The 60,074-nt window shown below is 43.0% G+C and overlaps 1 protein-coding gene across 1 annotated transcript; it reads left to right on the top strand.

Moving 5' to 3' along the window:
* The first annotated feature begins 2,184 nt into the window (after nucleotides 1-2,184).
* On the top strand, nucleotides 2,185-56,887 carry LOC141116634 (high affinity immunoglobulin gamma Fc receptor I-like). Its single transcript, XM_073609025.1, has 8 exons — nucleotides 2,185-2,302; nucleotides 9,093-9,350; nucleotides 29,729-30,010; nucleotides 37,099-37,254; nucleotides 43,934-43,999; nucleotides 46,985-47,050; nucleotides 49,014-49,039; nucleotides 51,770-56,887. The coding sequence occupies exons 1-8, from the start codon at nucleotides 2,185-2,187 to the stop codon at nucleotides 51,806-51,808; spliced, it is 1,011 nt and encodes a 336-aa protein (XP_073465126.1). The 3' UTR covers nucleotides 51,809-56,887.
* The last annotated feature ends 3,187 nt before the right edge of the window (nucleotides 56,888-60,074 follow it).

Below are 60,074 nucleotides of genomic sequence, written 5' to 3'. Positions count from 1 at the left end.
CACCATATCAAGGTCAATTGCCTTGTTTATTGGGTACCGTTACTTCTGTGCCTCTTTCATCAATGCCCTGAGACAAGGCTGAGACTGATGTGGGGGAATATTTGACCTTAAGGCAGGCCTCTACTTTTAGAGATGAACATTCACTGTGTACACTTGCACCATAACTGTTTTCCATTTAACTCATGGGTCCCCCTGTAAATGTACACCTTCTCTGTAACTTGCATTTAGGAGGGACACGCTGAGCCTTGTTCATATGCACCTGTTCCTGTTCAGCATAGCAAAGCTATTTCACTCCCTGTAACAGTATGGGGTCCCGCTATGCAGTTAGAGCAAAATCCATGCGTGCAATTTACATAACTCTTCCGTACTTGTGTACAGGTTGAGGGCTCCAATAGCCAATAAAGTACCCCCAAAAATAGTGAGACTTTAGGGGCAACTAAGGAGTCATCATGTTAGGATAAATTAATTCCAATACTTTATTACAACATATAAAAACCATAGACAAAAGGTACAACAATTGTGAAAAAATGTGATCAACAATGACTGAGTACTCTATACAAAGACAGAAGCTTGGTGTAGATGAATATCCTCTTCAACCCAACATGTTTCAGGAATGTTTAATTCCTTTCATCAGGATTGCAGAGTTTCTTCTATAATTGGTTGCAATAAAGTATGGGAATTAATTTATCCTAACATGATGACTCCTTAGTTGCCCTTAAAGTCTCACTATTTGGGGGGTACTTTCTTTTCTATTCATACCTTTTGGGATTGTCAGATAAGGGTACTCACCGAGGCCGAGATGCTGAGAGCGGTAACCTCTTGCGACTAAGCGCACTCCACTCCTGGAGATGGTACAGGGAGTGAAGGGCACAAAGAGGCACGAGTCACCAGCAGGCTGGGCAGGTCTTGCGTGAAGGTCACCGGCAGGGATAGAGCTGTGCAGGACTGGAAGATGCTGAGGCTCAGGAAGGAGGATGAACAGCTGATCCAACAACAGGCCGGGGTTCAAACACCGTTGACTAGTAAGAGTCTCTAGATAGGCAACACAGTCTAGTGCAAGGACTGTTAGCAGGTCTGTCAGCAGGCTGATGACTAGTACTGAAGATTGATAGTAAAAGTCCGTAGGCAGGCCGAGGGTCAAACACAGGTGACTGGAAGCACCTTTTTCCCGATTTCCCCTTATTTTTCTCATATATATATAGGGATGGAGACCTGTGCACCGGATGGTCATGGTCTCATATAAAGTCCCAACCTAACCTGTTGTTTCAAATGCTAATAGGGATGGAAACACACACTAATTATCATAATTACCATTGCTGTGGTCTTGTGTCAAGTGCCCAATTTTATATTATATCTACGTGTTATTTTGGAATATCCTTTGTTTTATCCCATTTCATATATTACTCCAGGTTACACCTGGGGGGTGGATCCTCTTCATCCCCGGGAGCTGCGACGCACACCGTTGCTATCCCCCGATCCCCCTGATCCAATGGTCACGGGATTGTAGGCGAGTTCCCGCTGTGCGTCGACGCCACGCCCTGCACGCCGGCACGCCTGACGTCACTTGACGTCACGTGCTGACGTCACTTGACGTCACGTGCTGACGTCACTTGACGTCACGTGCTGACGTGACGCTGTTTCCATCTGGTGTGCAAATTGACGGAGGCGGAGGCTGCCTATATAGGCGCTAGTCACCTATAGTGGGCCCTCCTTTCCTTCCTCACAGCACGTCCTAGCGTGACGTTGGGGGTACCTCGTCGGCTGGCCGGCGGCCTTTTCTATATGTCATCTCAGGTAACCACGGACCTTTACTTCTATGCACCCTGCCTACATATCCCTATTCACTGGCCTCTGTTCACATTCACTTCTATGCACCTTTTTCCCACTCTGTACACTTATGGTGTGCGGGGTGATTTTTCCCTTTTTTCTCCCATTTCACTGGTTCCCTTGCTTTCACTTGTCTGGTCTCCCCTCGCCCTTTCACCGCTGCCTCACTTTTATTCCACACTATATCTTCCATCTTTTGGTCATCCAACAATACCCATTTTTGCATACTATTACACACCCACTTCTATTATATTACAGATACCTTGGGTTTATGCCTTATCCTACACTTTCATGTTGGAAACCAAAGGGGAATCTTCCTACTACCTATTTCTACACGGTATCCTGTGTTGCCTCGTTATGCCGCTACTTGGTTACCTCCTCAGCTCCCGTGGGGTTGCTACATTCACCCCTTATTATTTCCTACCATCGAATACCATTATATATGCTCTACCACCAGTATACCATATACCCACAGGTAAGAGTGATAGGACCAGCGTTTATGCTCCCCCTCTTCCTGTTGTAATTAAATATCAATAATTACTATTTTATACTATATTCTAGACATTTCCAGATAGCTGCTCCTGATGAGTGGACAAACTTCCACGAAACGCGTCGAGCATTTACAACTGAGCATTTACTACCTTTTGACATGTCACAGCAAATATGCATCTACCATGGGCATTTTTAGTGTTTTAGTCATCAGTTTTATTTTATTATGATATTGATTACGTATACACATGTTGGGTGTAATGCCGATGATACTGTAACTTATCTTATGCTATAGTGTTTAACATGCTACTATGTTACTATATTATGTCTTATTGTCACGTTTTACCTACTCTGTACCATATTTATTGATTATATGTGAGTATCATCTATTGCACTCTGTTTCTCATGTGGTATCAATAAATGCAAAAATATTTTTTACACCTGTTGACTCAGCTTGCCCTAGTGTTGTGTTTCATATAAAGTCCCAATTTCCCCTTTTTCCCGATTTCCCCTTATTTTTCTCATATATATATATAGGGATGGAGACCTGTGCACTGGATGGTCATGGTCTCATATAAAGTCCCAACCTAACCTGTTGTTTCAAAGTCTGTAAGCAAGCCAGGGGCCGAGCACTGAAGACAATAGCAAAGTCCAGGAGCAGGCTGAGGGTCAATCACTGGAGACAGGAAGCAATATCCGTAGACAGGCCGAGGGTCAAACACAGTAAGCAAGTGGAGAAGTCCGTTAGGCAAGCCGAGGGTCAGATGCAGGTAGAGATCAGAGCAGGTCAAGGTCAATCCGGGTCACAACAGGTAATCAAGAATCAGGATACAAAGCAGGAAACACACGGGGAGCTGAAAGACAAACCAGCAATCTGGTCATGGCACAGAGTGGCTTTTATAGGCCAGTGGGAGGCTCATGTTGTGCGCGCTATTGCGTACGCGCGTTCGCCGTTACGCTGGATCGCGCACGCGCATTAACCGTTTCGCTGAATTGCACACAGACATTAGTCGTTTAGCCGAATTGCGCACGCACATTAGCCGTTTAGCTGTATTGTGCCCAGGGATGCGCCGGAGTGCCGATCTACTGCGCATGTGTGAAGGAAGGCAGCGATATTGGCGAGACTGGTATTTGCCTCTTTCCTGACAGGGATATTGTTCCCAGGCGGGAACAAGGTTTCAGGTACTTTACTTAAATAAGTGCAAAATTAACATCTCAAAGTCCAGCATACAAGAACAGGATTTTTCCTACATCCCTACTCTTAACTCAGGATATGTGCTGCCCTGGCATACCTGCAAGGGTATAGTTCATATATAAATAGGGGTCTCTCAGTAGCATTTCCAAGTGGCTAGCATCTTTGGGGATAAGCCCACCACACCCCCCCCCCACATTCCCCCTGGCTCTGGACCACTGTCCCTCTTTTATATCACAGGATTGGTGGGACACCCACCAAACGACAGAGAACCGGGAAAGGTATTAACCCTTAACCTACCACCCAGGTCAGCATCTAACTGGCATATTTTTAATCTGCTTACAAGTGAATAAACAGCTATTAAAAAAAAAACACCCAAAATGTAAAATTTTAAAAGAATATTGCATTTATACAGAAAGATCTCCCAGCATTTTAGGAGTAGGCCCGAAGTTGTAGAAAGACAGCATAGACTGGTGTCAAAGAAATATTCAAATGAGAGAGAAGATAAATGTCTTCAACAATCTTTATTTCTGTACCAGAAGGAGTTCTGATAAAAGTCATAAAACAAGTCTGAGTCTCACATACGAGACCAACCCTTGATATACATTTTTTAGCTGACAAAATCCAATTAACAAATATCTTAGATCACATAAATCAAAATCTGTTTGTCATTTTGGCGCATTTTCTTCATATATGAAAGAACAGATGTTTATCACGTAAGTCCACTTATATCGAAAGTCTTCTAATCAAGTTGACATACAGTACATATATTTAACAGACACAAGTGAAATTCCCTTGAACTACTTGACTTAATGGCGCTCCTAACATAATATATATCTCCTTAGGCTAGGTTCACCTATGTGCCAGTCGGGAACACATGCATAATCGAATGCGTTCCCAACCTGGAGGCAAAACACACTGTTCTTTAGCAGACACGTAGGTGTTCGATTAATGCCTAATGGCACACTCATGCTTCAGAAAACTTGGTGGATTTTCACATTTTCAGCACCATGCGGTTCCATGTGGTGTATTTTAAAGAAAGGGTCAGGGACTTTTTTCCCCCACAAAATGAAATGAAATAGGCTGCTGCACCTGTGACGTGCTTGTGCAAACACACAGCCCAAACAAGTGTGAACCTACTCTTAACTTTGACATCTGCGTTGGCACAGGACAGAATGATGCTCTTGCCTCAGTATTTATTACAAATTTACAATAAGTCATCTTATGAAACTGATAAGGGTTAGGTGCCTTCAAGTTAATTATTTCATAGTCTTTATAGCTCATGAGCAAGGACAAGAGTATATACAAACAGAGCAGGACAGTGACACCGAATACTCTACTTAAATAATTAGTTACATTATTTAGCATTATTCAGAATTTAAGTGTAGCACCCTTCTAGCAAGGCTGCTAGTTAAATTTAGTTTTTGGCCCGTGCTGTATACACAGAATCAGTGATTGTTTAGTTTGGTCTGTTCAGAGCTTCACATGCTGAGAGTTTGATTGCTTCCCCCATCCCTCTAGGAGAAGTTTCTATAGCTTAGGGCAGAAGAATTTAAATATCTAGCCTAAAAATTCAGCAGGACCTAGCCAATCCCTGGGCTGCTGTTAAATAGTCTGAAGTCCTGAGGAGATTGTCTTTTCCCAGAAGGAAAATGGATCTGTGACCTTCAGGGTGGTTCCCTGTCCCTGAAGCACTCTTGGACTGTAGGCTGGATTTCTTCTGGGGCTTCATCCATGGACTGTCTATGAGCCAGGACCTCATGAGTAGAACCTCTATGCTATATACACCTGCATGGTCTTCAATTGCGTACCCATAGACTGTCCAAGTCTATAACTACTGTAGCGTTACCCTCAACCAGGGACGATAATTTAAAGTCACGGTTCTATTCCCGCTAGTGTAGCAGCCAGGCAAACAGCAACTTCACACTCTAAAACTAGAAAACATGAGGGTTGCCTTCTTTGAATATATTGTAGCAATAACTTGGATAGGTTTCAGGGAGCAGTGTGATACTCCAAAACTGTAGAACTGGAGGAAAACTAGGCTTCTGGTTGCTCTATACAAGATGCTGACTGTATTGCACAACGTTAAGCTGCACTGTACTGTCTCTTTGCTGGCTGAACTTGTGCAACTCCTGGCAGTCTTGCACTGCTCCTGGCTGCACTAGGCACACTTGAACAATATGGCACGCTCCTGGCCTATCTTGCACAGCTTATGGCTGCCCTGCATAGATTGGTAAGGAGAGACACCCCACAGTCACTTCTCCACGGTGTACTCATTCGGTCCCAAAATAGTGGAGCTTCCTCACTCTTATTCTCCTGACTTTATCCAGACTCTGACCCAGAATCCCACTCCGTCTTTCTCTCTTTGGTAGGCCCCCAGCTAAGCTTAGTAGGGGGTGTCTTTAAGAAAGGGACTTCTCAGGCTTCTCTGCCCCAGGGGCTCCCTGACGCGTTTCGAAGGGATGCCTAGTAGGTCAGCAGCGGCCCTGATGTCCTCTCTTGCACTGGAGACTGTCGATACTTAGACCGATTGCCATCATTAGAAGGCTTTCACAATGCGATTTTTCTTCACATGTTTGTCAGTAGTTTTTAATCTGTTTTTATCAATAAATGTATTGAGGATAATGCACAAGGCCGGTGCGCCCTCTTTTCTTTATTTATTTTCTTTATTTCTCCTGTGAGACACTGAACAGCCCCTAGCAATCAACCCCTGCTAATCTGCTTACAAAGGAGCTAACTAAATTTCCATAGCAGCATACTCTGAACTAGGAGGGTGCTACACTACTTGTGATATATACTCCTGCATGATCTTCAGCTGTGCTATGTATTGCTGCATAGTCTCCAGCTGTGCACTCTCAGGCTGTATTAATCAGTTTGTCCTTGTACTACAGCTACTGATTGAGGAAGCATCCTTCTCAAGATTTGCAAAGTCCCAAGTTCTATTAGTATATAAACTTGGGTGTTCTTGTTGAGCAAAAGCTTAATAATAGCATGCAATGCCAAGCTGCAGTTTCCAAAGTGATCAAAATCCTTTCTTGTATTAGGAGAGGTATGGACTCCAGAGAGAGATATCATTTTGCCCCCCTGTATAAATCATTAGTAAGACCTCATCTGGAATATGCAGTTCAGTTTTGGGCACCAGTTCTCAAAAAGGTTATCGGGGAACTGTAGAAAGTGCAGATAAGGGCAACCAAACTGATAAGAGGCATGGAAATGCTCAGATATGAGGAAAGATTACAGGAACTGAATTTATTATCTCTTGAGAAGAGGAGATTAAGGGGGATATGATCAACATGTACAAATACATAAGTGGTCCATGTAGAGAACTTGCTGTTGAGTTATTCACTTTAAGGTCATCACAGAGGACATTGGGGCACTCTCTAAGTTTGGAAGAAAAGATATTTAATCTCCAAATACAAAAGTATTTATAAAAATGTACTGATCCGAATTCTAATAGTTCTGAAAAGTTGAAATTCGTTAGATAACGAATAAACAAAACTACCGTATTTATCGGCATATAACACACACTTTTTTCCCCTTAAAATCAGGGGAAAATCGCGGGTGCGTGTTATACGATACGATCACAGTCCCGCCCTAAGATGGACATAACACAGGGACTGGGTGTGACTGTGAACGGAGCTAGCCGAACCTAGCCGAGTACACTCGGCTATGTATGAATGTCTGCGGCGCTCGGCTCCTGCGCTCACAGTCAGCGGGGGGATCGGCGTATAACACGCACCCGCGATTTCCCCCTGATTTTAGGGGGAAAAAAGTGCGTGTTATATGCCGATAAATACGGTAGTTTTGTTTATTCGTTATCTAACGAATTCCACAGGACTACGAGAGGAGCCGAAAGCAGCCAAGAGCCGCCGAGAGACACAGGACCGGCTCTGTGTCTCCCGGCGGCGCCATTTTTAAAAACTGCAGTGACACTACAAGGCTGCAGTGACACTGGGTAAGGCTGCAGATGAAACAAGGCTGCAAATGACACTGAAAGGCTGCAAATGAAACTACAAGGCTGCAAATGACACTACAAGGCTGCAAATGACACTACAAGGCTGCAGATGGACACTGATAAGGCTGCATTGATGGGCATTTAAATGTTTTTTTTCTTAAAAAGATTTTTTCCCTTAAATTCCCTCCTAAACTTGGGGCGCGTGTTATACGCCGATAAATATGGTAATTTTAAAGGATTTCAACAAAATTTGTTACTATTTGTTACCATTTCTTTTGGAGATTCAGATACATTCGAATCTCCAAATAACCAAAAATTTGTCTGAATTTGTATTTGGACTGAAACAAATTGCACATGTTTAGTACCTAGTACGTGATCCAGCGCAGAAGAGCCACCTTTCTGCCATATATGTATGTTATACGGTCAGCAAACAGTTAAATACACTTATTTCTCTGTAAATATCAGTTTTGCTGTAGTAGGCTGTATACAGTACATTACATGAATGCACCACCTAATGGGCAGGGTTAGGGCGCCCCCCTGGCATGTTATTTATTGGAGTTTTTCATGTTTCACTTGAAGCATTGCTAAAATTGCTGCTACCAGACAAAATAATTTTTTTACTTTTTTTTTTGCTTTGGTGCACGTCCACTAGGGCAGCGGCCTGCACCCATGTGCCATTTGTCTTTCTATCCCTATAGAAAACAGCTAGAACTAATTTTTAACATTCAGCTCCCATTGCATTCAATGGGGTTCAGATTCAGTACCCAACCTTTACTCATGTTCACCAACCCACATTAAACCAACCCCAGGTATGTTTGATTTATCACTAATCAGTGATAAAAACCACGGGGCCCCATACTGACTACCTGACACAGGGCCCCATATTGACAACCTGAAACAGGGCCCCATAATGACAACCTGAAACAGGGCCCCATACAGCCAATGCTTCAGTTATAAATTAACACAGTAAGTGATCAGTATCATTCACTCATTGTGTTCATTCAGGAACAGAAGGCGCTGCTAAATATGACATTTACAGGACCCCTCTCCCTCTCTCCATCTTGAAGGATCCCATTGTGGTCAGGGGGGCACAGGGGGGCCTGCATAGCAAGAGGATGTGTATAGTGCACAGGGAGGGTGATCAGTGTCCTGGGGGGCAATTACTGTAACCAACCCCCTGTATGGCTCTCTCTGCAGCAGCTGAAAGCCAATGGGAAGGAGAGAAAAATAATCCAGCTTTCAGCTGCTGCAGAGAGAGCCATGCAGGTGATTGGCTCAAGTAATTCCCCTCCCCCAACAGCACTGATCACCCTCCCTGCCCACATCCAATTCACCCTGCTGGTCTGGGCCCTGTGCAGAAGGACCGGTGGTACCCCCTTATCCACGTCCTTGGATACAAATAAGGAAAGATAAAAGCTGAAAACAGTATTTTTTTAGAGAAAAAAGATGGGAACTACTTCATAGTGCTTTAGCAAAGTGAATGTCATCCACTTAGGATCTAATTTAAAAATTGACTTTGTAATCTGAAATCTAAATGACAGATCTAGTACAAGTTACTGAAATATGCATATTCAGTTATTTCTTTAGGATTGTTTATCGTAATCGTTTAATAACTATTTTGTATTGTAGGTCCTCTTATCCTGCAGACTCCAATCTTTGTGTATAGGAGAAGAGATATAAATATAAAGTGTCACAGCCGTCCTGAATATTCTGTACACAGGACAAGACTCTACAGGAATAATGATTTCATATATGGACTATTCCATGATCTCCCTTTCCCCTTTCTTGATGGAAACTACGACCAGTCTGGAAGATACAGATGTGAGAAAGTATTATCCCGGGGTGAATATGTAACGTACACAGATGAAGTGTCCCTACATGTCAGAGGTAACTCATTGTGTGTCTATGGTGTTGTCTGTAACCAAAAAAGAATAACCATGGCTCCGGTCATCTGTTCCCATACCAGTGTGAGCTGGACCTCCTTCTCCACAAAGATCACAGCTTCTACAGGTCAGTTGTGTTGTAGATGACCACCAGGACCATTGAGAGATAAGAAGTTGGCTATCCTGCGGCAAATCATTCCATAGTATGTAGCCATGAGCAGGCCCAGATTTACTCTCTTTGCCGCCCCAAGGCCGGGTCCTTCAATGCCGCTCCCCACCCCCGCACACACACACCACCATTCTGGTCCTTTATCAATGACTACTACAATAGATCGATTAAAAACATATCTCCACACACGAGAACACTGAAAACAACTGGCTTTAATTGTACAGACTGAAAATACTCTGTAATGCAGAAAATGCCTTTTAAAGATTATAGCAGTAAGAAGCTCTCTACAATTTTTTAGTTCTAACTTTTCTTTTGGCAAACTCATCGATAATATCTTCGTAGGACAAAGTATTTAAAAGTTCTGACTCAATGGCAAGTAAAGCTAAACTGTTCAGTCTTTCTTGACCCAAAGATGATTGTAAATAGTTATTCATGCAAATACATTTCATTAAATTTATGCACCACAGCTCAGTTGCAGTGCATAGAAACAGTATGCATTTTGCACCACACTGCTCAGCACGCAGTGACGCTGTTGCAGTGTGAACAGGACACATAGAAAACAATTGTTTTCTATTGCCCTTGCAGAGACCTGTGTTTTGCTAGTGCAGAAATCACAGACCCCCTTTTACATCAGTGTCCTCAGTCCCCCCTTTACATCACATACCCCCTTTTACATCACAACCTCCTTTTACATCAGTGTCCTCAGTCCCCCCTTTACATCACATACCCCCTTTTACATCACAACCTCCTTTTACATCAGTGTCCTTAGCCCTCCCCCTTACGTAACACCCCCCCCCACCTCATCACAAACCCCCATCACAGACCCCCCCATTACAGACTGACCCATAACAGACTGACCCCCCATCACAGACTGACCCATCACAGACCCTCCCATCACAGACTGACCCCCCAAATCACAGACCTCTCATTAAAGACTGATCCCCCATCACAGACTCCCATTACAGACTGACCTGGCCCATAGCAGACCCCCCATCATAGACTGACCCCCCCATCACAGACTGACCCCCCCCATCACAGACCAACATCACAGACTGACCCCCCAAATCACAGACTGACCCCCCCAATCACAGTCCTCTCTCAATATCAAACTCCTTTACAGCACAGCACTCCCCCTTCCCTAAAGAACCCTACCTTGTCTTGTCTCCAAATATCACCCAAATCGTCCTGTCCGCTCTTTTTAAGATCTCCAACTCAAGCTCTCTCGTCTCCTCCTCCCATGCTCATCTCCAGGATTTCTCCAGAGCCTCTCCCGTCCTCTGGAACTCGCTACCTCCACCTGTCTGGCTATCCCCTACTCTTGCTACCTTCAGGCGATCCCTGAAAACTCATCTCTTCAGGAAAGCCTATCACGTCTCTAAATAGTCTTTTACCACTTCCACCAGCTCATTCCCCACAGTTACAACCTTTTGTACCACCTGCCCCACCCTATTAGATTGTAAGCTCTTCTGAGCAGGGCCCTCTTAATCCTCTTGTATTTTATTGTATTATAACTGTATTGTCTCCCTTTTATATTGTAAAGCGCTGCGTAAAAAGTTGGCACTATATAAATCCTGTATAATAATAATAATAAATATACCTTATTTGCACAAGAGATGGAGCCTGGCCACTCTGGACAACGGGCGGGACTTTTTCACGTTAAAAGTGAGTGATTTATTGCTGGGACCGCCCCGCTGCCTAGCAACCTATCACCCACTTCTTAACTTAAAAAGTCCTGCCCTTTGTCTAGAGCGGCCGCGCTTCATGTTTTGTGTGAATAAGACAGGCAGTGTGGGAAGGGGGCAGTGCAGTGATATTAGAGAAGGCACGGACCTGCCATGCTTATATGTTAGTGCCGAGGGGGGTCCGCAAAAGCCGAAAAGTCGCCGCAGGAGTGGCGCTGCCCCTGCACCACTGCCGCCCCGAGGCCTGGCCTCGGTGGCCTTGTTTGAAATCCAGCCCTGGCCATGAGCAGCTACATGAACTGTTATGTAATGAAGTGAGGAGAGGGGCTGTGGAGCTAGGCCAGCACAGACAGTCATTAAACACTCCTAGAAGAGTAGAGGGCTATGATGTGCAAGGAGGGAAGGGACTGTGCTAGGGAACTGACCTTTCTGGAGAAAGTTCAAAGGCATATTGCAAATATATAACAAATTGTTTATGGAAAGGAAAGCCTGAAAGTAAGCATTTAAAAAAAAAAAAAACTTTTATTTTATTTTTTGCAATTTTTTACAGCTTTATATTCAGTGAGAAATGTTCCTTATGCTTCTGCTGGCTGTGTTAGTTGAAAACTTCAGTCCTCTGACCTCCCATATACCCCTGCAGTGAATATATTCCAATGCTGTGGGGGTTAATACAGCAGCTGAAGTGCCAAATATGCCCATTACCCACCTTTTCTGCCCCTCCATCATTCATTGAAGCTGTACAATAGCACTCTGTGAATGGAGGAACTTTTCATTCATTTGCCCATCCTCCCAAAGAGGTCAGAAGATTTCAACAAAGACAGTCAGCACCAGCATAAAGGGCACTTCTCTTCAAATGTAAGTAACATTCCTTGTTCTGATTTAAAAAGAAAGTTGATGACAGGGTCTCTTTAATATCAGGGAATAAAAAACACTTCAGACTTCCGGTTCCGGCGCCACATGAGGAGGAGGTAAGCAGCTCCAGCTCCCGCACAGCTCCTCACAAAACCGGCATTTAAGCCAGCCACAGCACCGGGGAAACCCCCCACAGCCTCCGCTCCATCCCTGGCAGGCATGGACCGCTTCGTGGAGCGATCATACGCTCGGGCGCTGTCATCGCCCTCCTCCACAGCTCCGCCGGCGGGAGACAACGCGGCCGAAACAGCCAAGATGGCGGCCGCTCCGGATTTAACAGAGCGGCCTCAGCAGCAGCCACAACCTCCCCCTGCCCCAGCTGTGACAGACACCGACCCCACATCCCCTGCCAACATTGCCCAGGCTGTAGTTCAACTACTGGGGCCATCTCTTACAGCCACTGTGGACGCCGCGGTACACAGAGGGCTGGAACAGCTACATATAGAAATCCAGGCTCAGGCCCAGCGCATCACCCAGGCGGAGGAAAGGATTTCAATATTAGAAGATGATTGCACTGCCTCATCTGCAGCACTTGCACGCATTAATGCTTCACAGAGAGACATATGGGACAAACTGGACGATTTGGAAAATCGCTCAAGAAGAAACAATCTGCGTATCATTGGCTTACCAGAGTCGATCCCAGCCTCCCACCTTACAAATATCTGTGCGAAAACCATCCCAGAGCAACTTGGCCTCCGCATACCGTGCACGGTTGAACGAGCACACCGCATGGGTCAATACTCTGACACACGCGCTAAACCTCGACATGTGATAGTGAAGTACTTAAACTACGCCGACAAAAACGCCATAATGCAAAAATTTCGTCGCACACGCTCACTGGTGGTAGATGGCGCGAAACTGCTACTTTTCGCGGACTATTCCATAGAGGTAATGAAACAACGCAAAACATTCTCCTCGGTATGCTCCACTCTGCACCACAATCAGATCCGATTCTCCCTAGCATATCCAGCTGTCCTCCGCGTTCAAACGCCTGAAGGGGAGCAACTCACCTTTCGTACACCTGAAGAGGCGGAGACCTACCTAACCAACAGAAGCTCCGAAATGGAACACAGTGCCGCGGCGGAGGGATCACCATCATCATCCTCACAGCGTGCATATGATCCCCCTAAGCACCCCCGAAGCCCGACTAAACCTCCATATAAACGCAGCCGCTTCACCAACCAAGAAGTTCGCTCTGGGAACCGTTGAAGGAACTGACGGAAGACTCCACAATATCACCCCTTTTCCACATCGCCATCTCAGGACGGGTAGTATCAATCCATCCTTTTTGTTTTGTTATTAAGATGAGGATACTTGTGATGTCTCTATAAACTGCCTTACATGCCCGTTATAGAACACTACCCCTTCTAACCTGTAGCTGGAAGCTACACAGTTAAGAATTCTACAGTTATAATGTTATAGTCATGTTATTTAATAACAGCTATAGTCCCTCACTACCTGGGAAACCTTCCTTTTCAAGGACACCTGCAATGTTATGTTTACTGGTATTTTCTATTTTCTGGTATACTTAAAGCCTAATTTTAAGAGGGGGCTCTCCCCTGTATTCAGCGTACCTCACCATTGATTAATTTAAACATGCACTACCTCCTCAGGGGATCCCCCCCAAACCACCCTCCCCTTCTTTCCTGCACCCCCCCCCTCCCTACTTCCCCTTCCTTTCCCCTACCTTCCCTATCCCCACCCCCTGTTGCTACCACCCTGCCCCTAAGTGAGGAGCTGGCAATCAATGGGAGCTACGCTAACGAGATAGGTGAGACCTCATGTGGAAAAAAGAGAAGTCCACGACTCAAGTTATGTATTTCCTTACACGATATACTGCCTTATTAATGTTTATAATTTATTGTTGCTTAGAAAAGTTTAAGTTCATGTTTGCCATCCTAGTTCTTGTGTCTTCAGGGGTTCTGAGGCGCTTTGGCGGATCCCAAGAGGTAGATAACACATTCATTCAGGGGTTTCTATGCAAACTCCTGAACCAAACCACTTTCAAACACCAAATATGTCACAGTCTGCACTTGGGAGTCACCTAAAGTTTGTCTCGTGGAATGTCAAGGGACTGCGCTCCCCTAACAAACGTATGTCCATCCTCAGACACCTGCGGCGTCTCCGGGCAGATGTGGCTCTACTTCAGGAGACGCATCTGGCTGCAGACGATATGCAACGTCTTCGCAGATTGTGGGTGGGCTCTGTCTATGGCTCCCCAGCAGTGGGTCGTAAGGCAGGTGTTGTTATCCTTCTACATAAAAATCTTCAACACACAGTCAGAGAAGTTAAGGTTGATTCGGAGGGAAGAAAAATGACGCTACATCTGACTATAGATGGCAAACACATAGCACTTACTAACATATATGCTCCCAATTCTCCTGACACCTCCTTCTTCCAGGATTTAGTGAAATGGGTGCTAACTACACCAGAGACGCTACACCTCTTGGGCGGGGACTTTAACTCAGTCATGTCTCCCCTAGCTGATCGCACAGCCCCCCCTTCACATAGAACACACACCCATACCCCCTCATCATCTGCATCCACCCTATTGTCACAAGCCGTCGCCTCCATGCAATTTGTGGATGTCTGGCGCTTAATGCACCCGACGGAACGGGAATACTCCTTCTTTTCACCCCCTCATAATACGTTTTCACGTATAGATTATTTTTTTGCCTCCCCAGCCCTAAGCTCTATAACTAGTACACCAGACATACAAGAGGCAGTGATTTCAGACCACAGCCCAATCGTGATTCATCTCACCCAAACAGCTTGCTCATCTCCCTCCCCTACTTGGCGCTTCCCCTCCTATTTAGCTGATAATGAGGACTTTCAACATACACTATACTGCGCCTGGGAGGAATACATCTCCACTAATAGAGCCCACATTACAGATCCTAACCTATTCTGGGAAGCAGGCAAGGCCTTCTTAAGAGGTAAAATAATCTCATACACGACCCAGTTTAAAAAAAAAGCCAAACAACAGTATAGTAAATCAAGCGAAACTCTACGCCTGGCTCATGAGCAGCTCACAATAAACCGCACCATAGAAAACATACAAAAATGGAGACAGGCCAAATCCACCTTTGACCTATGGGCAGAACAGCATGAAGCGGCCAAAACATCATACTCTCAGTTACATTTTCATAGATTTGGAAACAAGGCTGGTAGACTACTGGCCAAAATGTGCTCAGGCCCCAGACGTCCCACCCGTATCTCAGCTCTTAGAGCTAAGACAGGCTCTATGGTCACCTCCCCAGCTGAAATTAGCAACCTACTCGTAGAATACTATACCAATTTATACAAAGCTGACCCGACTGACTTAACTACCACCGACTTACTGCTCGACAAAATACGTTTACCCAAACTCCACCACACACAATTAGAGTCGATCAACGCCCCCATCACCATTGACGATATTCTATCCACGATCAAAAACATGGCCTCGGCCAAAGCCCCGGGACCCGACGGATACACTGCTGAATTCTATAAAATGACCAAAGAATTCATCCCTGCTACTTTAAAACATGTTTACGCAGCTATGTGGGACGGAGGGCCCTATCTTCCTACGGGAACACAGGCCCACATCAAATTAATCTCTAAGAAAGGAAAAGACCCCCTACTGCCAGGCTCATACCGGCCGATATCATTAATAAATGTTGATGTCAAAATCCTATCCAAAATAATTGCTTCACGGCTAGCTCCTCTACTGACATCCCTATTACACCCAGCTCAATCTGGCTTTGTTCCGGGCAGATCGGCCACCTTAAACATTCGAAAAGTATTAATGGCTCTAGAATACGCCAAAACTCACCCTAACCAAGACATTGCCATCATGTCATTAGACGCGGAAAAGGCCTTTGACAACATCAGTTTCTCTTGGCTCTTTAGAGTGATGACACAATTTGGATTCTCAGGACCGATTATGCGATTTCTGTCACAAATGTATGCAGCCCCTACCGCACGTCTTGTCACCCCCGATTTTATTTCGGACACGATTCCACTAACAAAAGGAACGAGACAGGGGTGCCCCCTGTCTCCACTCCTGTTCAATCTAGCAATCGAACCCCTGTCCAGAATATTAAACTCAGCTGATGGAATCAGTGGCATCACTCTGGAGAACCACACTCTTCGTTCAGCACTATTTGCAGACGACATACTGCTATTTTCCACCGACCCTATAACAGACTTTGACAGACTCAAACGACTTTTTTCAGACTTCAGACTTTGCTCGGGATTCAGAATTAATTTCGATAAGAGTGAGATCTTACCATTACAACCCCATCTCTCCAGTAAATGGAAACACCTATCCCCCCTGGCCATAGCCAACCAACATATTACATACCTGGGCATTAAAATAGGACGTGAACCATCCTCTCTATATTCTTTGAACTACCCCCCTTTGATAACGAAAATTGTGAAGGAGTTGGAGGCTTGGGGGTCCCTGCCTCTCTCGCTCTTTGGGAGATGCCATCTTTTCAAAATGGTGTCCTTTGCGCGCCTGCTCTACCCAATGCAGACCATACCTCTTCTAATTAAACATTCAGACATCCAAAAACTCCAAAAGGCCCTAACTGTTTTTGTATGGTCTCACAAAAAACCTCGCATAGCGCTACAGAAATTATGTCTCCCGAAGGGCGAGGGTGGGGCGGGACTGCCCAATATGCGTTTTTACAACCTGGCATGTTTACTCAGACAGGGCTTAGACTGGCTAACTGGTGGTTCTAAATATTCTAACATACATTTAGAAAAGGCTATGGTACACCCATTTACCCTCTCGGCCATCCTCCATTCTAATCCCAATACATTACCCCCCCACCTCAAAACAAGTGTAATAATTAAGGATACGGTCGTTGCATGGAGGGAAGTAAGAAAATTGCTCAAAGTACCATCCAACATTTCCAAATACCTCAAAATACAAGGCAACCCTATGTTCCTTCCATCTACCATCCACAAAGCTTTTGGCCATTGGAAACTTAAAGGCCTCACAGATGTCTCCTCTGTTTATCTTAATAAGCTGGGCAAATTCAAACCGTTTCATACCCTGATGCGGGAATATTCCCTACCACCAACACATGCTTTCTTTTACCATCAACTCATCAATTATCTCAAATCATGCTCTGGTCCTAACACTAACCCACTTGAAACATCCTGCATTGATACTCTCATCAAAACCAATAACTACTCCATCTCCAACATTTACTCCTATCTCATACAACATCAAACACGAAAATATGCCCTCAAACCCTTTCAAAAATGGTCACATGTATTAGACGACGAATCCCTGCCAGAAAAAATCCTTGAGGGGTACAAAACAGTCCGCAACCTTACTGCCTCTGAATCCTGGAGGGAAACACAATTTAAGATTATCCACAGAGCTTATTTCCCTTTCCGTTACAATGAGAAGGACCCCACCCAAACCCAATGTCCCTGGTGCAAACTACCTCGCCCCACGCTACTACACAGACTCTGGGACTGTAACAAGGTCGATGCATACTGGACTAAGGTGATCTCCTACATCAACGAGGTCCACAAAATTCAGTGCACAAAGGACCGCCTACTATGCCTGTTCAGCATACCCCCTGCACCCTCATCGCCAACGAGGGTCTCACAAATTATTCCACATTGGGCTCACCTCTGCCTTCTAGTGGCTCGCAGAACTATCATGTCTCACTGGATATCAGCTACTCCTCCTACCCTGACAACGTTTAAAAAAGCCTTGGCATCACTTTTCAATCTAGAAAGACTAGACACTATCACCCTTAATTTCCGGTCAACTTCCCGTTTTTTCAAAAGATGGAGGAAGTACATTGAAGCTACATTCACTCCGCAGGCACTAATCGAAATAATGAACCCATTTCGTTACACGAAATGGTACTTGACAAAAGATGTCACCAATTCTCTAGGCCGACTCAAAATACCCCCCACCCCAGAATCCTTTGTCTTTAACCCACCGTAGGTTATTCATAAACTCATTGTGCCCCTTGACGTCCACCCTCTCAGGTCTTAAGTTTAATCAGACGCTGCCTCCACTCCTGAAGGTATTTAGATGTGAAGATTTTGTATATGTCGAGCAAATTTTCGCCCCATAGGGTCGATGACATGGCAAACATGAACTCCCCCCATCCTCCCTTCCCCAAATTTTTCTTTTTATTTTCTTTTTGTTTATCTCTCTGTTACTTCTCTTTTGATCCAACTGATATGACAAGATTGTATTTCAACTACTTTGAGAAGTCATTCAACTGTATAGATTGTAACGATCAATACTTTGTAACTTTTGTAACACTAAATCTTATACTTTTGTATGCCATAAAACCCAATAAATATTTTTCAAAAAAAAAAAAAAAAAAAACACTTCAAATTCTAGAACAAAGTGAGATGTATCATCAGGGCTTTATTTTTCTCAGAGAATAGGTTTCAAGAACTCCCCCTTTCAGAGTCACCCCTTGTCTCGGTCTCCTACCCACCTTAAAGCACTAGCACTGTACCTTGGTTCCAACTCCTACCTACCTCCCAGTACCGCCCCTTTTAGAGAATACAGAACGAGTAGCATTAGTGCTAAGTAATTTGTATGGAATTTGTCAATGATAAACAAGAAAAGCAGTAAAAAAGATCCCCTGCGTTCAGCAACAATACACCCCCCCATCAACAACAGATCCCTCAAGTAACAATGGACCTCTTCCAATAACATACCCCCTCAGCAACAACAAATCTTCTAGCAGCCAGCATCAATAGATCCTCCAGGAGCCAGCAACAATAGACCCCTCTCTCAGCAGTAGATCCCTCCTAGCAACAACTGACCCCCCCCCAGAAAAATAAGACCCACCCTCAGCAACAATAGATCCCCCAGCAGCCAGTATCAATAGACCCTGAAGCACATCCCAGCACCCCTTGCCATTACATACATTTAGTGCTGGAGGTGCCGAAACTGCCTTCCCCCAAATCTCCACTGAAAAAAAGCCCTGATATATCATACATACTGCTTTCAAAACAAGCCCAGGGACTCATCCAGACAGAAGGCTGTCCAATGCCTCAAACCCTAATAAAAGTCCAGTTTATATGGATTCAGATCAGAGTCAGAAGGTAAAGTGGACTCCTTTTTAGAGGTCGACCGATATATCGGCCGATATTTGGCGTTTTTTACTTAATCGGCATCGGCCGATTGTGCTGATAAAAAACGCCGATTATAACTTCAGCGCCACTTGCAAATGACTTCTGTAATAGAAGTCAATGCAAGTTGCCTGAAGTTTTCTGTGGAAAGACTTCTCTCCTCTCTGGGCAGCCTGACAAATCTGATAAAAGAACCAAGAAGAGATACAATGTTTCTTCTTATCAATGGGCTGAACTCTGAGTGTAGACTTCTCAGTTTAACCATTTAAAGACTAAATCTTTTCTGACACTTGTTGCTTACAAGTAAAAATCCTGTATTTTCTGCTAGAAAATCACTTAGAACCCCCAAACATTATATATATATATTTTTTTTACAGAGACCATAGGGAATAAAATAGCGGTTGTTGCAATATTTTATGTCACACGGTATTTGCACAGCAGTCTTTCAAACGCAATTTTTTTTGAAAAAATACACTAATGAATTAAAAAAAAAAAATAAGCAGTAAAGTTAGCCCATTTTTTTTCATCCAAAAGTTTTGATTACCTGTTTTTGTGTATTTATATTTAAGATATAGTTTTTTTTTTTTAATCTAAATTATACATACAAGTGAACTGTTTAAATGTAAAAAAATTTCTGTATCCCTTATTACTTAAGGTTGCTTTCACACTGGAGCGGGCTGCTAGTTTTAGCGGCGCTTTACCGTCTTTTTAGCGGCACTATTCGGCTGCTAGCAGGGCGCTTATAACCCAGCTAGCGGCCGAGGAAGGGGTTAAATGCGCCCCTGAAGCGCCACTGCCGAAACGCTTTGCAGGGACTTCGGCAGCGGTGCGCATTCATTTCAATGGACAGGAGTGGTGGTATACACCGCTCCAAAGATGCTGCTTGCAGGACTTTTTGTTAACATCCTGCCAGCGCATCGCCTCAGTGTGAAAGCACTCGGGATATCACACTGAGACTGCAGGGGAGCTGTTTTACAGGCACTTTACAGGCGCAATTTTTAGCCCAAAAGTGCCTGAAAAACGCCCCAGTGTGAAAGGGGTCTGTTAGATTTTATGAGATGAAGGGAAAAAAAAAAATCGTCCTAATATATCGGCCCAAAAAAATCGGCATCATATATTGGTCATCGGCCACCGCGATTTCTAAATATCGGCATCGGCCAGAGAAAAGCCCATATCAGTCGACCTCTACTCCTTTTCACTCCTTTTTTCTTTAAAATATAATGATCTGCCTTTTAAGAAATTGCAGATACCAACATCTTTTTTTTTTTGAAAGGGAAAACGGAAAATTGTATCAAATTCTTACAGTAATTTTCCTTTCCTGACGCCAAACCATGGCAGCATACCAGTGATAGGCTCTGAGTCTCTTCCACTCCCTCAGGACCAGTGAATAGCATAAATTAAAGGCCTAGTTAGGCCCCACCCCATTCTTTGTAATTAGCTACATACCGAAACGTACAAGGGTGTGTCCGTATGCTGCCATGGCTTGGCGTCAGGAAAGGAAAATTACGGGAAGTATTTGATACAATTTTCTGTTTTCCTGACGCCACCATGGCAGCATAATAGTGATAAATAACTAGCTGACTCTGTGGGTTCTACTTGTCGAATCAATTTTTAATCAGAATGGGACAGAAGACGGAACAGTCCTTCCCCTGCAGTCCACTAATGACAAGACTACTCTGCACAGCTTGAAAAGGTATCCTGGGGCAACCATGATACTTCCCTGCAGATGGATTCCATGGACTTCTTTGAATGGACAGCCCATGAGACCGAAACCGCTCTGGGAGAGTATGTATCCACTGCTGATGGAAATTCACGACCCCTCGCCCTATATGCACGACCAAACCTACTAAGTCCAGGAGGTAGCCTCTTTTCTCTAACGAATTCCAGCTGGAAAGATGAAAGGCTTATTACATGATCTGAAAAGGGCAATTGTGGATAGGGAATTCAAGTTCTGTACATGTCCAATTTGTGTGACCCTCCTGAGTGATCCTCTGGTAAGTTAGGCAATGCCCAGATGACTGTTAGATAGAAGGCTGTCGCTACCCTTGATACAAGATGATCGACCGGACACAAGTCTACTCTACCAAAATTTAATAAACATTGAGCAAAGATAACAAAGTGCACTGTGCCTGATTGCGTCCTCCAGTCGTGAAAACCTGTCAGGAGCGCTCCCTGTGTGTAACCACAGTCACACGCTTCCTGGTTCCTCGGTTGGTGGAGCGCATGCGTCACTTCCTGTGCGACACGTCCCTTTGCTCAATGTTTATTAAATATTGGTATGCATGGTTTTAAGGGGATGTTTGGATGGTTCAAATAAAGATGTTTAGCAGTATCACGCTATGTGAGCATTTTTGTTTCTTCTACATATCCTATTGGAACTACTGGGAATAATACTGACATCTGGTGGCCGCTTTGGATATTGATGCAGATTTACTACTATTAATCAAGGCTTTTATTGATCTGATTTCTGGTGAGTGAGTTTTCATTGGGGCCCCCAGCACGTGGTGTATCGCTTGGTGAAAGGATTACTACCCTCACAGAATACATCTTGATTATTTATTGGTGGGACTCTGGCTATCAGATCCGTGTTTGAACTTTCTGAAATAGATTAAGAAAGAGACCCTGTTTAATTGGGGTGCACAGCGCTGCTGCAATACTGAAGAGACACTTTATATATTTATATATTTATAATTGTGTATTTATATATTTATCTAATTTAATTGATTCATTATTGCCTGTATACATGTTCTACTATTTAAGCAGCTGCTACTAGTCATATAATTATTTATGTGCCGCACATACACCGTTAGAATATTGTACTAAGCGCAGAGCATTGTTGTTTTTTTGGGACGGGCATATACAACATACATTCATTCAATGTCACAAACTGAACAATGTTCTGTTGGAGCAAATGCTCAAACTGATTTGAAATCCAGCAACACCAATAGAATCCACTGGGAAAGATCCTCTTTCGAGGGGGTCGAAACCTCCTGACTGTCTTCAAAATTTGTGCAAACGAAAGGATTTCCGGCACATTTAAGCCTTGTTATTGCCAACCTAGTCGACACTTTCAATCTCAAGGAATATAGGCTAAGACTCATGTCTAATCTGGTCTACAAAAAGTCCAGAACAGTTGTCACCGGAGGTGCAGTAGTATCAATATCTCACCCTACTGAGAAATAATGCAAACTTGTTCCAGATTTTGTCATAGATGTTGTTAGTGAAGTGCCTTCTCACACTCCACAAGGTAGAGATCATCCTGGAGCAGGCTAGATTCTCAAGATTCCCCTATCAGTCGTCCTGTTTGTAGCCACGGCCTGCGTATGTGCAAATGGGAATTGGCTTCTGTCTCATGAGATGAATGGCCACGAAAACTCAAGGCCCTCATTGTCCAAATGGAGGCCTCAAGAGGAATCTCATTACGAGAAATGTTGTTGGAAAATATATAAGCTAGATTGCAGATCCATGGAGAAAATGAAGGCATTTCTCCCCTCTGCCTTGGGGTGCGGAACTGATTCAGACACCCTCCTAAGTTTGAAATTGCTGTGAGAAGCAATGTAGTCTGTCTGTGATTGACCCCACCTGTGGACCAGCTCATAGAAGACCTACAGTGTAGGGCCCACTCGTGCTCTGGAAAGTTTGCATGATGGTCAGTCTGTCTGTGTGTTCAAGTCCCCTAGGAGGTAAACTGCTTTTGAAATTTGCAGATTATTTTGTGACCCCGACAGCGTGGGGTTGACCTCTCTTAATACCATATTGCCACAAGTTCCTCCATCGTGAGGAATATAAAGTGAGAATATATTGATGGACTCTTGGCATGTGGTTTGGCATGGTTTCAGCTGTGGTTTTTATGTGAGTACAACTAGGCATGGCCACTTTTCTCACTTTTCATATTCAATTTTTCGCCCTTTTACATAAGGGTGTACTAACCAGACCATATAGGTTATTCATATTTTTCCATAGAACGCGGATGCACCTGGCTCCTGACGAGTAGATAGGGGTCCACGAAAGGCGTATAGCCCACCCTGATGCATCCCATACACATCGATTGATTTTAGATGGCCTCATCCCCCCTATTTTTGTTCATTTATATTTTACTGTTTGGTGTACCCTGGTCAGTGGAGGACTAGGATGTACTATTTATACTATTCATTTTGTAAACGTCTTGCTGTTACGTGTTTTACCTAATATATTGTGATTGATCATTTTTTTTATGATTTATGTATGCAACACTGTCACTTTATGCTATGTCGATCATTGGTCTCAATAAAACATACATATGTTTTGACTTGTGTGAATTTGATTGGTCCCATTATGCAAGCCTTATTTAAACTCCCAACCTCCCCCCTCTTATGTGGTGAGGAATATAGGTAACTGCTGCCATATTGTTTAACTGCAGAGAGACTGATCTTCCCTTGATTCTGTGTAGTAAGGTGAAAGGTGCTAAAGAAGCTGTTTGGATTTCTGGGGTATTTAAGACTACCCCGCTTGGCTGGGAATCTCCCATTGGACTGAACCGACGATTTCTCGCAGTGTGCCTTCCAGGCTATCCTTGCCGAGATGAATAGTAATTGTGATCTAGTCTAATGGTTCTAATGAGGCGACTTCATCAGATTCTTCCTCTTCAGCCACCACCGTATACTCCTACTCATACTGAGTGACAGTTGATAACTGTGCCAGACTCTGTTTCCTCTATTGCGCTAAGAATCCCAGCTTAAACTGTTGAAGTCAGAGCGCCCACGGGATTATTGGTATGACGACATTGTGCTCCAGAGATTGAGGCACTGAGAAAGGGTCAAACAAGTGGAGATTACTGTCTTCAGCATTCCTTCTTTGCCTGCCACCGTTTTCTCTGGTGGAAGCCGAACAGAGGAGTTGTCAGAGTACCTCCTGGCATACTAACTGTTAAGTTGGAGAGAGTTAATAAACCAGCCATATCCCCACAGGGTGTTTATGAGAATCTCTTGGTGCGTCAGCAATTGTTTCAAACCTCTGGATAGAAGAATAATGTTGTCCAGGTAGTGGCGCACCCGGAGAACCTGTTCTCTGAGTGGAGCTAACACTGCACTGAGTACCCTTTTGAACAGTCTCGGAGACCTGCATAGGCCAAAAGGCAGACTGTTAAACTGGAAATGCGTCTAGCTGATCGCAAGCTTACCAATTATGAAAGAAATAAATATTTTGGGATGTTTAGTCATTGTGTAGATCCAAAAATAGCATTTTGCCATCTGGCTGCGCTGGTTTAATGGACTCCATTTTCAAGATCTCTAAGGGGATAAAAAAGTTTAACCTCTTCAGATCTACAACCGAACGCTAGCCACCATCCCTTGCAAACTACATACAGGGTTGAATTGAAGCCTGTATATTATTTTAGTGAATGGAATCAGGACGATAACCCCTCTAGGTCTGATATGTATGTGTTATAGCAGCCCATCTGCCTAGAAGAATGGAACCTGCTGAGAGGAGGAACATTCCCTATCCCTTTGCTTCCCATCTTGCAGTAGCAGGACAGACTTCCTGTCAGCTGAACTTGCCTGAGTAAACAAATGCAGCCAAAAGTTCTAAACATCGTGTCTGCTGTAAGCAGGGATTAAAGCGATGCTATCCAATCTCTAACGAGGATAAAACCTGTATAGACAAATAAAGGAGATTTTCTCTCTGGACTTTGCCGTTCTGAAGAAAGGGTGAATATGACTTTACCCATACAATTCGCCTGCTTGACTGTCTGGATACATAGTTCAATTGAGGGAAAACTGAAGCCAAGCAGTTCCGTGCCTTCCTCTGATGAAGAGGAGCTACTACTTGTCGAAGTGCTTCTAGTGACAGGCAACTAGGAGGGATCTGCCTGGCCGAGATAATTGAAATAAGTACAGCATAAAATCTCATGCCACCCTCTTCAATAACAATGATATTTGAGTGTTACCTGTCAACTGCGAACTCCTCCAGGCAGTCTTTACTCACCAGCCTATTGAGCATAGGTATTGCGCCACAGGCGCTGCAGGACTTTTGCTGGGATGGTAGCGTTGCTCTAGGAAGAAGCGATAAGACGTCATGCTTGGATTTTTCCCCTTGAATGGGAGTGGCCTCTAGGGCTACGTTCCTCCAAAGAACGTCTGCCTTCTGTGGCTCTTGAACTTAGAGAGCATGAGCATGCAGGGCTGAAAAAATTCAAAGCAATCCACAAAGGGAGGCATTCTTTTCCTGAAACTTACCACATGATGGTCTCCCACCTTTGAATTTGAGGGTCTTTTGTATAAATGTTGACTGACTCATGGTTTGAGGACAAATAGGATGGCCAGCTGAAAAATAGGATAGCTGAAAATGAAAAAATGAAAGTGTTCTTTTTTTTTTCCCTTTTAAACAAAAGTCTAAGGGAAATAAATAAATTATTGCCCATACATACACATACAAATATGTGCGTACACACATATATACAAACAGTTTTTTTTTTGTGTGATACCTGAAACAAACAGCAGGGGGCATCGAAGGAAAGCCTGCCTGTCCCAGGAAGCAGAGGGAAGAATGATCCAGAGCCATGCAAAGGAGGCTCTGCCTGACCAAACCTACAGGGCCGTTTGAGCCACTATAATTATCCCTGGAGATCTATAGATCTACCCTGTGACTCTGACCCTCATTATTTACAAGAGGGCAGCTTTTCCCAAAAGAAAAATGGCAGTCGGTACTCCCACCAGCCAGTGTGCATGTGCAGACTGGTGCAGCTCGATGATGTCATCAAGAGCGCCTCCAGCACAGAGAAAACAGTCCAGCACAGGATAAAACAAGCAAAAGGTCAAACACAATCAAAAAATTAAGCCAAAGAAGGCACAGAACAGGAAAAGATCAAGGTAAAAAAGTGGAAACATATAGGGAGACAGAAAAATAAAACAAAAAGGGATCCTGTTAGATCCAAGGGACCAAAGGAGTGAAATTAATGAACTACCTGGTCCCCCCAAGCCTCAGCCCGCAGACACTGACAGATTTCTTGCCTAAAGAGGAAACACTGCAGGACCCCATCAAGACCCACAGAAGGGGTTCCCAGGCTGTTTAGCGCAATTTAGCGGCCCGAGCGCTGGGACAATGCTCTGAGAGAGGCTCAACCCAGCCGGATGCTGCGCGGAGGCAGAGGTGGGGATATAGAACTACTTACTCTTCACTGGTGCATGGAGGTATGAGGGAAAAAAAGAACGAGGTGGGGCCTAACTAGGCCTTTCATTTATGCTATTCGCTGGTCCTGAGGGAGTGGAAGAGAGGCGGAGCCTATCACTAGTTTGCTGCCATGTTGGCGTCAGGAAATACCTTTTTTGAGAAGTACAGCCCACTCACAGTTGGGTGGGGGCAAAGTTCCTCTTTAATAACTAGGTATACCTATCCCAATCCCAAAAATCCAAGGGAAAAAGATAGAAGGGATTCTTATCTCAGCAGAGCCTAATTCTGTAAATGTAGAGTGTAAAAACACTCAGAATCAGTAAGGCCCCCTTTCACATATGCAGACCTTTCGTTTCATCAGTATAGTCAATTTTTTTCAAAGAAGAAAAATGGATGAAGTTTACATCAGTTTTTCATTCGGTTTTCATCTGTTGAGTTTTTTTAAAGCCGCCAGCTACCTTAACCGCCAGAGTCCTTAACCACTTGAGTCTAGGACCAATTTTTTCATGCAAAAACAGAGCGTTTGTCTGTTTACATCTGTTTTTCATCCGTTTGTAAATGGATAATCATCCTTTTACATGCGTTTTTCCATAGGAATGCATTGATGTCCGTGTTTCATCCATCAACGGATGGATGAAACATGGACAAATGGTCCTCCATGTGAGAAAGGGGCCTGACAAAAGCCTTTTAACCGCAATATTGTGCTTAAACTTTATTAAATAGATGGAGCTATGTCAATCTATTCAACTGAAGGAAGTGGCACATTTTTCTACTCCTCCTCACCTAATTTCCCTGCATGTACAAATCTCTCTGGGTTCCTCTCTTTTTAGGCCCCTTCCACACGGGGCGGATCCGCTCAGCAGAGTCCGCCAGTTCAGCGGGAGATCACTCCGTTGATTTCCACTGAGACGGCAGATGACTGGTCTGTCTCTTCTCACTGAGCGAGGATGGACCTGTCAGAGCCCCGCTGATTTCTATGGGGAGATCGGACAAAAACAAACAGCATGTCTGTTTTCATAAGATCTCATCTGATCCGCAAAGACAGATGGCAAACGTTTCGCCATACGTCTGTCTTGAGTGGATCGGATGGCAGACGGGTGTCAGCGGACACATCTCCGCTGACATCCGCCTGCCCATAGGAGTCAATGGATGGCCCACTCGGATCCGCCTAAAAAAACGGACAGGCGGATCCGAGCGGGCTTGTCGAGTGAAAGGGGCCTTAGAGAGATCTGATATTGATCTAGTTTCTGCATTGTCACCAGGTGAAACATAAGTCTTTTGTTATACACATAATTCTCTTTTTCTGTTTCTAAACATTACAAAGCTTCGCTTCCTGACTTCTGTATACTGGGTGTAAATTTCAGTATCTGTAAATCTGTAATCTGTCTACATACTATCTGTAAATGTCAGTATCTGTTCTTATTCTGTATCTATGGACACTTCACAGTAGCACTTCACTTCTCTCTATAAGCTCGTTATCATGTACAGTGGAACCTCGGATTGCGAGTAAGGCGGTTAACGAGCGTTTCGCAATACGAGCAATTATTTTTTTTAAATCCTGACTCGGTTTGCGAGTGTTGTCTCGCAAAACGAGTAGGATTCAAGCCTCTGCAGTGTGCAGTACTGCATTTGGCCAGAGGTGCGGGGCCGCCGGTGACGCTCAGAGCCATTCGGAGCCGTTCGGAAATACTTCAAAACACTCGGAAATACTCAGTTCCCGAGTGTTTGCGAGCCTTTCCAAGGGTTTCCGAGTGTTTCTGAGCCTTTCCGAGTGGTCTCCGAGTATTTCCGAGTCTCTCCGGTGCCCCCCACCTCTGGCCACATGTGGTATTGCATGCAATAGAAGCCAATGTGGAACGAATTATCTTCGTTTCCATTGATTCCTATGGGGAAACTCACTTTGATATGTGAGTGCTTTGGATTACAAGAATTCTACTGCACTGGATTATGCTCATAATGCAAGGTTCCACTGTATCTTAAACAATGTAACTACATTTTTTTTTACTGGTATACACCTTATACAACCTTGTACAATGTTTCTAGCTTCTCCAAAAACCATCGCGGGCTCGCTGGACAGGTAAGTGCCCTTATTAAAAGTCAGCAGCTACAGTGTTTGTAGTTGCTGACTTTAAGAAAAAAAACGGCTGGACCTCTGCTTTAAGCCCCAGTCTTTCTTTTTACCATCTGAAGCTGAACCCATTCTATGCAGAAGTGAACCTGATTTTACACTCTCCAGCTTTAGTAAATAAACCCCACAGTGTTTCCTCGCTCACTGGCCTCTGTCCCTCTGTAAGCACTGCAGCTATTGGGCAAATAGACCTTCTTACAATGTCCAGACAGCAGCTTATACTCATGTTCCTCTGCAACACCCTTCGGTAAGAAGGTCCTCTCTTCAGCCCACTTCCCATCAGGTATCCACCCCAGCTCTAGTTTAGAGTCCAGGGCCCTCAGCACATGGTTAATGCTGAGGCCAGGCCCAGGCAGCAGTTCTTCACATAGGCCTCCCCCCAGGGAGAAGCCCCCAGGGGAGAGATAGTTCTGTAAAAATGCTCCCAAACAGTTATCATTTCCCCAAGCCTTACCTCTATATCAGCTGCTCAGGGGTTGTCAGATAAAAATTCATAACCACATGGGAAAACCTTCCAACACTGCTTACTGGAGCCTCCTCCTAGCTATAGGTGGAAGCAATAAAGCCACCAGACGTAGGGAAGACTCTGATAATGTAAATAAAAGCTGGTTATTGCCCAGTCACAAAACGTTACATTTAGCTAGGGACACCTCTGCATAGGGCAGGGTCCCTACATACAGTATGTCTTGTAGTTTATATGCTTTCTATTTTAGTTAAAGCGGAGTTCCACCCTAAAGTGAAACTTCCGCTCATCGGATTCCTCCCCCCCCTCCGGTGCCACAATTGGCACCTTTCAGGGGGGAGGGGGGTGCAGATACCTGTCTAATACAGGTATCTGCAGCCACTTCCGGGCTTAGACAGCCGCAGAATATCCGCCCCCCCCCCCCACCCGTTGTGTTTTGGGAAGCACACAGTTCCCAGAACACAACGGGGACCAGTGCAGAGGCGCAGCGCGACTCGCGCATGCGCATGCGCGGTAGGGAACTGGGCAGTGAACCTGCAGCGGTTCACCTCCCGATTCCCTGACCGAGGATGGCGGCAGGGGCAGCCGAGAGACGAGCGATCAAACAGCTTTGGCTGCCGACATCGCTGGACCCTGGGACAGGTAAGTGTCCATTTATTAAAAGTCAGCAGCTGCAGTATTTGTAGCTGATGGCTTTTAATAAATTTTTGTTTAAGGTGGAGCTCTGCTTTAAAGTTGTTAATTTTGATTGATTTGATTTTCTCAATTCTAGACCTGTTCTCAAAGCCAAATATTACCACCATGTTGTATCCAAAGACAGAAGGTGACAACATTACCCTGATATGTGACACAAGTCTCACTCCGCTCAGACAGGGGACAGAACTGCAGTTTGCTTTCTACAGAGATGAACTAGAGGTTCAGAAATTTAGTTCCTCTCATCAATATGAAGTCCAGTCTGCTCAGCCAAAGGATTCTGGGAATTATTCCTGTGAAGTGAGAACTTCAACCAACAGTGTCATCAAAAGAAGTGAACAGTTATATATCCAGATAGAAGGTAAGCATCAAGATTAAACTGTATTGAAGAGTTGTATACCTTATTGAAGGTCCTCAGATGTGTTAGAGCCCTTGCACACTGGGGCGGGGGGCGGCGTCGGCGGTAAAACGCCGCTATTATTAGCGGCGTTTTACCGTCGGTATGCGGCCGCTAGCGGGGCGGTTTTACCCCCGCTAGCGGCCGAAAAAGGGTTAAATACCACCGCAAAGCGCCTCTGCAGAGGCGCTTTGCCGGCGGTATAGCCGCGCTGTCCCATTGATTTCAATGGGCAGGAGCGGTGAAGGAGCGGTATACACACCGCTCCTTCACCGCTCCGAAGATGCTGCTGGCAGGACTTTTTTTACCGTCCTGCCAGCGCATCGCTCCAGTGTGCAAGCCCTCGGGGGTTTCACACTGGAATACAAGCAGCGGCACTTTCGGGGCGGTTTGCAGGCACTATTATTAGCGCAATAGCGCCTGCAAACCGCCCCAGTGTGCAAGGGCTCTTAAGGAGTGGACAGTGCTGCTCCTGAATGAATTCTCGTCTGCAAGTTCTGCATAAATACACACTGAATCCCAATGGCATATAAACTGGGGGAATCTGGGATGGAAAAGGACCTGGGGGTCCTAGTAGATGACAGGCTCAGCAATGGCATGCAATGTAGGGTTGCCACCTGTACGGGAATGACCCGGACAGTCCTGGTTTTGACAGCTGTTCCCGGGTTTGTGTTCTCCCGACACCCGGACACAGCAGCAATGCATAGGTTCCGCTCTAGACCAGTCCCAGGCTCCAGTCAGTTCACCACCCCACCCCCGCATGTGTGTCAGAATAGATTTTCTCTCCCGCCAGCAGACTCCCCCCGCCCCCCCTCTCCAGAAGAAGAAGGACCCCCGCAGTGTAATCAGGCAGCTGCAGAACTCCTCTCTCTCCCGGCTCTTCTACCTCCAGCAGCATGGCACCCGCCCCGGCCCCCCTTCTTCCCTGTTCCAATGGCCAATGTCCTGCAGCAGCCCGGGTCACACTGCACTGTCTGTGGCTCTGTGGCTACGCTCTCTCTGCCACCCGCCGGTGTTCTGCCGAGAAAGTTCCCCTCGGCGGATAAGGACCCCCCTCTACTGCGCAGGCGCAGCGCTTGCGCAGTAGGAGCCGGCAGAAAGAGCTGAAGCCGAATACAATAGAAATCAGCTGTACACGGCGCCTGTAAGAGGGCCCCTTGCGGGCTCGCTTCGCTCGGCACGCTTCGGTGCACGGCCTCGCTTCGCTCGGCACTTTTTTATTCTCCCTCTAGGTCCGCTTGGATGGTGGGGCTTCAACCTGGACCCAGGGCGTAGGCGCCGTGTACAGCTGATTGAAGTGTTCCATCTTCGGCTATTTCGGCGGCTCCTAGTCGTTCGTACTGCGCAAGCGCTGCGCCTGCGCAGTACAGGGGGGTCCTTATCTGCCGGGGGAAACTTTCTCGGCAAGACACCGGCGCCTATGCCAGCCAGAGACAGTGCATGGAACTGCCTGGTCTCCTAGCAACCAGGGACGCGATGAGTGAGAGAGCATGGTGTTAGACTCTGCCCCCACTTCACATACACATCTTTACAGCGGCTCCTGAAAGGTAAGGGGAGTCTTTTCTTGCTCTATGGGGGGTGGAGGTAGGCACTATCTGATACTTAAGGGATTTAGAGCTAGCAGGGTCTCTAAGGGGGGGGGGGGGTCACCCAGGGGAGGTCTATTATGCTCAGTTTTTCAAAATTTTTGCTGGGGGGGTGGGGGGGAATGTGAAAAAAAATCATCAATTGCCGCCACTGTGCCCTCAAAAGCTGTCACTGTGCCCAAACGCTGCCACTGTGCCCATCAAACACTGTCACTTTGCCCAAACGCAGCCACTGTGCCCAAACGCAGCCACTGTGCCCTTTAAACACTGCCACTGTGCCCATCAAACACTGCCACTGTGCCCAAACGCTGCCACTGTGCCCATCAAACACTGCCACTGTTCCCAAACACTGCCACTGTGCCCATCAAACACTGCCACTGTGCCCAAACACTGCAACTGTGCCCATCAAACACTTCCACTGTGCCAAAATGCTGCCACTGTGCCCATCAAACGCTGCCACTGTGCCAAACACTGCCACTGTGCCAAACGCTGCCACTGTGCCCATTAAACGCAGCCACTGTGCCATTAAACGCTGCCACTGTGCCCATCAAACGCTGCCACTGTGCCATCAAACGTTGCCACTGTGCCCTCAAATGCTGCCACTGTACCATCAATTGCAGCCACTGTGCCAAACGCTGCCACTGTGCCCATCAAACACTGCCACTGTGCCCAAACGCTGCCACTGTGCCCATTAAGAACTGCCACTGTGCCCAAACGCTGCCACTGTGCCCATTAAACACTGCCACTGTTCCCAAACACTGCCACTGTGCCCAAATGCTGCCACTGTCCCCATCAAACACTGCCACTGTGCCCAAACGCTGCCACTGTGCCCATTAAACACTGCCCCTGTGCCCAAATGCTGCCACTGTGCCCATCAAACACTGCCACTGTGCCCAAATGCTGCCACTGTGCCCATCAAACACTGCCACTGTTCCCAAACGCTGCCACTGTGCCCATCAAACACTGCCACTGTTCCCAAACGCTGCCACTGTGCCCATCAAACACTGCCACTGTGCCCAAATGCTGCCACTGTGTCCATCAAACACTGCCACTGTGCCAAACGCTGCCACTGTGCCCATTAAACGCAGCCACTGTGCCATCAAATGCTGCCATTGTGCCCATCAAACGTTGCCGCTGTGCCCAGCAAACGCTGCCACTGTGCCCTCAAACACTTCCACTGTGCCCTCAAATGCTGCCACTGTGCCAAACGCTGCCACTGTGCCCATTAAATGCAGCCACTGTGCCCATCAAACGCAGCCACTGTGCCATTAAACGCTGCTACTGTGCCCATCAAACGCTGCCACTGTGCCATCAAACATTGCCACTGTGCCCTTAAATGCTGCCACTGTGCCATCAAACGTTGCCACTGTGCCCTTAAATGCTGCCACTGTACCATCAATTGCAGCCACTGTGCCAAACGCTGTCACTGTGCCCATTAAACGCTGCCACTGTGCCCATTAAACGCTGCCACTGTGCCTATCAAATGCTGCCACTGTGCCATCAAACGTTGCCACTGTGCCATCAAACGCTGCCAGTGTGCCCATCATATGCTGCCAGTGTGCCCATCATATGCTGCCAGTGTGCCCATTAAATGCTGCCAGTGTGCCCTTCCATGCCCCCAGTGTGACCCCCCACCCACTCACCATCTGCCCGCCACTTACCCTGTCTTGGTAGGGCAGCGGGTGACAGCAACGAGCGGGGTCCTGCATGCGTCTCCTGCCATCCTCATCTCCTGTCCTCTCCTCCTGATAGGCGTCCAATAGCGGCGCCTGTTGTTTCAGCCAATTAGGTGACAGGTAACAGACCCGAGCACCTGACTGGCGGAGAGGCGGTTTAGTGTTAGGAAAGCGGATATTCATTAACTTTTCTAAAGAGAGGGGGTGAGTCTATGCTGCTAATATAAAGGGAGGGGGGTGAGTCTATGCTGCTAATTTAAATGGGGGTGAGTCTATGCTGCTAATATAAAGGGGGGTGAGTCTATGCTGCTAATATAAAGGGGGGTGAGTCTATGCTGCTAATATAAAGGGGGGTGAGTCTATGCTGCTAATATAAAGGGGGGGGGGTGAGTCTATGCTGCTAATATAAAGAGAGGGGGTGAGTCTATGCTGCTAATATAAAGGTAGGGGGTGAGTCTATGCTGCTAATTTAAAGGGGGGGTGAGTCTATGCTGCTAATATAAAGGGGGGGGGGTCTATGCTGCTAATATAAAGGGGGGGGGTGAGTCTATGCTGCTAATTTTAAAGGGAGGGGAGGTGAGTCTATGCTGCTAATTTAAACGGAGGGGGGTGAGTCTATGCTGCTAATATAAAGGGACACTAATCTAATGGGGGTCGCTCTGTAAGGAGGAGCACTGATCAGTGGCGTCACTACAGGGGGGCTCATTCACACTATAGTTGCCACTGGTGCTGATATAAGATGACTCTAATAAGATGAATTAATGGGGGATGCTGACTGCCAATTTAATGGTTGCTGACCAACCATTAGATCAGCAGTCAGCACCCCCCATTAGAGACCCCATTATATCAGAGTCACCTTATATCAGCACCCACTGCTTACAGACCCCCATTAGATTAGAGTCTGGTGAAAAGTGTCCAGTAGTAAAGTGGTTTTTGAGCTTTAACTAATAGTGCTTTATTTGTATGAAAAATTACACTGTGGAATGACACCCAGCTTCATTCAACCCACTGAGCCCAGGCTGTCAAAGGTACAACCCCTGAGGCTGAGTTCACATATGTGCAGCCGCATGTTTGCTCGTGGGGTCCGGACGTGTCTGTTCTGGTCTCGGTTCAGGTGCAAATCAGGTCTGAATTTCTGCCTGAATTCGCACCTGAACCAGACCAAAAAACACCCAGGATCCTTTTTGTATACAGACTGCGGCCACCCCAGACCTGTGTGAACTGGCTTCATAGAGAGCCGCTCACACTCGCCTGCCATGCGAATTGGATGAGGTGAAAACCGTATCCAATTTGCACATATGTGAACCCAGCCTAAGGGTGCGTCATCATGGGCTCTTAATTCACCTGCACAGAGAGGCGCTTTTATATCATTACATAAATTCTGCATTGTGTGCAGGAGTAGGACCACCCTACATTTAAGGGACTTTTTTAAAGAATATGTGTGTGGTGAGGAAGTGGGTGGTGGCTTTAAAGCAGAGAGTGTGGGGAGAATATTCTAAAGCTTGTTGTTAAGGACCGCTGCACTGCATGAATATTTCTTTCAGTGCTGACCGGAATTGTGTTGTGCTGTATATATGATGTGATAATGAGAGAAGAAATTATTATTGATCAATGGCGTAAATTTCCCAAAATGCTGATCAGCTAATCTCTTTTGGCCTAACAGAGCACTTTTATTGCAGCCCCTCTGCCATTCCATAGATAAGGGTCCCAGTTTGGAGACAGCCTAATCTGGCTTTTCTTTTGTATATTGGATAAGGTATCAATGTGCTTGATTTTCTATGGATTGTGACTTCAGATATGTGAGCCCTGGCACTGGTTTATCATTGCTGGTGACAAAAAGTTAAAATTTATTTCTGGCATTTTATCAACTTTTTTGTTTGTCACCCAAAGACGCGATGCTTATCAAATGTACATGGCAGACTACGGAGTTTCCTTTTTAACAGTAAAAACGTGGTAGATGTTTGAAATTTGTAGAAATGCATCCGTTATATATCATAATAACCAGATCAATTCCATTTACTAGCAAATATGATTGGTTGCAAACTTCAGTGGAAAGCATAGTTTTTTTTTTGGTGTGTGCCTTCCTATTCTGGTGTGTTGACATTTCATGACCTAATGTCAAAGCGGTGTCCCCAAGACACATAATAAGGAAAGTCTCCCCAGTGGGGTCAGATGCAGCATGAAAAACCTAATAGAGGTTCTAACCTTTCCATGCCCTTATTTAAAACTAGAATATAATTGGTTGGAGTTATGCTGGTTATAGATGATACAATTTTTATTCCTTCCAGCATGGCTAAAAGAAAGAAAAGAAAATCGTTCAATTCCCCCATGAATGCAATGTTGATGGGGAAATGCCTCCGATACGCTATTGTATTCTGCATTCTCCTCTGGCAGAATACAATGGTTACTGTTAGTGGCTATAGCCGCTTGGCAGTAACTGTACGTAGAAAAATCTGACATGCTGGTTGTACCCAAGTTGATCGAGTAAGTGACAAGCAAGTGACATTCTGATGTAGCATTTCCTTAGCATTCATAATTGCTATAGCAGATGCTGTGAGCAGTGTGTATCTACTGTAGCAGTGGGACCCCGTGCTACTGAGAAGATTGCTGGTTTGCGCCAGATTTTTGGAGAATAAGGCACGCTGATTGCACAGCTGTGTGCTGGGCTATTAGTTGTGACCTGACTATGGCTCAGGGCTCCACACAACAGACAGGAGGTCAGTGCAGGGGAGTCAGGTGGACTCCCAACCTTTCCAGGATTTAGAGAGGCTTCATGGGGCAGCCAAAACATGCATGTCTGCAGGAAGCAGACTTAAGGCCTGTACACACGCTTTGATTTTCGGACGTCAATTGTGTTACGGCGACCGATCGTCCCCAAAGACAACCAATTTCACTTTTTCGTCGGACAAAAGCTGGATGTGTAGACTTTAAAATTTTTGTCGGATGTGAACTCAATGTCTGATTTTCGTTTCATTAGTACGTTTTTTGTACGAAAAAAATGCTCAGAAACGAAAGAAAATCAAAGCGTGTGTACGAGGCTTTAGTCTGTGATAAAGCAGCAAGGTGCTGCACGTGAGTAAGCTATGAGAGAGCTTGACTCTAAGGAAGTGTTTTGGTCTGAGAAGTGGGCCTAAGGCCTCCACTTGAGGCCTGAAGCAGACATGTAGCAAGAGAGTAAGCCAGGAGGCTGAAGAATTCGGATTATGCAAGTTACAGTACAGGTGGAACACCCTGCGTAGGCTACTGATGGCTTTCGTGAACTTTTCTGTTCTTTTAAATAAAAGTGGGCTACCATGCCCTTAAAAATACAGTTTTGGACAGGCACACTCATTGAAAACGCACCTACTGCATGAGTCTGATCACCCCAATCTTACACTACATTAAAACATGTGGTAGCTACTATTTGTGTGTGTAAAGGGTGAACTGTGGCATTGACCCATCCCCATGAGGTATACTCTCAGCCTACTGGCTCTTAGATGTTGTCCCATGCAAAGTCTCTATGCAGGATAATGGTACAGTCATACCATTGCTTTGTAAATTATAACCATAGTTTATTAGCTTGAATATTCAAAATCAGTGACAATGGGCAAAGTGCAATGACCTGTAAAAGTTAACCAGATGTCACTTTATGTTTTTAATTGTATTTCTGATTTCTGGGTTTATTGCTGATTGGTTGCTATGAGATTTGTATTTTCCATATGATTTGTGCTCTTTCCATTTCCTTTTAAAATACATCTAGGAATTGTCCAGTGGCCTGTGATCCCTGAGTTTTGCTTTCTCTGAAATATAGGGACAAGTTCTGATAATGCTACATTGATCACCATTCTCGCCATCCTCCTCTTCCTCATCACTATCATAGTGATCATAGCGATCATTGTTGTTATTAAGTACAGACGCAAACCATCACCAACGTCTACAAGTGCAACAATGGACCCTTCAGATGCAGGTACAGTACCTGACCATTCCCGACTTGCAAAATGTATTAGGAACAAAGACCAACAAACCCATACAATACAAGAAACAACTGCCTGAATGTCTTATTCTATGTAGAGTGCCCCATTCAGGCCTGGGCCAAGGGGTAGGCAGAAAAGATGTCCACCTTTAGCACTTCAGTAGGAGGGAGGTACAAAAATGGCAGCCAATGCTGCTGAAGTAGATCACAGCACATGGGACGGGGGAGCACTTTGGCCTCTTTGCCTTGTCTACTAGAGCAGTGGTCATCAACCCTGTCCTCAGGGCCCACTAACAGACCAGGTTTGCAAGATAACTGAATTACATCACAGGTGATATCATTTGCTGCTCAGTGATTGCAGTATTCTAGTCTGCATCTCCCCAAGGTAATACATAAAACCTGACCTGTTAGTGGGCCCTGAGGACAGGGTTGATGACCACTGTACTAGAGGATCTTTTCCCAGCACTGACCCCATGATCTCCAGATAATGATGTGTTGTGTGGCATGTAACCAGTTTCCTCTTCGCTCACTGCCTCCAATCTTTCATGGTCAAACCTTGTAGATACAAGTAACATCTCTGTCTTACCCCAGTCCACCACTGTTCTTCATGATCTCAGTCTGTACACTGTGCTATACATTCTCTATTACACACCGTCCTTTTGTACACTGTGCACTACCATTCTGTACACTGTGCTATACCTTCCTTATTTTACACTATCTCGTTCTGTTTGCTGTGCTGTGCATTTCCCATTTCACACTATTCCTTTCTGTGCACTCTGCTGTACATTCCCTATTCCTAAACCTTCGCATTCTGTGAACTGCGCTGTACATTTTACACCATCCCTTTCTGTACACTGTGATGTACATTCTTATTTATATCATCCCATGTACATTGTCTATTCCACACCTTCAAAATTTGTATGCTGTGCTGTATTTTCCCTATTTTACACCTTCCACATTTGTTTGCTGTGCTGTACTTCCCCAATCCACAGTTTACAAGTATATATTCTGTGCTGTACTTCCCCTTAGTTCACACTTTCCAAGTATAGGAATGGTGTGAGGGAGAGGGTATATGGGGTTGCCAACATCCTAATTAAACATGGAAGAATGTGCATCAAATGCAGATATGATAAACCCCTTGCATACCTCCCAACATTTTGAGATGAGAACGAGGGACACCTACTAACAAATGTATGTAGGCATAGGAAAAGCCCCCTGCCACACCCCCTTAAAGGAGAATTAACCAAAAAAAAAGGTTAATTAAATTCACAAGGACTTTTTTTACCACTATTCCTTTATATTGGCTTTTAAAATGTACAAATGCAGCAATTTAGAAATTGGATGAAAGGTTTAGTACTGGGAAACACTTTTTGAAAGATAAAAAGTGCATTTTATATACAACTATATAGATCAGACCAAACTGATGGACAAATGAGGAGGAAAGAGGGACAGAGGGACATTGCTCCAAATCAGGGACAGTCCCTCCAAATCAGGGACACTTGGGAGCTATGCCTTTGGACTTTTCAGACAGAGGGTATAGTGTAGGTACATTTCTTTAAAAGGCAGTGATGCCACTTTTATTGAATACAAAACATGGCAAAAGGGCAAACGTAGCCTTGGAGACAATTCTAATACATAAAAGCAGTAATCAAGGACTATATTTGTATTTCTGAAAGAGAAAAATCACCCAGAATAGAATTCCCCTGAAGAAGGAATGTATACTAATAATTCCGAAACATGTTGGGATATATTTAAGAAACCCATATGAACTGACCACAGTGCAACTCTGGCAGTACATTGGTATACTTCACAATATTGGGTTTGATTATACCATGTCTTTTTTTAACTATATATACCCACTTTCTATCTTTTTGTATATACTGTTTTTATGTATTAGAATTGTCTCCAGGGCTACATGTGCCCTTTTACCATGCTTTGTATTGAATAAAAGTGGCATCACTGCCTTTTAAAGAAATTTACCTACACTATACTCTCTGCCTGAAAAGTCCAAGGGGGTTATCATATCTGCATTTGATGCATATTCTTCCACACTTTCCATGTATGTATGCTGTGTTGCAAATTCCTTATTCCACACCTTCTATATACAGTGCCTTGAAAAATGATTCATACCCCTTGAAATTTTCCACATTTTGTCATGTTACAACCAAAAACATAAATGTATTTTATTGGGATTTTATGTGATAGACCAACACAAAGTGTCACATAATTGTGAAGTGGAAGGAAAATGATAAATGGTTTTCAAAATGTTTTACAAATAAAATGTGAAAAGTGTGGGGTGCATTTGTATACAGCCCCCTTTACTCTGATACCCCTAACTAAAATCTAGTGGAACCAATTGCCTTCAAAAGTCACCTAATTAGTAAATAGAGTCCACCTGTGTGTAATTTAATCTCAGTATAAATACAGCTGTTCTGTGAAGCCCTCAGGGGTTTGTTAGAGAACCTTAGTGAACAAACAGCATCATGAAGGCCAATGAACACACCAGACAGGTCAGGGATAAAGTTGTGGAGAAGTATAAAGCAGGGTTAGGTTATAAAAAAAAATTATCCCAAGCTTTGAACATCTTACGGAGCTCTGTTCAATCCATCATCCGAAAATGGAAAGAGTATGGGACAACTGCAAACCTACCAAGACATGGCCGTCCACCTAAACTGACCGGCCGGGCAAGGAGAGCATTCATCAGAGAAGCAGCCAAGAGGCCCATGGTAACTCTGGAGGAGCTGCAGAGATCCACAGCTCAGGTGGGAGAATCTGTCCATAGGAAAACTATTAGTCGTGTTCTCCACAAATCTGCCCTTTATGGAAGAGTGACAAGAAGAAAGCCATTGTTGAAACAAAGCCATAAGAAGTCCAGTTTGCGGTTTGTGAGAAGCCACGTGAGGGACACAGCAAACATGTGGAAGAAGGTGCTCTGGTCAGATGAGACCAAAATTGAACTTTTTGGCTTAAAAGCAAAACCCTATGTGTGGTGGAAAACTAACACTGTACATCACCCTGAACACACCATCCCCACCATGAAACATGGTGGCAGCATCATGTTGTGGGGATGCTTTTCTTCAGCAGGGACAGGGAAGCTGGTCAGAGTTGATGGGAAGATGGATGGAGCCAAATACATATCAATCTTAGAAGAAAACCTGTAATGCACTGTACACACGATCGGAAATGCCGTCAGCAAAACTCTGATGAGAGCTTTTGGTTGGAAAATGCGACCGTGTGTATGCTCCATCATACTTTTGCTGGTGGAATTCCAGCCAGCAAAAGATTGAGAGCAGGTTCTCTATTTTTCATTCGGAAAAAGTTCCTATCCGAAAATGCGATCGCCTGTATACAATTTCGACGCGCGAAAAACGACGCATGCTTGGAAACAATTCGACGCATGCTCGGAATCATTGAACTTAATTTTCATGGCTCATCGTAGTGTTGTACGTCACCGTGTTCTTGACGGTCGAAAGTTCAGAGAACTTTTGCGTGACCGTGTGTATGCAAGGCAAGCTTGAGCGGAATTCCGTTGGAAAAACCATCCAAGTTTTTTCTGAGGGAAATTCCACTCGTGTGTACGGGGCATTAGAGTCTGCAAAAGACATGAGACTGGGGCGAAGGTTCACCTTCCAGCAGGACAACGACCCTAAACATACAGCCAGAGCTACAATGGAATGGTTTAGATCAAAGCATATTCATGTGTTAGAATGGCCCAGTCAAAGTCCAGACCTAAATCCAATTGAAAATCTGTGGCAAGACTTGAAAATTGCTGTTCACAGACGCTCTCCATCCAATCTGACAGAGCTTGAGCTATTGTGCAAAGAAGAATGGGCAAAAATGTCCCTCTCTAGATGTGCAAAGCTGGTAGAGACATCCCCAAAAGACTTGCAGCTGTAATTGCAGTGAAAGGGGGTTCTACAAAGTATTGACTCCGGGGGGCGCCATACAAATGCACCCCACACTTTTCACATATCTATTTGTAAAAAACTTTGAAAACCATTTATTATTTTCCTTCCACTTCACAATTATGTGCCACTTTGTGTTGGTCTATCACATAAAATCCCAATAAAATACATTTATGTTTTTGGTTGTAACATGACAAAATGTGGAAAATTTCAAGGGGTGTGAATACTTTTTCAAGGCACTGTATGTATGCTGTGCTGTACAGTACTCTCCCTATTTCACTGTTCCATTCTGTACACTCTCAATCTTACACTATCGTCTTCTGTATGCTTTTCTGTCTTTATCATTATTGGTAAATCATGCATATAAGTGGAATATCTGTGAAAGAATTTGTTGTATTTCCCTCTCAGGCTAAAATTTCCCAGGCCACTCTTGCTTACTTCATATCAGAGTGCTGCAGTATCCGAAGGTCCTGCAGAAAATCAGAATTTCTTGTAAAAATGCTAATTGCTTGGCTGCCTCTGGCTTCACTCCTTTTGAGTTATACACCCAAAACAAGCATGCATGAAATGATTGTCAAAGAAAAGTCAGAAACCCTTCAATTTTTACTTGTCCTAGGTCGCTGACTCAAGCACTTAAAGTCAACTCATTAATATGACAGCCCAGTAGCTAGCTTTTTCAGAAGGAGAGGCTATCAATGGCATTTTCCATATTTCTCTTATGACAGCTTTACTTTAGGGCCTACTCACATCTTCATGTCAACATTAGCACATGCACATTGGAGTCATGGGCCATTATGTCTAGTTAAGAGATGACTAGGTAGGGCTGACAACACTGCTTGGGATTTCAGTGCAGAAGAATTCCTGTTGTCAGCTCATGCAGGAAGTTAAAAGCTCACTGGCAGATTATCAAGTATCTTTCTGTGCTTCACGTGCAGCACTTGCAACTAGACATGTGTGGCTTGTTTCATTGCAAATCGAAATTTGGACACATTTTTCGTTATTACAATAGTAACAAATTTAATCGAAATGGCAAAACAAAAATTTGGATAAAACTCTAATTGTTTTTGAATCGAATTCTAATCTTTATTAAAATCAAATTCGAACTTCCAAAGAGAATAAAATAGAAAGGAAAATAAAGGAATAGAATAGAAAAGAATATACTAGAATAAAGAAGAATAGAAAATAAAAGAATAGAATATAATAGAGTAAAACAGAACAGAATAGAAAATAAAAGAATATAAAGAAAGGGGAATAGAAAATAAAGGGATAGAATAAAAAAGAATAGAGTAAAACAGAAAAAATATAACAGAAAAAAATAGAATAGAAATTAAAGGAATAGAATAGAAGAGAATAAAAAAAATAGAATATAACCATCATCTGAAATTTGAATTTCAAATAGAATACATTTGAATTAGATTCGAATAGTTTAGAAAAGAATAGAATAGAAAAAAAAATAGAATAAAATAGAATCTAACCTTCTTCCGAAATTCAAATTTCGAATAGAATAAATTCAAATTTGAATATAATAGAATAGAAAATAAAAGAATAGAATAAAATTCAAAAATCAATAGAATAGAATAGAATAGAAGAGAACAGAATATAACTATTTATCAAAACTCAAATAGAATAAATATGAATTCAAGTAAAATAGATTAGAAAAGACTAGAATAGAAAAAAAAAAACAATAGAATAGAAAGAATATAATCATCTTTCGAAATTCCAATTTCAAATAGAATACATATGAATTAGATTAGAATAGTTTAGAAAACAATAGAATAGAAAAAAAAAAGAATAAAATAGAATCTAACCTTCTTCCGAAATTTAAATTTCGAATAGAATAAATTCAAATTTGAATATAATAGAATAGAATAGAAAATAAAAGAATAGAATAAAATTCAAAAATCAATAGAATAGAAGAGAACAGAATATAATCATTTATCAAAATTCAAATAGAATAAATATGAATTCAAATAAAATAGATTAGAAAAGACTAGAATAGAAAAAAACAATAGAATAGAACAGAATAGAAAAAAATATAACAATATAACCATTTTCCAAAAATTCAAATGGAATAGAAAATAATATAATCGAATAGAAAAAAAACAATAGAATAGAATGAAATAGAAAAATATAACCATCTTCCAAAATCCAAATTTCGCATAGAATACATTTGATTTAGAATGGAATTCGATTTGAATAGATTAGAATTTTGTGAATTTGATTAAATTGAGTTCAATTTGAATCGATTCGAATAAACAAAACGAATTAAACAAATTTAAATGAATTTAACTGAACTAATTTATGTAAATAACGAATCGGAACAAAATTAATATTTTCATTCTGCACATTTCTACCTACAAGGACTTTCGGAAATGTACCTTTTCACAATTTGTCAATTGCTTGTGATTATAGATGAGCCAAGTTTTGAGCCAAACTGAGCTTGACTCAAATTTGTGGGAAACTGTCACATGACAGCAGGCTGCTGGGCCAATCAGCTGGGGTTGTGGACTGCCCCACCCTGTAGCAACATGCAGCAAAGGGGCAGGAAAACTGGTGACATAACTGAGCCAATATGGTCCCATGAGGCCATACTACACCAATGATGTCACCAGCATCCCCACCCATTTGTTACATGCAGCTGCGGGAAATTCCATGGCCACAGCTGATTGGGCCAACAGCCTGCTGTATGTGACTGTTTCCTTAGCTCATCCTTACTTGTGATGATTCCAAGAGTTTGATGCATATTTTTATTTTTGCTGTTTTTACAGAATCATTCAAAGGACTCTCTCAGGAAGGGGACGCGTTTTACGCTAAAGTTAATTTCAAAAAGAAAGGTAAGGCTACGAAAGAACTTGGTTTGCCTCTGTGCATAAAATGACCCAATGCTGAGATGACTTAATAGTGTGAGTTATTTAAAAATCCTGTCCACCCTATAAAGTTATTTATATATCATAGACATATAAGCTGGAGCCCTGTTGCTTAGTGGCCATAAGCAGGCAAGCCCTCCTGTGGAAAAACCGGTCTATATTGCCTTCAGTACTAGCTTAGTTCTCCAACAGATGGGTGTAAAAAAAATTGGACTTCTCTCAAAGCATCCAGATGGGCTCTTTCACATTGCGGCTGTCCCAAGATGGGGTAAAAGACTCAGAATGGGCAAACTCACCTAATCATCATATTTTTTTATATCATATATATACAAGCTGGTGCCCCATTGCTTAGTGACCACAAGCCCTCCCATGGAGAAACTAGCCTGCATTCCCTTCAATACTAGGTTTGTTTTCCGAGAGATGGGCCTAAAATAACTAGCCTTTTTTCAAAGCACCCAGATGGGGTCTTTCACATCACTGGTGTCCGGAGAGGGGGTAAAAGAACCAGAATGGGCAACTTGGAATGAGAAAATTAGAAAACCAAGATTCCAACTGATTTGCTTTGATACAAGAAAGCACTGATCCAATTGACAAAATAACCAATTCCCCAAGCAAGAGGGTAAAGGGTTCCAAAGAAGCGACACCAGTTAATTTCCAGCTGCCACTGGTCCAGTTACCTCCAGAAACTAAGGGAGGTATATCTATCATTTTTGAATGGAGTTATGGGGAGAAAATTCTCTCTCCTCCTTGCGATGTCCCTACCTTGATAAGTACTATAGTTCCATATTATGTGCCATAGGAATAAGGAAGTACAGCGCTGCCTAATTATTATTAGTATTATACAGGATTTATATAGCTCCAACAATTTGCTCAGTTCTTTAAAAAGTAAGGAGATAGTACAGTTTCAATAAAATGTAATAATGGAGGGTTAGGAGCGCCCTGAACATGAGAATTTGCAATCTAAAGGGAAGGCCAAGTTATACAAAAGGTAATAACTATGAAGGATGAGCTGATGGAGGAAGTAGTATAGTTTTTAGGTGGAGGTGAGACAGGCTTCTCTAAAGAGATGGGTTTTTAGGGATCGAGTAGAGGATAGCCACATAGGTTGGAGCAGGGAGTTCCAGAGGATGGGTGAGGCTCTGAAGAAGTGTAGGAGCCGAGCATGGGAGAAGGTGATGAAGACGCTAGAGTTCTTGGAAGCAGTGGAGCAGATGGTTTGGATTATGGTTTGGCTGATATTTTGAGATGAGATTGGTGATGTAGTTGGGGCAGAGTTGTGGAGACTTTGTATGCTCTTGCTCATATTTTAAATTTTATTCTTTGAGCTAGCAGAAGCCAGTGGAAGGGTTGGCAGAGATGGGCAGTGGGCTCTGAAAATTTGGTAAGGTGAATAAAACTAGAAGCAGCATTCATGGCAGACTGAAGCAGGGATAGCCTGTATAATGGTAGGCCAATGAGTAGAGAGTTGCAATAGTCGAGGCCATAGATAATAAGGGATTGAATGAGTAGCATGGTGGTGTTGTACAGTATATTAGGAAAAGGGGAATTTTGATAGTGTTACAGAATGAAGGTGGCAAGATTTGGACAGTGATAGGAAGGGACCTAAAGGAAAGGTCAGAGTCCAGGATTACACCTAGCGCCCTGGTATGAGGGAGAGGACATTAGTTGAATTCCCAGCTTGTGTAAGTTCTTGTGCTTAGCCTGTGGAGGGGGGGGAGAGGCACCTCAATGTACCCCATGAATTCAGTTTTATTTAGAGGAAACACCATGGACCAGACAAGGTTTTGTGATTAGGATGGTCATTCTTTCCCAGGGACTATCGATAGGTTTGTCTACAGCGTAACCATATACTGAAAACAACTAGACTGAGTGGTTGAACTAGATGGACTTGAGTCTTTTTTCAACCAACCTAATTGCACTATATTATGTATTGGGACACCTGCCTTTACATGCACATGAACTTTAATGGCATCCCAGTCTTTGTCCGTAGGGTTCAATATTGAGTTGGCCCACCCTTTGCAGCTATAACAGCTTCAACTCTTCTGGGAAGGCTGTCCACAAGTTTTAGGAGTGTGTCTGGGAATGTTTGACCATTCTTCCAGAAGAGCATTTGTGAGGTTAGGCACTGATGTGGAGGTAGAAGGTCTGGCTCACAGCCTGTGCTCTAATTCGTCCCAAAGGTGTTCTATCAGGCAAGTCAAGTTCTTCTAACCCAAACTCGCTCATCCATGTCTTTATGGACCTTGCTTTGTGCACTGGTCCAAATTATTTGGTGGAGGGGGATTATGGTGTGGAGTTGTTTTTCAGGGGTTGGGCTTGGCCCCTTAGTTCCAGTAAAGGGAACTCTTAAGGTGTCAGCATACCAAGACATTTTGGACAAATTCATGCTCCCAACTTTGTGGGAACAGTTTGGGGTTGGGCCTTCCTGTTCCAACATGAATGCGCAACAGTGCACAAAGAAAGATCCATAAAGACATGGATGAGCGAGTTTGGGGTGGAAGAACTTGATTGGCCTGCACAGAGTCCTGACCTCAACCCGATAGAACACATTTGGGATAAATAAGAGCGCAGACTGTGAGCCAGGCCTTCTCTCCAAAATCAGTGCCTAACCTCACAAATGCGCTTCTGGAAGAATGGTCAAACGTTCCCATAGACACACTCCTAAACCTTGTGGACAGCCTTCCCAGAAGAGTTGAAGCTGTTATAGCTGCCAAGGGTGGGCAAACTAAATATTGAACCCTACGGACTAAGACGCCATTAAAGTTCATGTGCGTGTAAAGGCAGGCGTCTCAATACTTAATATAGTGTAATTAGTTTGGTTGAAAAAAGACCTGAATCCATCTAGTTCAACCACTCAGTCCCAATGCTTTTGGTAATGTAGTGTATGTAACTTTGAGTGATTGTCATCTGATCTGAGTATTAAATCACATTTGTTATTTTCTATTTTATCAGTATCTTCCACCAACCCCAATGCTGATGAAGACTTATGCTATGCCAACCTTAAAATCAGCCAAAAAGGTGAGTAGCAACAGCTCATCATGGGTGTCTGGATGTACAATAGGTGAATTTAATATAATATATTATTTACAATTAAAAAATGAATGTCCATTTTAAGTGCTCTCATTCTTTGAAAAAAAAACTGTTCCAAAACTTTGGCAATTTAAAATGAGCATATGTTGATAAATCAATATGTACCATGTTCGCATCTCTAAAGTGTTCCCTCAACATCGGCATAGAAAAACTAGATCTTACCTTTTTAGTTGGACCTTATGTGATTAAATAATAAAATTATATCTTTATCAATAGATAGCACCAGGGGCGTCGCTAGGGGGTGGCTTTTGGGGCTATAGCCCCAAATCTGGGGCCAATAGCCCCGAGTCTCTGCAGGGGTCCCCAAAGGGGAGGGGAGGCTCTCTGGGGACCCTAATGTAGGGGGGGCTCTCTGGGAACCCTGATGTAAATGGGGGGCCCTCATGGTACCCTGATGAAAGGGAGGCTCTCTGAGGACTCTGATGTAAGGGGGCTCTCTGGGGACCCTGATGTAAGGGGGGCTCTCTGGGGACCCTGATGTAAGGGGGCTCTCTGGGGACCCTGATGTAAGTGGGGGGCTCTCTGGGGATATATATATACACACACACGTATATTACTGTATATACAAGTGTATGCCCGCCCAAGCATATGACTTTCTTTACTACGCTGCTATGGGCTCTAGCCCCAGATCTTTTGTAGACCTAGCAACGCCCCTGGATAGCACTATGGGATTTCTGAAAGTCTTATCATTTTGAGTTACCCATACATGTAGAGAATTGACATATGCAGTAATTTGACCTAGATCGTCAAATATCCCTAAAGGGAAAAAGCTATATGTGACCTTTATCACATAAGGTCCATCCAACAAGGTGAGATCCATTCCACTAGAAATGTGATCACATGAACACAAGATCGTCATCGCTAACACATTCTTTTGAGTAGATCACAGAAGAAAGTATCGCATGCAATACAAACATTATTATTATATTGCACTTGAATGAAGGTGCTTTCACTTTTCACTTTTAATTGTGTAGTCAAATTGAAATTTATTTAATTTTTTTTTTAAAGTATCATTTGTTTATTTTTATTTTTATGTTGATTCTCATTTACTGTAACTTTGAGGGAGCACCTTATAGAGATGAGTGTGGCACACACTGCTTTATTATCATACAAATGAATTTTGGTTAATTAAAGTTCCAGCAGCTTTTTTTTTTTAATACATAGATAGGAACATGGACATATAAAAAACTGAGCATATGATGAATAAATTGGAGATTACATCACTGAAAACTGGATATTAAAATAGTAGATCCAGAGAAAGATAGCGAATTGTACATAAATCTCATTATTTCCTTTAAAAGTATAGGCCCACCCCCTCCTACCTTCTAAGCTTCCCTACTGGACAAGGAGTCTGCCTGTTGCATTAAAAAAAATATGGTGGAGAGGGTTGGCTCAAGTCGAAGTTGCCAGAAAGAAAGAGTAATGTCCCGTACACACGATCGGAAATTCGGGCAGCAAAAGACCGATGAGAGCTTTTGGTCGGAGAATGCGACCGTGTGTATGCTCCATCGGACTTTTGCTGGCCAAATTCCAGCCAGCAAAAGATTGAGAGCAGGTTCTCAATTTTTCGGTCGGAAAAAGTTATGATCGGAAATTCCGATCGACTGTACACATTCCAACACGCAAAATTCCTACGCATGCTCGGAAACAATTCGACGCATGCTCGGAAGCATTGAACTTCATTTTCTCGGCTCGTTGTAGTGTTGTACGTCACCGCGTTCTTGGCGGTCGAAAGTTCAGCGAACTTTCGTGTGACCGTGTGTATGCAAGGCAAGCTTGAGCGGAATTCCTTCTCGTGTGTATGCGGCATAACAAACATCTATTAATGAAAGATACAAATATTTTCTGTGTATAACTTGATATTAATCAGTATCCCTCCTTCCGTTTTCAGCTCCTTCACCTAGAGCCACTGAAAATGTAAGTCATTTAGGATTGTTCTTAATTTTAAGAATTCATTTTTTATTAAACGTTTCATTAAAAGAACCTAGAATGGGTTGGTTTGGAGTCAATATTTTTTTTTTATGTTTATTTATTTTGCATTTTTTTAATTTATAGAAGATCTTTATTTAACAAATTAATAATTAAAACTGAGTTTGCCCTTGATACTAGGGACAGAAAGCATTATAAAACACAGTTTTGTTATCTTCGGAATGTCTCTCTCTAATTTAAACTTAGGCTTTTCTTTTTTAAATTAGAGCAGTTAGAATAGAGAGCTAAGCATGTGAAAAAGAACCTAGAGCGCCCCCTGTTGCCTTAAATTTAGAACATTAGTATGCAATATTTTAATACAGGCTTTACCCCAATAACAGTGTCAAAGCATTATGTATTTTGAAACTATAATTTTTTTGCATTCAGATTCTTACTTTCTAAAGCTGGCTGTATGCAGTTCGACTTTTGTTCTATCGTTTACGCGAAAATCTAAAAGATCATTTTTCACAGTATTTAAAGCAATTCTAAAGCATTTTTTTTTTTTTATAACAAACATATTATACTTACCTGCTCTGTGCAATGGTCTTGCACTGGGCAGCCCCTATCCTCTTCTTCTGGGGTCCCCTGCCAGCGCTCCTGGCTCCTCCCCTTTGCCGAGTGCCCCCATAATAATCTGCTTGCTCTAGGGGGCACGTGTGCATGCTCGCTCCCAAGCTTTCTCTGTGTGTCCACTGGCTCAGCCTTGCCGTCTGCTCTCTCCTCGCTGGCTGTGATTGACAGCAGCAGGAGCCAATGGCTCCCGCTGCTGCCTCTCTGTCCAATGAGGAGAGAGAGAGCTGAGACAGCAGCTGCCAAAGCGCGCCACCGTCGACCAGGCTGTGCTGTGATTTGACACAGCAGATGCCGATCGGCGGGTGCTGGCCAATGGATGACCGCCGGCAGCCGCCAATTGTTGGGAAGACCCACAGGACAGAGCTCTGCCTATATAAACAAAGCAGGGAAAGAAAATCCATCACTTCCCTTAGTAAAAGTAGCACACACAGTACACCAAAACACTGGCTAGGCACACATTTTACCCTTTGATCACCCTAGATGTTTAACCCCTTACCAACCAGTGTCATTAGTACAGTGACAGTGCATATTTTTAGCACTGATCACTGTTTTAGTGTCACTGGTTCCCAAAAAGTGTCAAAAGTGTCAGTATGTCTGCCGCAATATCGCAGTCCCGCTATAAGTTGCTGATCGCTGCCATCACTAGTAAAAAAAAATTAATAAAAATTTCAGTATATACTGTATCCCATAGTTTGTAGACGCTATACAATTTGCGCAAACCAATCAATATACGCTTATTGGGATATTTTTTTTAACACAAATATGTAGCAGAACACTTATTGGTCTAAATTTATGAAGAAGTTAGATTTTTTCATTTCTTTTTATTGTCTAGGTTTTATAGCATAAAGTAAAAATCATTGTTTTTTTTCTTTTTCAAAATTGTCAGTCTTTTCTTGTTTATAGCGCAAAAAATTAAAAAACGCAGTGGTGATCAAATACCACCAAAAGAAAGCTCTATTTTTTAGAAAAAAAAAATACATAAATTTCATTTGCATGACTACGCAATTGTCAGGTAAAGTAACGCAGTGCCATATAGCAAAAAATGGCCTGGTCAGGAAAGGGGGTAAATCTTCCGTGGTTAATGATGCCATCATTAGACAGCTCAAAAAAACCTTAAAAAATCCATCTAGACATGCTATTTAAATAGATTCTCAGACATGTTAGCGGGGCTTTTTATTTTGTGAAATTTTGTGAAATCAATGATAGAATATTGCAAATCCAAGTTTGTTTAAATTAATAAGTATGCTGCATATTTAGAAGTATATTTATACTGCATATATTATATACTATATATATAGTATACTATAATATGAACATTATATGTTCATCAATCAATGGGGTTGTAGTGGATATACTACATGATTATATTTTAGAATCTACTGTAGTGATAAATCCAGTTTTGCAGACACTACATACAAGGGTTCTTCAAAAAGTTCCCGCACTTTTTTTTAAACTCTATTAATACATTTTTAAAAGTGTGGAAACTTTTTGAAGACCATTCGTAGAAACCTTTTCTTGTATTGCATTCCTATACATATATAATTAATTGAAAATAACAAGTCTTCATGACCACAAAGTTTTAATTTCAGATGAAAATTTTCCAAGCACCTTATTTTTTTTTTCTTCTTATTTCTGGCCTGAGAACCAAATTAACACCAAAAATGTAGTTACATCAGATATCAAACAAGTAACATTTTCCATCCTTCGTCTTTGTTTTTTCTCATCACTAAAGTTGAAAATGATCATCATTTTGTTTCCATTAACCAATAGCAAATAAAGTCAGCATTTTGAAAGCGAACATTTTCATGCAAAATTCCAATTGCGTATGGCCAACCTGAAAGGAGCATGTAGGGAAATAAGTCAATCCTTTTGAGTTAAATTTTACGTTGAGCCTTTGAGTTAAAAAAAAAAAAAAAAAAAGCCCAGGCTTTATTAGGAGGGTGGTTGAGAATAGACAGGTAAACATGTGAAATGGTGCTAAGAGTGCCACCTGCTGGCTGGAAGTTTAAATTTGAAATATTCATATGCAGTATTTTCTGTTGACTTGAGTAAAAATTATTGTGGCCAATATGTTTCTAAGTACCGTGTTCTATTTTTTTCCAGCAGGTTGTCTACTCTGAGATTAAAACCAGAAGAGAAACATGAAGATGATCAAGTCCAGGCTTTGAATGTCTCTTGTTGGATGGATTCGGGAAGTCTGAATTGATTTTTAATTCAGCTTTGGTTTTGGGAGCTACAAATACTGAGACCAAAGCTTGATACATTTGAACTTGACTTGTCCATCAAACTGTATAAGCCAAGGCAACATGTAATTGCCAATACTATTACTTGCCCTTTAATCACTTTCTTTGAGCCTAGGGAGGTGCTTGTATTCTGGCCAATGCTACATAAAGGGCCCAACGTCTGTAAAATTAGATTAAACGTCACCCCCCGCATAGCTTCGTCCTTGCCATTTAAAGGGTAACTCCACTGTCATGGGAAAAAAATAGCAAATAAAAAAATAATATAGTGTATACATTTGCAATGCAAGCCATATTGTAATTGAATGTTATTCAGTAAAATTACCTTTATTAACCGTTTGCCGACCAACCGCCGCAGTTGTACTGCGGCAACATGGCTCGGCTGCACAAATCGCCGTTATGTTACATTGCTTCCCTTTTTGGCCACTAGGGGCGCACATGCGCCCCCCTGCTCGCCCACGGAGCCGATGCGAGTGCCCTGCGGTCCCGATCACCGACGGGCTCCCGCGATCGATCGGGGCACACCGAGAACCAGGATCTGTGTGTGTGTAAAAACATAGTTTCCGGTTCTCTGAGGGGAGAAGAGACAGATCTTCTGTTCATACAGAGTATGAACAGCGATCTATCATCTCCCCTACACAGTCCCCCCCCCCTTCAGAACACACACTAGGGAACACACTTAACCCCTTGATCGCCCCCTAGTGTTAACCCCTTCCCTGCCAGTGACATTTTTACAGTAATCAATGCATTTTTAAAGCATTGATCGCTGTATAAATGCCAATGGTCCCAAAAATGTGTCAAAAGTATCCAACGTGTCCGCCATAATGTCGCAGTCCTGATAAAAATCGCAGATTGCCGCCATTACTAATAAAAAAAAAAAATTAATAATAAAAATGCCATAAATCTATCCCCTATTTTGTAGACGCTATAACTTTTGCGCAAACCAATCAATATACACTTATTGCGATTTTTTTTTTTTACCAAAAATATGTAGAAGAATACATATCGGCCTAAACTGAGGAAAAAAAGAGTTTTTTATATATATTTTTGAGGGATATTTATTATAGCAAATATAATAAATATTATTTATTATATTTATTATAGCAAAAAGTTAAAAATATTGCGTTTTTATTCAAAATTGTTGCTCTTTTTTTGTTTATAGCGCAAAAAATAAAAAAAGAGAAAAACTTTGCACGACCACGCAATTGTCAGTTAAAACGTGCTGTCGCAGTGCTGAATCGCAAAAAGTGCTCTGGTCAGGAAGGGGGTAAAATCTTTCGGGGCCGAAGTGGTTAAGTAAAATTACTTAATTAAGTAAAATTTATTACGTAAAATTACTTATTAAGTAAAATTACCTTTTCTTTTAAATTTGCAGCTCTGTAATCTTCTGTAAAATGCAATATGGCTACCTGGAGGTGTTCTGTACAGAGAAGGTGTACAACCCCCCCCCCCAAACATAATTTCCTGCTTGTGTGATTGGCTCACTTATCTTCCCAGAAGTCTGCACTAAACTACAAATCAGATATCAGGCATCTCCTGCCAAAAAAAAATGTCATCTTTGGTGAGATACTCCCAATAGGTAATCACATCTAAAGGGATGCAGACCCTGCAATTTTTCTCATTAGAGCTCTGCAGGTGCAGCAGCTGGTTGATAAATAAGACACCTCTCCCATTAGATTCACTTCTCACATGGACACAGACGAACACACAGGGATTTCTGCAGAATAACAAAAGTTCGAAATCTGCAACAAAGTTTGTTAAGCTCCCTGTACTGTACATTCCCTGAGGGGAATGTTTTTCTCAACAAAAGTGGAGTTACTCTTTAAGCCTCTGTCACTTGACTTTGTCAGATGACGGGGGCTTAGTGAATGGAGAGGCAGGGCATAAAACTGAGAACATATTCTGCTTATATATTGTCTTCCCTGGTTCTTTTCCCCCCTCATCGAGATACTAACGAAATTTTTGAAAAACACCACTTAATTTTTCATTAGGTAACTTATGTGCTTCTCTATGCAATCCAGGCAGAACATGCCTGATGGCAGGGGCCAGCGGGGTTTTGTACATACATTCTTGAAAACTTCACAGCACCCTGTCTCCTCACCCCTAATGCGAGTACTGGGCTGTCTCTTGGGGAAAAAGGTGAATATATTTAAATGCCATCATAGTTCTACCCCCATAGGAGCCACTAGTATGTCTTCCCCACTTTTGCTCCACAGCCAGGCACAAAGTAGATTCACATAGCCAGGTGCACACATATTTCCGCTTGTTGTCTTCAATGACCAGTCTAGGGGTTGGGCAGGGGGGAGGGGTTTAGGCAAAGCTCCTTAGGTACCAGCCAATTACGGCAGACTGTTTGGCAGTCCAAAAGTAGTAGAACTGAGCAGTAGCAAACAGTTGGACAAGCTCTTGAAAACACTAGCCAGTGTTCCCTTTATTCAGACCCTCAGCTTACTATACAGCACACCAGAAGGGATTAAAAGCAAAAGTCTATAGATCCTTTAGGTTGTCTAGCTAGTTACGGCAGACTGTTTGCTGGTTGTCCCAGGGGTGGCACAAAATGTCCAGGGACAGCTGGTAGCTTCCTTCCAACTTCCAAATGACATGCTATACCAGTGATACCTACCCAGATCTTGGATAGACAGCCTCTTCAGCCAGATCTCTGCAGAACCAGGGTCATCCTCACCAACTTCAGGTCCTCAGGACTCCCACCTGAGGCTACATGGCAGCACACTCTCTCGATTCAGGCTCTCAGGTCAACCACCTGAGGCCCCATGGCAGCAAGTGCTGGGAGAGGCAGTGCCTCTCCCCCAGTTGGTGCATTCCTCTGCTAGGAAAGACCAATAACCCATGTGCTCCCAGAATATAAATACAGGCACCCAGCATGTATAGGGGCACCAGGGAATATCCATGTTCCCATCTACATGGTTTCTGCCTATTATCCAGAACTTTCCTTAGTTGCTGACATACAGAGAAATTTAAAGACAGCATGAGCAGCACCAGAGCACACTGAGCAGGCAACACTAGCCAATCACCGCTCTGTTAACCCTGCCCCGCCTCCCGGCATTTGAAACCTCTTAAAGGGATGCAGGGTTTACGATTATGTGACAGCCGTGATTGGCTGTCACGGCGATCACATAATCGGAAAGCTCCCGGTCCGTTAGCTGCCTGTAATGGTGCCCGGAGCGCGCAGGGATCAGTAAAACCGTGCACAATGGAAGTAAGCCTAAGCATTCTACCAATGCTGACCATATACTGTATGTAACAATACAGTTGTTTGATATTATGACAGTTTCCAAGAAGGAATTGCATCTTTCGTCAAGTGGTTGTACTAAATTGTGGTTTTAGTTGATTCAACCCTAATGCAAAATCCAATCATATTTGACCAAGCCTATTTTTTCAGTTTCATTGATCGATCATTTTTTTTTAATGAAATACTTATGAAAGTAGTCAAATGTATAACTGATGCATTGTGGATCATATTATGTATGGGAAGCATGCATATTTTTCTTTTTTAAAGTTGAACTCTAGACACAATTCATAGGAGATCACCTTACAGAGCACACAGTAGTGCTATTATATTATTAAGTACACAGTCACACTGAAGGAGCAATCTCTTCTCATCTGAAGTAGATGCCACTGGTTGAAAGTAGATGCCACTTGTTGGGAGTAGATGCTACATGATGGAAATAGATGTCTTTCATTGGAAGTAGATGCCATTTGTCGGAAGTAGATGCCACTTAGAAGTAGAAGCCACTTAATAAATGTAGATGCCACTTGTCAAAAGTAGAAGTCCCTTGATGGAAGTAGATTCCACTTGTTGGAAGTAGAAGCCACTTGATGGAAGTAGATACCAAATGTTGGAAGTAGAAGCCACTTGATTGAAGCTGGTGCAACTTTTCAGAAGTAGAAGCCATTTGATTGAAGTAGATACCACTTGTTGGAAGTAGATGCCACTTGTAAGTAAAAGCCACTTGATGGACATAGACACCACTTGTTGGAAGTAGAAGCCACTTGTTGGAAGTAGAAGCCACTTGATGGAAGTAGATGGCACTTGTCGGAAGTAGATGGCACTTGTCGGAAGAAGATGCCACTTTATGGAAATAGATGCCACTTGTTGGAAGTAGATGCTACTTGATAGAAGTACATACCTCTTGTTGTAAGCAGAAGCCACTTGATGGAAGTAGAGGCCACTTTATGGAAGTAGATACCACTTGTTAGACGTAGATGCTATTTGGTGGAAGTTGGGGCCACTTGTCAGAAGTAAACGCCACTTGATTAAAGTAGAGGCCATTTGTCAGAAATAGATGTCACTTGTTGGAAGTACTGTAGGTGCCCCTTGTCAGAAGTAGATGCCCCTTGTCAGAACAAGATGCCACTTATTGGAAGTAGATCCCACTTGCCAGAAGTAGATGCAATTTGTTGCAAGTAGATGCTACTTGTTGGAAGTAGATGCTGCTTGATGGAAGTAGATGTCACTTGTTGGAAATAGTTCCTCTGGTTGGAAGTAAATGCATCTTTTCTGAAGTAGATGCCACTTGCATTTAACAGCAACACTGCTGCCAGAGCCGGATGATTGCTGGAAGATTAAATTGTGGCTATGACCACTCATATCTCAAAGAGGAAGATAGAACAAATCCTTTGGGTTCCTATGGGGTCATATATTCCTAAACTCTTCAAATTTTTATGAATGTACTTTTTGTCTGACTGATTGCAATAGTTTTGTATAACTGAAAGTTTTTATAGAGGTCTTGCCTGAAACTGTATATTTAAAAAGAAAGCACTTTAAAATGTGTTTATTTTTACAATGGTTTAAATTTTTGTATTTTTTGTGTTGTATTGGGAATGTTGATGTTTAACAGTTTTTTTTTTATTCATTGATTCATTAGGAAAGCAGTACATCTAAAATAATGGAAAATGTTTCTTTGTAACGTTTGTTTCATTATACATACAGTAGAAGCTAAGTTGTTTACTTAATAAAGGAAAGTTTACTCCATAATCGTTTTTAAAATTGACTTTTCAAAATGGTTCTTTTAATATCTGTTTTTCTGGGTGGACTTGCACATTTTGTTTTTAAATATATTTTTATTGAAGAAATTCAAGTAAAAGTAAAAAACAGAGAAAAATCCAAGTAGGATACATTTTCCAATGAGTACTGAAGTACAAATTACATTCCAAAAAAGCACAATTACCAATACAGAAAAGAATAAAGATCAAAAACAGAACCAGGAGTACCCAGTGTAGGTGAACAGATAGTCATTGAAAACGTGTCTCATTTACACCCCGTCATCCCTATTGGGAGCATACTGTGACGGGGAGGGGTGAACTTCTAACTTTAGGCAATAGACACACCGGTACTACCTGATAAAGAAAACTAAGGAGAGAGTAATACCAGTATATTACCTTACCTTGTGATATGTGATAAATACCTTATCACAGAATATAGCGGCAACCACATCAAGGCACTAGGTCATAAGTAATTAACCAAACAGGATTACAATTGAAGGCCAGGGGAAGCCTTGGGATGGAGCAACCATGAATTCCAAGATTTCAAGAAAGAGGAGGATTGGAGATGTTTAGAAGCAAGCATTTTTTCATACTGACACTGTACATTCACACGAGTGATAATTTCTTCTATTTTAGATGGTGATGGGGAATTCCAGTGACTGGTAATATATATCTTGTCTGCGAATAGAATATGAGCTATTACTGTTCGCGCTTGCACATTTTAGTAATTTGAGACTTGCAAGATTTCCTCAGCAAACAAGAACAGTGACCAAAAACCAAAACTGAATTTTCGGGTTCGTTCACATGCCCACATTGGGGCAACATGCAGTAACACACTATAAATGAGCTAGCGCTTCGTGGTGCTGTTCATTTTGAATGGCACCTCAATGTACCCCCATAATATACCTGGTCTACAACACATTACAGCACTTCACAAAATGGGCATCACAGTGAACTGAAAAAAAAAAAAAAAAACACAAAATTTACATGTTTTGAGTTGTGTTACCACCTATTCACTATAAATTAGCTTCTTAAAGTGGTTCTAAAGGTTGAAGGTGTTTTACCTTCATGCATTCTATGAATGAATCTAAAAAACCTTTAGTATGAGATATCAACACACACACAGGGCATCTGTGAAGCGTCAAAAGAGCATCACGGAAGCATCACCGACGCTTCACTGAAGCAGTACCAAAGCTTCATCGAAGCACCACGGAAGCATCAAAAACACATCATAAAAGCATGTTGAAGCAGTCGGTGCTTTAATGTGTGTTGAAGCCAAAGCAAGTGTAAATGAGCCCTAATACAGGAAACCTCAACACACAAAAAAATGCATGTGTTGCGTCAAATTTTACTGTGGTGTAAACCAGCCCTTACTGTTGGTTTCCACCCTTCCAGGGATGTTGATTTTATGAAGTTCTGCTTTTGTGGAAACTGGTTCTCCAAGGTGTGTACTGAGTTCTGCTTTCAATTTTAATTCAGTACTTCTGTGTTTAGCCACAGGCCTCATTGGTGTTTGAGGGTCCCTTTCAGTCAAATTTGGTTTTCGGCCACAATTCTTCGCAATCAAGATGTCTTATCATGGTTTGAGTATGCAAGCATAACTGTTGCTCCGGAAATATCAAATTTTGATGTTATGGTTACAGTATGATCATTCAGGTTATGGCGAGAAGGGAATAAAGGAATAAAGAATCCCTCAACGCCAATCGGTGTATAGCACAAGACATAATGATATCACATGTCTGATTCCATTACATATCCTAAATAAGAGAATTATTCCTCATTTCCAGACAGTGTTTGGTGCCTTCCTTTATGCCCCAAACAGTTGAATTCACATCCAGAACAGCCGGTATATAGTGCAGATATAGAATAATATTATAGACTAATTTGTTTCAAATTACTTACAGTCAGGTCCATAAATTTTGGGACATCGACACAATTCTAATCTTTTTGGCTCTATACACCACCACAATGAATTTGAAATGAAACTAACAAGATGTGCTTTAACTGCAGACTTTCAGCTTTAATTTGAATTGTCGATGTCCCAATATTTATGGACCTGATTGTATATTTCAAGTTAGGACCATTTAACAGGGAAGGTTCTGTGTAAAAAAAAAAGTGATGCTAGTACAGTGCCTTGAAAAAGTATTCATACCCCTTGACATTTTCTACTTTTTTTAATGTTACAACCAAAAACGTAAATTTATTTTATTGGGATTGTGATAGACCAACACAAAGTGGAAAATAATTGTGAAGTGGAAGGAAAATGATAAATGGTTTTCAAATTTTTTTTACAAATGAATATCTGAAAATTTGTATTCAGTCCCCCTGGGTCAATACTTTTTAGAACCACCTTTACTTTAATTACAGCTGCATACATTTTTGGGTGTCTCTACCAGCTTTGCACATCTAGAGAGGGACATTTTATGCCCATTCTTCTGTGCAAAGTAGCTCAAGCTCTGCAGATTGGATGGAGAGCGTCTGTGAACAGCAATTGAAATCTTGCCACAGATTCTCAATTGGATTTAGGTCTTGACATTGACTGGGCCATTCTAACACATGAATATGCTTTGATTTAAACCATTCCATTGTAGCTTTGGCTGCATGTTTAGGGTCGTTGTCCTGCTGGAAGGTGAACCTCCACCCCAGTCTCAAGTCTTTTGCAGACTCAAACAGGTTTTCTTCTAATATTGCCCTGTATTTGGCTCCATCCATCTTCCCATCAAATCTGACCAGCTTCCCTATCCCTGTTGAAGAAAAACATCCCCACATCATGATACTGCCACCACCATGTTTCACGGTGGGGATGGGGTGTTCAGGGTGATGTGCAGTGTTCGTTTTCCGCTACACAATGCACTTTGCTTTTATGTCAAAAAGTTTAATTTTGGTCTCATCTGACCAGAGCACCTTCTTCAACATGTTTGCTGTGTCCCCCACACGGCTTCTCACGAACTGCAAACGAGGCTTCTTATGGAATTCTTATAACAATGACTTTCTTCTTGCCACTCTTCCATAAAGGGCAGATTTGTGGAGAACACGACTAATAGTTGTCCTGTGGACAGATTCTCCCACCTGAGCTGTGGATCTCTGCAGCTCCTCCAGAGTTACCATGGGCCTCTTGGATGCTTCCCTGATTAATGCTCTCCTTGCCCGGCCTGTCAGTTTAAGTT

The sequence above is a fragment of the Aquarana catesbeiana genome, linkage group LG13 (assembly GCF_042186555.1).
Source record: "Aquarana catesbeiana isolate 2022-GZ linkage group LG13, ASM4218655v1, whole genome shotgun sequence".
NCBI classification, from domain to species: Eukaryota; Metazoa; Chordata; class Amphibia; order Anura; family Ranidae; genus Aquarana; species Aquarana catesbeiana.
Note: the sequence above shows the minus strand (reverse complement) of the source record. Positions and strands in the feature narration are given on the sequence as shown.

Excerpts from the sequence above, each read along its gene's own strand:
- LOC141116634 (XM_073609025.1), top strand. The coding sequence starts at position 2,185 with ATGCCGCTACTTGGTTACCTCCTCAGCTCCCGTGGGGTTGCTACATTC. Across the intron at positions 44,000-46,984 it reads AGTTAATTTCAAAAAGAAAG|TATCTTCCACCAACCCCAAT; the intron begins GTAAGGCTACGA and ends CTATTTTATCAG. Across the intron at positions 49,040-51,769 it reads CACCTAGAGCCACTGAAAAT|GTTGTCTACTCTGAGATTAA; the intron begins GTAAGTCATTTA and ends TTTTTCCAGCAG.